Source organism: Vigna unguiculata, chromosome 6 (genome assembly GCF_037176805.1).
Source record: "Vigna unguiculata cultivar grain cowpea cultivar isolate G323 ecotype 2 chromosome 6, ASM3717680v1, whole genome shotgun sequence".
NCBI lineage: Eukaryota > Viridiplantae > Streptophyta > Magnoliopsida > Fabales > Fabaceae > Vigna > Vigna unguiculata.
The window spans coordinates 15,576,685-15,648,773 of record NC_140797.1 but is presented as its reverse complement, the minus strand read 5'-3'; the positions used below and the strand labels follow the sequence as shown (position 1 = coordinate 15,648,773).

At 32.8% G+C, this 72,089-nt stretch overlaps 2 protein-coding genes across 2 annotated transcripts; both read left to right on the top strand.

Moving 5' to 3' along the window:
* Positions 1-29,783: 29,783 nt before the first annotated feature.
* On the top strand, positions 29,784-30,563 carry LOC146885566 (uncharacterized). Its single transcript, XM_085674992.1, has one exon. The coding sequence runs from the start codon at positions 29,784-29,786 to the stop codon at positions 30,561-30,563; it is 780 nt and encodes a 259-aa protein (XP_085531118.1).
* An 8,379-nt stretch (positions 30,564-38,942) lies between these two features.
* On the top strand, positions 38,943-39,272 carry LOC146885565 (uncharacterized). Its single transcript, XM_085674991.1, has one exon. The coding sequence runs from the start codon at positions 38,943-38,945 to the stop codon at positions 39,270-39,272; it is 330 nt and encodes a 109-aa protein (XP_085531117.1).
* The last annotated feature ends 32,817 nt before the right edge of the window (positions 39,273-72,089 follow it).

The window sequence follows — 72,089 nt, the reverse complement described above, 5'->3', positions numbered from 1 at the left end:
AATTTCCTGATTTTGGACTCATTTTGTAACTTTGAATATTTTAAATCCACACTATTAAGCGGCTTGTGTCGAACACTGTTAACTCGTTGTTAATTCGTTTAAGTTCCCCACCGTTACCACAAGCAAGCGGCCTGGGTCGAACACCCTTAACTCGTGGTTAATTCGTTTAAGTTCCCCACCCTTATATGTATAAGTTTTTATGTTTTTATGAATAAAATCCTCAATTTTAATTTTATTTTAGTTTTTCTCCTCTTACAAAGTAATCTCTAATATTTATATTTATGTTTATATGAAGAATGAATATTGGCATTAACACCAATGATGAGGATTTGTGCCTTGCTGATAGTACAACAACTCATACAATTCTCAAGAGTAATAAATATTTCTCTTGTTTGGTAATGCAAGAAGTCAATGTTAGTACTATTTCTGGTACTACAAATATAATTGAAGGCCCTAAAAGAGCTATAGTACTTCTACCAAGAGGTACAAGATTGCATATTAAAAATGCATTTTATTCTCCTAAGTCCAATAGAAACTTATTAAGTTTCAAGGATATTCGTCTAAATGGATATCATATTGAGGCAAATATTGAAGGAGATGTTGAATATCTTTATATCACTCAAATTGTGTCAAATAAAAAATGTGTATTGGAGAAATGATCAACCTTCTCTTATGGCTTGTACTACACATATGTTAATGCGATTGAGAAACATGTTATTGTAAGCCAGAAGCTTACAAATAAGAATGAATTTCTTGTTTGGCATGATCGGTTGGGTCATCCTGGACATATCATGATGCGAAAAATAGTTGAAAACTCATGTGGACATCCACTTAAAAGTCAAAAGCTTCTTCAATCCAATGATTTCTCATGTACTGCATGTTCACAGGGAAAGTTGATAATAAGACCATCACCAGAAAAAATTAGAAATGAGTCAATCTCATTTTTAGAACGAATACAAGGTGATATTTGTGGTCCAATACACCCACCATGTGGATCATTTAGATATTTCATGGTATTAATTATTGTGTCCACTAGATGGTCACATATTTGTTTACTATCAACTCGAAATCAAGCATTTGCTAAGTTATTGGCACAATTGATCAAGTTAAGAGCCCACTTCCCAGATTATCCAATTGCTAAGTTACATCTCATGCTTTTAATGAGTATTGTATGTCAATTGGAATTGAAGTTGAACATCCAGTAACACATGTTCATACTTAAAATGGACTTGTAGAATCATTGATAAAACGTATAAAATTGATTGCAAGACCTTTACTTATGAAAGCTAATCTTCCAATGACTACTTGGGGAAATGCAATTCTGCATGCTCCAGTATTGATTCGCATCAGACCAACAAGTTATCACAAATACTCTCTTTTACAGTTGGTTTTTGGTCAGCAACCAAATATTTCTCATTTAAGAATTTTTGGGTGTGTTGTACATGTCCCAATTTCCCCACCAAAAAGGACTATGATGGGTTCTCAAAGACGTTTGGGAATATATGTTGGATATGATTCTCCATCGATAATAAAATATCTTGAACCATCAACAGGTGACTTATTTACAGCTCGATTTGCTGATAGTCATTTTGATGAATCAGTTTTTCCAACGTTAGGGGGAGAAAGAAAGAAACTGGAAAAGGATATTGGTTGGAATGAATTATCATTATCTCATCTTGATCCTCGTACAAAAGAGTGTGAACTAGAAGTTCAACGGATAATTCATTTACAAAATTTGGCCAGTTAATTACTAGATGCTTTTACTGACACAAAAAAGGGTAACTAAGTCGCATATACCCGCTGCTAATGCTCCAATAAGAATTGATATTCCTGTTGGACAATCTAATATAGCAAATGAATCTCAAACACGCCTAAAGCGTGGTAGGCCTGTCGGTTCCAAAGATAAAAATCCTTGGGTGAGAAAAAGGGAAAAAAAAGGCAAGATGGCCTAATCGAGGGGGTAAAAGTCCCAAAATATTCTTTTGACATAATTAATAATTCGGTTCCAGAAGAACCTCTGGTACCTGAAATTGTTGAAAATGATGAGATCTTAATAAATTATGCCATGAATCATAAAATATGGAATCGAAATGGACGAGGCTTTTGCATATAATGTAGCAAAGGATGTTATAAGTGATATTGATGATCAAGAACCAATGACAATTGAAGATTGTTGGCAAAGAAATGATTGGCCAAAATGGAAAGATGACATCTCCTATTAAATATCTCAAAGCGCCCTGCTGCCACACCTATCGGCCACAACCGATAGAGCACGTGCGGAAACCATGCTACGGATCACACACTACAATGCCAGGTGGAGTTCCCAGGTACGAACATAGTCCGTAACGTCCCAGGACTACCAAACTCGTCAGCAAAACACTAAGGAGGGCAATCCATCTAGACCCATCCGTACTGTCCACAACCAGCACACTCCCACCGACAACACTCACCAACTCGAACCACAACTCAAGGTTCCTCGTGTTCATTCGCTATCCCGAGCCACAACTCAAGGGAAGTCATTTGATGAGTTCAAATTTTTGCCCTCATTTAATATTTAAATTTGGGGATTTAATTTAATTTTTTGTGCTTAAAGATTGATTTAATTAGGATTTGTGATTATTGGATTTATTGAATAAGTTTGGTAAAAATGGCGTAAAAATTGATTTTAGTTGCATAAAATATTATTGGATATTCTAACGTTTGTTAATGCAGCTGAAATTTATTTTTGGTCATTAATAGTGTGGATTTGAAATATTCAAAGTTACAAAATAAGTTCAAAATCAGGAAATTCTGGAAAAGAATAAATCAGGAGCTAAATGCACCCCTAGATTTTATTTGCACACTCATTTTAAAGTGGACCACCAAAAACCTGTTTTGCACCCCCAATTTTTACTAAGTTGCACCCCTCCTACCACTTAAACTACACTCAACCAGATCACGCCATGTGGCAATCCTCAACTTTTAAAATTGGCCAACCAGAACAAGCCACGGGGCAACAATCCTTGCACTAACAAGCTGTCCAATGGAAGGCTGCCACGTCATCATCTTCATCTCCAAAACATAAACCCTAATTTTCCTCAAACCATAGCTGCCACCATGGCCCACCATTGCCGGCAGCCACGATGACGATGACGCACCTGTCACGGCAGCCATCGCAGATCTGCTAACACCATCACCGCATCTGAACCTCGCGCCATCGTGAGCCACCATCTCCGTCTCCGACCACCACACTTCATGCGTAACACCTCCATTTTCGATCCATCATCTTCAACGCACCAGTAGCGAACACCGCGAACCAGTCCCAGCCACCATTGTCGCATGCAACAGCAACAGTCTAGCACCTTCTTCAACCTCCATCCTTGCCGGAAAACGGCAGCAGCAGCCGTCACAACACCTTAGCAACAAAAGTGTGAGAGAAACCCTAATTCTAGAGAGAGAACACTCTGCCACGTGTCAGGCTGCTATTGGACAGTCAAATTGGTCAACTGGTCAACACTGGTGAAATGGTCAAAGTCAACAGTCAACTCTGGTCAAAACTGCAAAAATGGTTAAATAAGAGGGGCAGAATTGGAAATTGGACAGAGATTACGTTGCTTATTAACTAAATAAAAATTAAAGATTTTAGCAGCCGACAAATAAAGCCCAAAGTCCAGTTGAAGCCTATATAAAGAGACTTAAGGGAGTAGAGACAACTAACAACTTAGACACTTAGAACTCTCTGGTTTTGGCAGACACCGTCATCCATCACATCTCTCATTCTCTCTTTTCTTTTATTTTCTTTCCTTCATCATATATTATCATGTATTCCACCAAAGCCATGGAGGGCTAAGCTTTAAGGGTTGATTCCACTGTAATTTTTTAACTGGATTCTGAGTTTAGATGAATTTATGTGTTTGTTATTTTGATTATTGCTGTGGTTTTTGTTTATCTATGTCCTTTGCTTCTTAATCGAATAGAAAATAATGATTTTAAATCTACATGCATGCTAATCATATGAGTTAAAAGGTTTTTAAATTAAATTGAGACTTTACTTTGATTTTATTTAGAAACTTTCATTTGATTAAATAAGTTTTTGCCAATAATTGAGACTGTACTTTGATTAGAGGTAATTACTTTAACTAAAATTAGTCAAGACTTTACTTTGATTAATTAAGTTTTCTATTTGGTGAAGAAACAAAGGAATAGACATGATTAGGCATAGTAAAATTTAATTGAGACTATACTTTGATTGAATTTACTATGGATAATCTAAAAATTCTCACTTTTAATTGAGACTGTACTTTGATTAAAAGTGAGAATGCCAACAAATGAATTGAGTCTTTACATTGATTGATTTGTAAATCAACAACAATAATTAATTTAACAATAATCTCTAGATAACCAATGAAGAATCTTATTTAGAAAAAGCAGTGGAATTGACCTATTTACTATTACTGAGTTTACAATCTTTCGTGTCATTTTCTTTGCATATCAAAACCCCATATTTTTATAGTTGCTAGTTTTAATTGCATTTTTAAGAATCAAATATTTGAGATCAATTCCGTATTCGTTGTGAGACGACTCAGGGTTATCTTAACCCTAACTATTTTATTCACTACTAATTTGGCAATACTGAAGTTGCTAAAGTTAAGTGGTGGTAACTCGTCAGCAAAACACTGAGGAGGGCAATCCATCTGGACCCATCCGTACTGTCCACAACCAGCACACTCCCACCGACAACACTCGCCAACCCGAGCCACAACTAAAGGTTCCTCGTGTTCATCCGTTATCCTGAGCCACAACTCAAGGGAAGTCATTCCAGGCCACAACCCATAGAATGCCACGTGCTTATCCCCTATCCTGGGCCACAACCCAAGGATACGTTCTGGGCCACAACCCACGGAACACCAGCAAGCTCACCATTAAGATACCCTAGAAGCATGTTAGCTCACGCAATTCCAGTTCCACCACCAATCAGTTTAATATCACATAACCATATGCATCTTAAGTACATAATCCTACCATCCTTTGTTAATGTTTAAAACTTTTGCCTAAGCCCTCCAATCCAACTCGCTTAAGCTAGATTACCTCGCCTAAGCGAGCACCACGCACTGAACCAGCCTGTAACTCTTGCTTAGGAGAGTCACACTCGCCTGGGCGAGTTCACGTTTCACCCAAAACATCAAAACTCTCGCCTGAGCTACGAGTCAAACCCACAACAGAACATTCTTCGTGTACTCGCTTAGGCGAGAGGCTCTCGCCTGAGCGAGACATTCTTTCGCTCAAAAGATTGGAATTCCCGCCTGAGCAGGATGTCAAACCGAATTGCCAACCACTACAAGAAATCTACTTATTATCTACGCCAGTTTTTCGTAGGTAATGTTCACTTTTCGTAGGTAACGCGTTGTTATCTACGAATTACCTACGAAACAAATTTCGTAGGTATTGAGCTGGTAGGTAACTTTATCTACGAAATTGTGCTTCGTAGATAACGTACCTACGAACACTATCTACGAAAGAAAGACGTAGATAATTATCTACGAATAACCTACGAATATCATTATCTACGAAAATAGTTGGTGGATAAATTACAACTGGAGTTATCTACGAAACATTTCGTAGGTAACTTATCTACGAAAACTGTCGTAGGTAATATATCTACGATATTTTGCATATGTAATTTACCTACGAAAATCTTCGTAGGTAAATTATCTACGAAATATTTCGTAGGTAATTATCTCCTACATTTTCCGCATATGTAAATTACCTACGAAGTTCTTCGTATGTAAATTATCTACGAAACTTGTCGTAGATAATTGCCTACGAAACTTTTCGTAGATAACGTTATAATATTAAAAAAAATTATAAATAATTTTAATTTCTAAAAATTATCATTATATATTTGTCAGGACTTACGTCTAAACTTCACCTGTAAACAATGGAGTAGACAATTTTGTCTACTTAACATATTTTAGAATTAGAAAACATAGTAGTTTATCACAGACAAGAGAAGTGATGTTGATGAAGGATTGACCCCAACCAAGGATGAAGACACATGCTTAAGAAGACTAAGCATGTTTAGAAAGGAAGTTAACTAATCCTTCATCCCTTTTCATTTGTGTTTATTATTTTTGATTCCCAAAGTTGACTTAGTTGAATCAACTTTAGTTGACTTGTTGACCTTTGACTAGGTTTGACTTATTGACTATAGTTGACTTGACTTAAGCCAACATGCTAATCTATGTTTATTTGCTTTGTAGGTTAATTAGGAGTAAGAAAGAAATGCTAGGTGGCGCATGGTGATTGGGGAGCATAAATGATGTGGAAGAGAGAGTAAAGCAAAGGCATAAAGCATCATAGCTAGAACGAAATTAGCCTTGCACACACCATAGCTAGCTCTTTTGTCTCTCATTTTTTGTAACCTTATTTGACCTAGTTTCTAGAAGCTAGGGTTAGGTTTTTGTAGAGACATCCTTAGGTATCTTTTATTTGCTTAGAGGCCCCTAAACTCTTCTATATAAGGGGTGCTCCTAGACATGTAAAAGGGTTGAAGATTTTGAAGTAAAAACACTCTTGTGTCTCAACCATTTGTGAGAGTTTCCTCCCTTGGGAGTGAATACTTTTAAGCCTTATCTTGCATAGCAAGTGGCGGCACACATCCACTCATCTTCAAGGTTTCCATGGCTTCTAGCCTGGCCTTGTAGTGGCGTGCTTCTCACATTTTTACCATTTCTTTCCTCTCCATTTTATGTTTTCTTCTTCCTTTAATTGTTCTTGGTTTTCTATGGTTTATGTGCTTTCCATTTCCTTTTTGTTTGAATCAATCCATCATCTTCTTCTCTTGAGCTTTGTGAAAGGAACCTTCACATCTAGATAGCTTGCTATCTTAATGTCCAGTGGGGATTTCACTTAACTTTCTTAATCAACTCACACCATATTCAAAAATCTAAAAAGGAACAAGATAATCCTTCATCAGATGTCTAGACATAAAAGCTGGACTCCACCTGTAGATCCTACAAATACTCCAACATTCAAATAACACCTTCAAATATAAAACAACATAGTTATCCAAAGGTTTAGCACCATTCATATCATCACATCAAAATTATAAAACTACAAATATAAAATAAAGTAGATAACACAAATTAAGAAACTAACAAATAAGCTACATAGGTCAAGTCCTACAATTACAAACCTAACTAATAATCTGCATAATGAGAAGAGTTTTGCCCATGCTGGTGGTCCTTCTCCCGAGCATCATCTTGGTTTTGATCCTCATTTTGTGGTTGTTCATTGACGTCTTGCAAAATGGTTTGTGCGACGGGAGGAAGAGAACAACAATTACTAGGGATTCTAATTTTCTCTGCAGCCGTTGATTCTCCTCCCTAGATTGACGAAACTCCTCCCTAGATTGACGAATTTCTTCTTCCAACCTTAGAATCTTTTGTGAATCCATACTTGTAGAACTGAATGGTTGTTGTGTGAAGACTTCCCAACAAAGATAATTTTCATTCAGTTTTCCAACACCATATACTCGTCTTTTAGGATTTTTGCCACCAGCAGCAACTAACCAACTTTTTTTCCTTAACTTCTCTTCCTCACTAGGGTCCAATAGAGATATTTCTTCTCCTTCACCACAGTTTGAAATTCCTCCTATTATTCAAAATAGATATGTTATATAATGACAAATCTTTATATTTAAATATCATATCCTTACATGAGAAAAGTGTTCAAAAAATAGTTTAAAAAATCATATCAAACTACTGAGTGCCAATCCTCTTTCTTGAATTAAGCAAAACATATAGATATAAATAGTTTTATGTGATTCCAATGCTTTCTATATATTGCATAAGAATGGAATATTTATCAGATAGAAACTAATATAATTAAAAAAAGAAAACTTCTTCACATAATTTCAGACACATGAATGAAACATTTTCCATAATTAGATACAAAAATACACTATATATATATGTCTATGTAGTGTAGGTATGTATGATGGTGTCAGATTTGGCCCTGGCTAAGTATATTTACTGAAAATTCAATCACGAATATATGTGATGATAATTAAAATCAACACATGCATGGCTATAAAAGGGTGCATATCATCATCACTATTTACCATTTTTAATTTTGTTGTTAACCTACTGGAATCTTTCACTGAGAGAAAATTTCAGTGTAGATAGTGAAACTAGTGGAATCTTAGCACAAATCATTGCTTCTTTTTCTGCTTTTGCTGATGGTCAGAGAATATCAGAACTCCACCATATGATTTCCTGCAACTAACCTACCATTTGTCGTTATATTTATGAGTTTTTCTGTTTTCCATTACTGTTCTTATAGTTTTTTTATTGTTCTCAGTTCAACCCTCTAATCCAAAATGAATGGTGGAATGAGAAAAGGGTACAAAAGTTGAAGTTCGAATGGGAAAAAGTTTGTCAGCATAATTAGCATATCTAATTAGGTGAATATATGATATAGTTGTAACTTGAAATGATTAGGCAGCAGGAATGGAAGTCTTAAAAATTTGCTAGAATTATTGGATGAAACTGTTAAATTAGGATGCAAACCAGTAGAGACACATATTGCACAAAATCACAAAGTTAGAGAATTAATTGTATGATGTAGGCACCCCATAATATCAAAGTCCCCTTTTACCGAAAATTATTGTTTTATCATTGATCAACATGAAATAGAGATGACAAAGATATAAAAGATTAGAAATGCTTTAAATTTTGAAGTCCAATTTAGTTGAAGTTCATGATTCTATTATCAAAATTGAGTAGGGATGTTTTGGCATGAAAGATTGGGGACCTATCAACTTGAAGTCATTAAGTTTTTTTAACCGTTGGTAGTGAAAGATGAATCTGTACTGAAAAGAAATGAGAGAAGTCTTGTATCAATCTTCTTAGAAAAAAACAAGTACAATGTATCATTTTGCAACCCTCATCTAAAAGTACTTAATAAAAGCCATAAGTTTAACACACAAAAGGCAAATCTAACAAAAAAATTTCCAAATAGAAAGTGGTACAAATCATTGATCTAATTATTGTACGCCTATTCAGAACTATCATCATTCAATTCCATTTCTTCACTATCTTCTTCTGACTCTTGATCATCAAATTCCCCTTCATTATCTTCTTCTTCCAAATCAAAGTCTTGAATTTCCTCTTCTTCCGTGTCTTCTTATATGGCTTCATCTTCTACTTCAACACCATTTTCTGAATCTTGGAAGCCTAAAATAGGTTCAACTTCTATGATTTCATTGACGTGTGAAACTTGGTCTTCTTGGTAAGGCATATCATCATCTACATCAGTAGCTTCTATGCGACCTCTAGGTTTTGTCTTGATTACAGCACACCAGCCACGTTTATCTATTCGAGATGGTGGATATGAGACATAGTATACTTGCCTTGCATTGTGAGCAATTATAAATGGATCATACGACACATATCTTTTATCCATCCGAATATCGACAACATGGTATTTAAAGTCCACTCTTGTACCTCTTCGTGATGGATCAAACCAGTCACAATAAAATACAAATACTTTCTTGGGAGTGCTTGAAGTATTGTACTCTATCTCGTAAATGTGTTTAATGATCCCATAGAAATCATCTTCACCTCCGTCTGTAAGCCCTTTTACATAAACCCCACTATTTATTGTCTTTTTACCTTGACTCCATGCATCAGTGTGGAACTTATACCCATTGACATATAACGTGTGCCATTGCTTAACCTCGATAAGAGGACCTAGTGATAAATCTCTCAACTCGTCGGTACCCATATCCCCTGCCAACAACTCGTCGGTACCCATATCCTTATACCGAGAGGGGGTTCCTGTCCAGCTAAACGAGAACTTCGTACTCCCATCTGCATTCAAGAAATGGGACTTGCCCTCTTCCTTCACCACAACTTTAAAGTATTCGTCCTTAAAATGCTTGAAGGACTAAGAAAATGCGACCAATCTACTGATGCTGGGGCGACTTATCAGAGACAGCTAAGTAGTCGATTGGCAGGGCCTAGTATCATAGAAGTATATAAATGCATAAGGAGAAGGCTGCAGATATATGGATTGGCACAAAACGCGGAAGGCTTGCATATAAGCCCAACTGTTTGGATGTAGTTGTGTGGGTGCAACGTTCAACGAACGCAACACACCCATGGTGAAGTCGTCCAGCGGCAACCGCACATGTAACTGAGAGAAGTGGCACATGTACATGTAGAAGAACTTTTCGGTTACCCGATCCTGCCCGTGGCTTACGCGGTCGATGGCGCTCACCCTCTCCAAGGAAACAATACCCCCGCTCACACCTTTTGCAATAACAGGTGTACAATTCAGCCAAGAGTTCAACAGGCGAGACAACCGAAATAAGGATGATTGGTTATGAACGTCGGCAGCCACCCATCCATAGCCGCCCTTGGCCGACCAGTTACTCTCCGCCAACTCCTCTGGAGGGTCTTCTCGAACCTCCCTCACCGTCTCCATAGGGATTCCACCTACCACACCCCCAAAGCTGGTGCTCTCCTCTTCAACATGTCGACCTCTACTCCTCCCAGACTCTATACTCTCACTACTAGACGTAGACAACGACACACTATCGCTAATAGACATACATGTTCTCTTTTCTGGAAAGATGACGGCTGAAATTAGGAACAAGTTGGACAGGAAAACGCACACAAGATCTCTGAATGAAAATTCTCGCGAATGAACCAACAAACCCTTACTCGTTGTAAAATCTACATTTATAGGTCAAACTCCCAAATGGTAGAACCCCTTCCCGCCAAAATGACAACCCATACCAATAGACACAATCATTCCAAAAGGCATGAGTGTTAAAAACGACAACGCAAAACTCCTTTTGATTTGACCTCTGACATCCCTTCACCTACCATCAACCCTTTCTCGCCTTTAGCCTTAACACTGTTCATCACACTTAAAGGCTGAGGGACTGGTGTACCACACCTAGCTGGCCCCGCTAGCATATCAACACACATCACCCTTGAGCGACACCTATGTCGGTCAAGGCTGGGGGACTGGTGTACCACACCAAGCCAATTTAAATAATAATAAAACGATCACCCTACCTATATACCCAAGCACTCAAGTAACCAGCCTAGGTTGGGCTGACTTGAGCCTAGCCGGCCTAAACCAGTAACATAAACCACCAAGGAAAGTAGTCGGTTTAGGCCTACAACATCAATATACTTAGCAAAATAAAAGCCCCCCTGGTATTCAACGAGTCCACCTAAGGGCCTGGGTTAGGGCCCAGGCCCACTTATAGCCCAAATTAGGGCCCAAGCTGGGGCTAGCCCACGATATAACCAAACATAATTAATGATCTATAAATGCACGTGGACCCCGAAAATTAAAGGTACACATTCATTACTCCATTAATCACCTGTTTTGATCTTTTAAGAGCTTTGACTCACTTGAGCTTCGGAGTCCCTTCTGCAGGTAACCCCTCCTAGGTCCAAGCCGACATGTACCAATCGGGAAAAAGGCCAACTGAGGAGATAGCGGACTACATGGGTAAGGTGACGCTTGTGCCTGACTTATCTTGTTTGTTCTCTACAGGAACAAAAATGTATAAATAAAAGTATCATATTTTAAAAGATAATAATGTAATAAAAAAATTATAATTAAAAATTACTTTTTAAACCTTATTTCATGAAAATTTTCAAATTTTCGTTATTTTTACATCGTTTTCATAATTATGCTAAAAAATAAATTACGAAAATAATTGTAATCTTGATATCACCCTCAAACCATTCCATAACAGAGATGATTGAAAAATAGAGGAATTTCCCTCTTTCTCCCTCACTGTTGATTGGATGGAGAGAGATAGGAATAATTCAAGTGGATTAGTGTGTGAAGCTTATCTTGTTCACTTTAAGGGGATTAACGGTGAAAGTAAGTGGATTTAGAGTAAAGTTTGTTGATGTTGTGAGTGATTTGATGGATGTGATAGATTAAAAATTATATTTAAATCATAAAAAAACAAGATTACCAAATTGTACTTTATTTTAAAAATAATTAAAAATTATCATTATATAAGTTTGATTTATCGTAGAAAAGATATGAAAATGTATAAATCAAAGTAACATATATTAATAAAAAAAATTAAAAGATAATGTAATAAAAAATTTTGTAATTAAAAATTAATATTTAAACCTTATTTTATAACAATTTTCAATTTTTTTTTTATTTTTACATCGTTTTAATAATTATACTAAAAAATAAATTGCGGACATAATTGTAATCTTGATATCATCCTTAAACCATTGCATAAGAGAGATGATTGAAAAATATTTTATAACAATTAAAAATTTAAAAGTAAGATATTTTAATAAAGAAATATTTAAAAGATAATGTCACAAAAAAATTTATAATTAAAAATTACTTTTTAAACCTTATTTTATAACAATTCTCAAATTTTCGTTATTAATTATTTTTGTAAAAATAATTTCAAAAGCCATATTTTTACATCATTTTCATAATTAAGCTGAAAAATAAATTGCGGACATAATTGTAATCTTGATATCACCCTTAAACCAAGACATAACAGAGAAGATCTGACACTAGAAGAATATCCCTCTTCGTTCCCCTCTCTCTCCCCCAAGGTTGATTGGATTGACAGGGAGAGGATGACATCAAGTGGATTACAATGTGAAGTTTGTGTTGTTCACTTTAAATGGATTAAAGATGAAAGTGGGTTGATTAAGAATATAGTTTGTTAAAGTTTGTGAGCGATTTGATGGATGTGATAGATTAAAATTTATATTTAAATCAAACAAAAACAAGATTACCAAATTGTATTTTATTTGAAAAATAATTAAAAATTATTATTATATAAGTTTGATTTATTGTAGAAAAAATATGAGAATGTATCAATGAAAGTAAGGTATTTTAATAAAAAAATATTTAAAAGATAATGTAATAAAAAATTTATAATTAAAAATTATTTTTTAAACATTATTTTATAACAATTTTCAAATTGTCATTATTTTTACATCGTTTTCGTAATTATGCTAAAAAATAAATTGCTTACATAATTATAATCTTGATATCACGCTCAAACCATTGCATGACAGACATGATTGAAAAATAGAGGAATTTCCCTCTTCCTTTCGTCTCTGTCCTTCATCGTTGATTGGAGGGAGAGGGATAGGTTGAATTTAGGTGGATTAGAGTGTGAAGCTTATCTTGTTCACTTTAAAGGGATTAAAGTTGTAAGTGAGTGGATTTAAAGTAAAATTTGTTGATGTTTGCGAGTGATTTGATGGATATGATAGATTAAAAATTATATTTAAATCATAAAAACATGATTAACTAATTGTACTTTATTTTAAAAATAATTAAAAATTATGATTATATAAGTTTTATTTATCGTAGAAAAAATATGAAAATGTATAAATGAAAGTAAGGTATTTTAATAAAAAAATATTTAAAAGATAATGTAATAAAAAATTTATAATTAAAAATTATTTTTTAAACATTATTTTATAACAATTTTCAAATTTTCATTATTTTCACATCGTTTTCATAATTATTCTAAAAAATAAAATGCTTACATAATTATAATCTTGATATCACACTCAAACCATTGCATCACAGACATGATTGAAAACTAGAGGAATTTTCCTCTTCCTTTCGTCTCTCTCCTTCATCGTTGATTGGAGGGAGAGGGATAGGTTGAATTCAGGTGGATTAGAGTGTGAAGCTTGTCTTATTCACTTTAAAGGGATTAAAGGTGTAACTAAGTGGATTTAAAGTAAAATTTGTTGATGTTTGCGAGTGATTTGATGGATGTGATAGATTGAAAATTATATTTAAATCATAAAAAAACAAGATTACCTAATTGTACTTTATTTGAAAAATAATTAAAAATTATCATTATATAAGTTTCATTTATCGTAGAAAAAAATATGAAAATGTATAAATGAAAGTAACATATTTTAATAAAAAAAATATTTAAAAGATAATGTCATAAAAAATTTATAATTAAAAATTACTTTTTAAACCTTATTTCATAACAGTTTTCAAATTTTCGTTATTTTTACATCGTTTTAATAATTATGCTAAAAATAAATTGCGGACATAATTGCAATCTTGATATCACCCTCAAACCATTGCATAACAGAGATGATTGAAAAATAGAGGAATTTCCCTCTTCCTTCCCCTCTTTCTCCCTCCTCGTTGATTGGATGGAGAGAGATAGGATGAATTCAAGTGGATTATAGTGTGAAGCTTATCTTTTTCACTTTAAGGGGATTAAGGGTGAAAGTGAGTGGATTTAGAGTAAAGTTTGTTGATCTTTGTGAGTGATTTGATGGATGTGTGAGATTAAAAATTATATTTAAATCTTCAAAAACAAGATTACCAAATTGCACTTTATTATAAAAATAATTAAAAATTATCATTATATAAGTTTGATTTATTGTAGAAAAATTTGAAAATGTATAAATGAAAGTAAGATATTTTAATAAAGAAATATTTAAAAGATGATGTCATAAAAAAAATTTATAATTAAAAATTACTTTTTAAACATTATTTTATAACAATTCTCAAATTTTCGTTATTAATTATTTTTGTAAAAATAATTTCAAAAGCCATATTTTTACATCATTTTCATAATTAAGCCGAAAAATAAATTGCGTACATATTTGTAATATTGATGTCACCCTTAAACCAATACATAACAGAGATGATTTAAAAATAGAAGAATATCTCTCTTCCTTCCCCGCTCTCTCCCTCGAGGTTGATTGGATTGATAGGGAGTTTGTTAAAGTTTGTGAGTGATTTGATGGATGTGATAGATTAAAAATTATATTTAAATCAAATAAAAAAAAGATTACCAAATTGTACTTTATTTTTAAAATAATTAAAAATTATTATTATATAAGTTTGATTTATCGTAGAAAAAATATGAAAATGTATAAATGAAAGTAAGGTATTTTAATAAAAAATATTTAAAACATAATGTAATAAAAAATTTATAATTAAAAATTATTTTTTAAACATTATTTTATAACAATTTTCAAATTTTCGTGATTTTTACATCGTTTTCATAATTATGCTAAAAAATAAATTGCTTACATAATTATAATCTTGATATCACGCTCAAACCATTGCATGACTTCCTTTCGTCTCTCTCCTTCATCGTTGATTGGAGGGAAAGGGATAGGTTGAATTCAGGTGGATTAGAGTGTGAAGCTTGTCTTGTTCACTTTAAAGGGATTAAAGGTGTAAGTGAATGGATTTAAAGTAAAATTTGTTGATGTTTGCGAGTGATTTGATGGATATGATAGATTAAAAATTATATTTAAATCATAAAAAAACAAGATTACCTAATTGTACTTTATTTTAAAAATAATTAAAAATTATCATTATATAAGTTTGATTTATCGTAGAAAAAATATGAAAATGTATAAATGAAAGTAAGTTATTTTAATAAAAAAATATTTAAAAGATAATGTCATAAAAAAGTTATAATTAACAATTATTTTTTAAACATTATTCTATAACAATTTTCAAATTTTCGTTATTTTTACATCGTTTTCATAATTATGATAAAAAATAAATTGCTTACATAATTATAATCTTCATATCACGCTCAAACCATTGCATGGCTTCCTTTCGTCTCTCTCCTTCATCGTTGATTGGAGGGAAAGGGATAGGTTGAATTCAGGTGGATTAAAGTGTGAAGCTTGTCTTGTTCACTTTAAAGGGATTAAAGGTGTAGGTGAGTGTATTTAAAGTAAACTTTGTTGATGTTTGCGAGTGATTTGATGGATATGATAGATTAAAAATTATATTTAAATCATAAAAAAACAAGATTACCTAATTGTACTTTATTTTAAAAATAATTAAAAATTATCATTAGATAAGTTTGATTTATCGTAGAAAAAATATGAAAATGTATAAATGAAAGTAAGGTATTTTAATAAAAAAATATTTAAAAGATAAGGTTATAAAAAAGTTATAATTAAAAATTATTTTTTAAACATTATTCTATAACAATTTTCAAATTTTCGTTATTTTTACATCGTTTTCATAATTATGATAAAAAATAAATTGCTTACATAATTATAATCTTCATATCACGCTCAAATCATTGCATGACAGACATGATTGAAAAATAGAGGAATTTCACTCTTCCTTTCGTCTCTCTCCTTCATCGTTGATTGGAGGTAGAGGGATAGGTTGAATTCAGGTGGACTAGAGTGTGAAGCTTGTCTTATTCACTTTAAAGGGATTAAAGGTGTAACTGAGTGGATTTAAAGTAAAATTTGTTGATGTTTGCGAGTGATTTTATGGATGTGATAGATTAAAAATTATATTTAAATCATAAAAAAACAAGATTACCTAATTGTACTTTATTTTCAAAATAATTAAAAATTATCATTATATAAGTTTCATTTATCGTAGAAAAAATATGAAAATGTTTGAATGAAAGTAACATATTTTAATAAAAAAAATATTTAAAAGATAATGTCATAAAAAAATTATAATTAAAAATTACTTTTTAAACCTTATTTCAAAACAGTTTTCAAATTTTCGTTATTTTTACATCGTTTTAATAATTATGCTAAAAAATAAATTGCAGACATAATTGCAATCTTGATAGCACCCTCAAACCATTGCATAACAGAGATGATTGAAAAATAAAGGAATTTCCCTCTTCCTTCCCCTCTTTCTCCCTCAAGGTTGATTGGAGGGAGAGGGAAAGGATGGCATCAAGTGGATTACAGTATGAAGTTTGTGTTCTTTACTTTAAGTGGATGAAAGGTTAAAATGGGTGGATGTAGAGTAAAGTTTGTTAAAGTTTATGAGTGATTTCTTGGATATGATAGATTAAAAATTATATTTAAATCAACGAAAAACAAGATTAAAAATTATTAAAAAGTGTAATATGTACAAGTGAAAATAAAATATTTTAATAAAATTTTTATAAAACAATGTAATAAAAAATTTTATAGTTAATAATTACTTTTTAAACCTTATTTTGGAACAATTTTCAAATTTTCGTTATTAGTTATTTTTGTAAAAATAATTTGAAAAGTAATATATTTATATCATTTTCATAATTAAGCTGAAAAATAAATTGCAGACATAATTGTAATCTTGATATCACCCTCAAACCAAGACATAACACAAATGATTTAAAATTAGAAGAATTTCCATCTTCCTTTCTCTCTCTCCGTTAAGGTTGATTGGAAGGAGAGGGAGATGATGAATTCAAATGCATTAGAGTGTGAAGTTTGTGTTGTTCACTTTAAGTGGATTAAAGGTGAAAGAGGGTGGATTTAGAGTAATGTTTGTTAAAGTTTGTGAGTGATTTGATGGATGTGATAGATTAAAAATTTTATTTAAATCAAGGAAAAACAAGATTGCCAAATTGTCCTTTATTTTAAATATGATTAGAAATTATCATTATATAAGTTTGATTTGTTGGAGAAAAAATATTAATATGCATAAATGAAAATAACATATTTAATTAAAACAATATTTATAAAATAATGTAATAAAAAATTTTAAAATTAATAGTTACTTTATAAATCTTATTTTATAACAATTTTAAATTTTTTGTTATTAATTATTATTATAAAAATAATTTCAACAGTCATATTTTTACATCATTTTCATAATTAAGCTGAAAATTAAATTACGGATATGATTGTAATCTTCATATCACCCTCAAATCATTGCATAACATATATGACTCAAAAATCAAGGAATTTCCATCTTTCTTCCCATCTCTCTCTGCCAAAGGTGATTGGAGAGAGAGGGAATGATGAATTCAAGTGGATTAGAAATTCAAGTTTGTGTCGTTCACTTTAAGTGGATTAAAGGTGTAAGAGCGTGAATTTAGAGTAAAGTTTGTTAAAGTTTGTGAGTGATTTGATGAATGTGATACATTAAAAATTATATTTAAACCAAGGAAAAACAAGATTACCAAATTGTCCTTCATTTTAAAAATGATTAAAAATTATCATTGTATAAGTTTGATTTGTTGTAGAAAAAAAATATTAATATGTATGAATGAAAATAAAATACTTTATTAAAAAAATATTTATAAAATATGTAACAAAACATTTTATAATTAATAATTACTTTTTAAACCTTATTTTGGAACAATTTTCAAATTTTCGTATTAAGTATTTTTGTAAAAGTAATTTCAAAAGCCATATTTGTACATCATTTTCATAATTAAGTTGAAAAATAAATTGCGGACATAATTGTAATCTGGATATCACCTTCAAACCATTGCATAAAAGATGATTGCAAAATAGGGGAATTGTCATCTTCCTTCACCTCTCTCTTTGTCAAAGTTGATGGGAGGGAGAGGAGATGATGAATTCAAGTGGATTATAGTGTGAAGCTTGTCTTTTTCACTTTAAGGGAATTATAGGTGAAAGAGGCTGTATTTAGAGTAAAGTTTGATAAAGTTTGAGAGTGATTTGATGGATGTGATAGATTAGAAATTATATTTAAATCAAGGAAAAATAAGATTACCAAAATTGTCCTTTATTTTAAATATGATTAGAAATTATCATTATATAAGTTTGATTTTTGTAGAAAAAATATTAATATGCATAAATGAAAATAACATATTTCATTAAAATAATATTTATAAAATAATGTAATAAAAAATTTTAAAATTAATAATTACTTTTTAAATCTTATTTTATATCATTTTCATAATTAAGCTGATGAATAAATTGTAGATATAATTGTAATCTTGATACCACCCTCAAATCATTACATAACGGATATGACTGAAAAATCGAGGCATTTCCATCTTCCTTCCCATCTCGCAATCCCAAGGTAGATTAGAGCGAGAGGGGATGATGAATTCAAGTGGATTAGAGTGTGATGTTTGGGTTGTTACTTTAAGTGGATTAAAGGTGAAAGAGGGTGAATTTAGAGTAAAGTTTATTAAAGTTTGTGAGTGATTTGATGGTATTATAGATTAAAAATTATATTATAACATATTTTTACATCATTTTCATAATTAAGTTGAAAAATAAATTGCGGACATAATTGTAATCTTTATATTACACTCAAATCATTGCAAAACAAAAATGATTGAAAAATAGTGGAATTTTCATCTTCCTTCGCCTCTCTCCGTCAAGGTTGATTGGAAGCAGAGGAAAATTATGAATTCAAGTGGATTACTGTGTGAATTTTGTGTTGTTCACTTTAAATAGATTAAAGGTGAATAAGGGTGGTTTCAGAGTAAACTTTGTTAAAGTTTGTGAGTGATTTGATGGTATTATAGATTAAAAATTATATTTAAATCAAGGAAAAACAAGATTACCAAATTGTGCTTTATTTTCAAAATGATTAAAAATTATCATTGTATAAGTTTGATTTGTTGTAGAAAAAAATATTAATATGTATAAATGAAAATAAAATAGTTTATTAAAACAATATTTATAAGATAATGTAATAAAAAATTTTATAATTAATAATTAATTTTTAAACCTTATTTTAGAACAATTTTCAAATTTTCATTATTAATTATTTTTGTAAAAATAATTTTAAAAGCCATATTTTTACATCATTTTCATAATTAAGTTGAAAAATAAATTGCGGACATAATTGTAATCTTTATATCACCTTCAAATATTTGCATAACAAAGATGATTTAAAAATAGTAGAATTTCCATCTTCCTACACCTCTCTCTCCGTCAAGGTTGATTGGAAGAAGAGGGAGATGATCAATTCAAGTGGATTACAGTGTGAAGTTTATGTTGTTTACTCTAAATAGATTAAAGGTGAAAAAGGGTGGTTTTAGAGTAAACTTTGTTAAAGTTTGTGAGTGATTTGATGGTGTGATAGATTAAAAGATATATTTAAATCAAGGAAAAACAAGCTTAGCAAATTGTTCTTTATTTTAAAAATGATAAAAAATTATCATTGTATAAGTTCGATTTGCATAGAAAAAAATATTAATATGTATAAATGAAAAAAAAATAGTTTATTAAAAAAATATTTATAAGATAATGTAATAAAAAAAATTATAATTAATAATTACTTTTTAAACCTTATTTTAGAACAATTTTCAAATTTTCATTATTAATTATTTTTGTAAAAATAATTTCAAAAGCCATAATTTTACATCATTTTCATAATTAAGCTGAAAAAGAAATTGCAGATGTAATTGTGATCTTGATATCACCCTCAAACCAAGACAAACAAAGATGATTCTTCCCCTCGATCCCTTAAGATTGATTGGAGGGAGAGGGAGATGATGAATTTAAGTGGATTAGAGGTGTAAGAGGGTGGTTTTAGAGTAAAGTTTATTAAAGTTTGTGATTGATTTGATGGTGTGATAGATTAAAAATTATATTTAAATCAAGGAAAAACAAGATTACCAAATGGTGCTTTATTTTAAAAATGATTAAAAATTATCATTGTATAAGTTTGACTTGTGGTAGAAAAAATATTTATATGTGTAAATTAAAATAACATATTTCATTAAAACAATATTTATAAAATAATGCAATAAAAAAATTTAAAATTAATAAGTACTTTTTAAATCTTATTTTATAACAATTTTAAAATTTTCGATCTGAATTATTATTGTAAAAATAATTTCAAAAGCCATATTTTTACATCATTTTCATAATTAAGTTGAAAAATGAATTGCGGATATAATTGTAATCTTCATATCACCCTTAAATCATTGCATAACAGATATGACTGAAAAATTGAGGAATTTCCATCTTCCTTCCCCTCTCTCGCTGCCAAGGTTGATTGGAGGGAGAAGGAGATGATGAATTCAAGTGGATTAATATGTGAAGTTTGTGTTGTTCACTTTAAGTGGATTAAAGGTGAAAGAGGGTGGATTTTGTAAGGCCCAGTTTTCTGCCCTAAAGTTTTAAGGGCTGCCTTTAAGCTATTAGGCGTAAGGGCTGGCCCAAAGGATAAAACCACCCCAAAGTCTGCCCTAATTCACTCATTCTACACTTTCAAAATTTGCTCCCTTAGTGGTTAGAGCCACAACCGTCTTCCTCTACTAGGGTTCCATAGTACACTCAGCTCCATGTTCAGCTTGATCCCATTTTGGCTCACATAAGTATTCTGAACCCATACTTTTCAATCCTTGGCCCTATTTCCATGGGCAGTGTTAGAGCTCTGATATTAAACACCCTTTGTTCCTTGTTTCCAGCTTGCTATTCTACTCTAGGAGTTGTTGTGTTCCTCTATTCGTACCCAAGGACCCACCTGCTAGCTTGTTTTCCAGGTACGGGAAGCTAGGGTTCACCCTTTTTATCGTGATTGTTCCGCTTGTACTATTGCTATATCATTTTAATATGCCTGGTGTGTTGATGTGAACATGTGAATAGCGTTATTGAACTCTTAGGGATCTGTTGTGTGTTTGTGCACGAGTGATCAGTGGTGAGCACTGGTTTTCTCGCCCAAGCGAGCATGTCTCGCCTAGGCGAGATCAACAGATGCTTGCCCAAGCCGCTTCATGCGGTCATTCAGGTGACCCACGTCCTTTCTGAGCGAGCAAGCGTCTCGCCTAAGCGAGATCCCGCGTGAGGCTATTGTTCCCCTTTTCAAGCCCTCCCCTAGCCCAAGGGGGCTCGCCTTAGCGAGACCCTTCAGCCTGAGCGAGGAGTTGGGCGAGGCAGTGTGGTGCTTGGTTGTTTATTGATCTTGGATGATTGGCACTTACTTGGGTATGATTGTTATGATGAAAAATATGTAATGAACTATTATGTATAAGTGAATGATTCATAGATGGTGAATGATGGGTATGGTATGAACTTGGCATGTAAACTAAATGAGATGGTTGGTGTTAAAGTGGCATGGTATTGGCATGAACTGAATTCCCATAACTATGGTTTGAGAGAAATGAATGGGTATGGAACCACGGGGAAAGAAATGAAAGAGGTGAATTATCAAGAGATGGTATGTGATGTATATGTATATGTGTAATAAATCTTTATTGATTGGTCTAGTATGCTTAGTCCGTGTTAGTGTGTAATTCCTTGGAAATCTCTAGGTGGGATTTCAGGGTCGTGCTTCAATGGTCAGAACGTAATTCCATGGCCCCTGTTAGTGGGTGTCCATGGTGGTGCCCCATCTATATAACTTGGTAAGGATTCAAGGTAAGGATTGCATCCTGACACTCTAAGGAGTCAGTTAGTCTCACTTAGAGCGGAATGACTCTTGTGGTGAGAGTAGCAGGAGGCCCGAAACTCATTAAGGGCTAACCTTGTGTGTGAGGGAATTGATTCATTGTAACACTTGTAACACATAGCTCGGGGGTGAGTAGAGGTATCCACCACAAGTGCAAGCATTCGTTGAATTCGACCAGGTTATATGTATCCGGATGAGTCGAGTCAAGTCTTAGTGTATTGATTTGGAAGGTCATAACACGCTTAGGTGATGTATGTATATTGGACTGTGAAAGTATATCTGATTACATTGATGAGATCTTTATGGCTCTAGCTTATCCTGTTGTTTGTTTGATTGTCTTGTATGTTGTTCCTCTACTTTTGCGATGATTATCAACTTGTTGATGTGAGCAGATGCGAGAAGCACTCGATGTCAACCGGGAAGACACGATTTCGCTGCATAGTCCGTTTGGGTTGGTCATCGCGTTTATTTTGGGATTTTGTTAAGGCTATGGCCTGTGTATTGCTTTACTCTTTAATACTCTACCTTCTCCTGTTAGACTTTTCAACTGGTTTACTGTTGGCATTGTGGTGTGCCAAGGTTTTTAGGGGTTGTGTTTAAGACCCCAGGACTGCGCTGTTGTACTATTTGTGTGTGACGTTTCTTTTAATTATGCTTATTCATTAAATAGGATTTTACAAATTTAGAGTAAAGTTTGTTAAAGTTTGTGAGTGATTTGATGGATGTGATAGATAAAAAATTATATTTAAATTGAGGAAAAACAAGATTACCAAATTGTCCTTTATTTTAAAAAATATTAATATGTATAAATGAAAATAAAATAGTTTATTAAAAAAATATTTATAAAGTAATGTAAAAAAGAATTTTATAATTAATAATTACTTTTTAAACTTTATTTTATAACAATTTTAAAATTTTCGTCATTAATTATTTTTGTAAAAATAATTTCAAAAGCCATATTTTTACATCATTTCATAATTAAGTTGAAAAATAAATTGCGGACATAATTGTAATCTTCAAATCACCCTTAAACCATTGCATAACAGAGACGGTTGAAAAATAGAGGAATTTCCATCTTCCTTCTCCTCTCTCCATCAAGGTTGATTGGAGGGAGAGGGAGATGATCAATTCAAGTGGATTAGAGTGTGAAGCTCGTCTTGTTCACTTTAAGGGGATTAAAGTTGAAAGTGAGAGGATTTAGTTAAAGTTTGTGAATGATTTGATGGATGTGATAGATTAAAAATTATATTTAAATCAAGAAAAAACAAGATTACCAAATTGTCCATTATTTTAAATATGATTAAAATTATTATTATATAAGTTTGATTTGTTGTAGAAAAAATATAAATATGTATAAATGAAAATAACATATTTCATTAAAAAATATTTATAAAATAATGTAATAAGAATTTTTATAATTACTAATTACTTTTTCAACCTTATTTCATTACAATTTTAAAATTTTCGTTATTAATTATTTTTGAAAAAATAATTTCAAAAGGCATATTTTTACATCATTTTCGTAATTAAACTGAAAAATAAATTGCAAACATAATAGTAATCTTTATATCACCCTCAAATCATTGCATAACAAAGATGATTGAAAAATAGAAGAATTTTCATCTTCCTTCCCCCTCTCTCCGTCAAGGTTGATTGGAAGGAGAGGGAGATGATCAATTCAAGTGGATTGGAGTGTGAAGTTTTGTTTGTTCACTTTAAATAGATTAAAGGTTAAAAAGGGTGGTTTTAGAGTAAAGTTTGTTAAAGTTTGTGAGTGATTTGATGGTGTGATAGATTGGTGGAGTGATATGCTGCCATTGGTGGGGTTCACGTACAATAATAGTTACCATTCCAGCATTGGAATGGCACCATATGAGGCATTGTACGGTAAGAGATGTAGAACTCCATTGTGTTGGCAGCAGGACGGAGAGTCAATAGTGCTTGGGCCGGAGTTCTTCCAGCAGACCACCGAGAAGGTGAAGATGATATAGGATTGAATGCGTGCAACTCAGAGTCAGCAGAAATCCTATGCAGATAAGAGGAGGATGCCGCTTATGTTTGAGGCAGGTGATCACGTATTTCTCCGAGTGACTCCTACAGCATGCATTGGGAGAAAACTTAAATCGAGGAAGTTGACTCCTCGATTCATTGGCCCATATCAGATCATGAGGAGGATTGGACCTGTAGCATACGAGATTGCTCTGCCACCACATTTGGCAAACCTACATAATGTCTTCCACGTATCGTAGTTGAGGAAGTACATGCCAGATCCTACTCATGTGTTGGAGGAGGAGGATGTCCAGATATGAGAGGATTTAACGATCGGAGTTGGACCAGTGAGAATCTTGGATTCTCAAGTCAAACAACTCAGGGGGAAAGAGATCAGAACAATGAAGGTTCTCTAGGACGAGGCTACCCAGGAGATGACGTGGGAGATGGAAGATGTCATGAAGAGGTCATATCCTCACCTATTTCTTGGTAAGTTCTCTTTTTCGAAGACAAAAAATTTTAAAGGAGGGGGAAATGTAAGACCCGTGGAATTTAATTAATTAATAAATGCGGGTGGGTAGATCATTTATGACATTAATTTCTGATTGATATGACGTGGAAAAGTACTAGCTCAAATGGTTGAGAGTACTTTAATTGTATGAGAGGACTTGGGTTCAAGTTTTGTGTATGCCATTTATGTGTTATTTAATTATTATTGTTTTTAATAATACAATTGATCATGTTCATATTATATATCATCTAAATTATATTGGTTAGCATGAAACATTAATTGGCATGATGGTTTGACATTGATTTGGCAGTGCTTGGTTGTGGTTTCAAGTCTTGGAAAAACCCAAAGTAAACTTATTTTTTTTGTTAAAATTAGTTTTGGGTGGAATTGGAAGGGTTAAAGGAAAACCTAAGTTGAATCAGCACCCAAGAGTGGCTGTAACGACAGTCCATAATGATGAATGAATGGCCATTAACATTCTATTAAGTGTATTTTCGTTTTGATCATTGACCTAGCTTTAAGGTTTCACTTTAAAAGGCAAAAGAGAGGTTGTATGAAAGGTTTGGCAAGCTGGAAGTATCCATAGAAAACAGAGACAAAAATCAAGAGTGATTAGAGGGTAGTGAGTGCACTATTGAGGTAGGTTGAGGAGAATCACGGGTGGTCATTGGTGGTCAAAGCAAGAGCTTAAGATTTTCAAATTTGGCAAAGAAACCCAGGTTAAGGGAGTTGTAATCGTTGTTTTATTCTGTATTTCAATAATGTACAATGAAATGTATGAAACTGGATGCATGTCTGTGATATTCTGTCAATTTTCGTGTTTTCTAGAAATTTTCTAGAAACCGCCTAGCGGGCATTGAAAGTCGCCAGGCGGCTCAAGCTATTCTTGTGATGTTTGTGGGTTCTAGAGATGGGACCGCCTAGAGGCACTACCCGACCCGCCAGGCGACGCTTGGAGACTTACTAGTTTTTTGGGTTTTTGCTTGAACTGCCTGGCGGTAATGATCAACCGCCGACGCGAACCTTTCCCTTTGTTTTTGGTATTTTTGAGGTCTTAGGATGATTTTGTTCGGGAGAAAAGCTAGCCAAATCCTTAAAGAGTAGATTAGATAACATAATGTTGGTAAAAATCACGAAATTGATGGGGGAATCAGATGGAACAGTAGTAGATATTCTAGGGTTGATTATGTAGGATCATTTCGATTTGTCATGTGTTAATTAGTGATTGTTGTTGGGATGGTGTGTTAGGAATTTGAGGAATTGGACCTTGATTATGAATACCTGAGTGCATCCATTAGGTAGTGAATCAGATTTCGATCAGAAAAGCTAAGGTTGGATGGAGCTGCTGGTGCGAGAATTCTGGGAAATTATCAGAAATGTGAGTACCGCCTGGCGACACAAGACTTGCCGCCAAGTGCTAGCGCAGTGGCAGTGCTGTTGCGAGGTTGTGATGACATGCGTTGGGTTAGGTTCTGTTTCTGTTTTATTGGATTTTGTGAGAATTGAGGAAATTGGATGATGGAGTTCTTGGACATGAACTACAGAGGTTGGGAGTATTTTAGGAGGAGTGATATTAGTTAATATAGGTCTTGCTTATATTATGTCACAGTAGGAAATTTGGACCTGAATAAGTGGGTGCAAGGGGTTTAGACACTTGAACAATTGTTGTGAATGAGAGTGTAAATACAAGGTACCATTAGAAAGGGGATTGAGTCAAGAATGGCTAAAATGGCTAGAAGTAAGTGTAGGAAGCAACATAGGGAAGTGCATGGTGATATGGTAGTGCTGAATAAGGTTGAATTTGAGAAAAACCAAGTTGTGTCCTTATGTGGTTAAGTATGAATGAAAAGTAGGGAGCTGGATGGCAAGTTAACCACTGGAAAAGGCAAAACCATAAACTAGAGAAAGAGCTTAATTCGTGATGCTTAGATTGTAGGTCAACTTGTGCAGATTGGTACCGAACCAGTATAGCGACAATACTAATATGGCGCCAGGCGAGGACTGGTAGACTGCCAGGCAAGAGCCATAGTGTCAGCGAGGTCTGGTGCGATTCCGCCTGGCGGTGAATGGGGTTACGCTAGGCGATTACGGTGAAATTAGTGAAGTTTGAACGTGGATGCGCCTGGCGGTGTGAACTATTCCGCCAGGCGGTGTCTTCAACTATTGATGGTTTTGAGGCGCTTGGCGCTTGGCGATACGTATCCCCTGCTAGGCGGTTTGGAAGCTGTAGCGCCTAGCGGTACGTGTCCCCCACTAGGCGGTTTGACTGTTGTAGGTCCTAGTTGTTGGACTTTATAGGCGTGATCTACAAGGCTTTTGGGGATTCTTCAAAGGTAAGATTGTTGAGTTCCTTGAGTTGAGCTTAGAATGGCATCCCTCGAGTTGAGCTCGGGATGGCGGATGAACGCGAGGAACCCTTGAGTTGAGCTCAGGTTGGCGAGTGTTGCCGATGTGAGTGTGCTGGTTATGGCCAGTACGGATGGGTCCAGATAGATTGCCCTCCTCAGTAAATAGCTGACGAGTTTTGTAGTCTTAGGACGTTACGGACTATGTTCGTATTTGGAAACTCCACCTGGCGTTACGGTGTATGATCCGTGTCAATGGTTCCCGCACGTGCTCTATCGGTTGTGACCGATAGGTTTGGCAGCAAATTACCTTGGGGTAATCACTAGAAGAAGTAAAAGACGAATGATCTGGTTGTGGCCAAATGATAGAGAATAGAGAAAGAGACTATGTTTTGGGTCCTTGCAGAAAATATAGATATATGGTTGTTTATATGTATATTACTATGAGGTATGTTGATTTCATCAGCTCACCCTATCTGCTTGTGTTTGGCGATGATCGTGTACGCGGTACACATGAGTAAAGGATGTTGATGCAGGTGGTGCTGATGATGCTTAGACGTGGAGCGAGGGATAACATGGGATTTATTACTATGTTTTATTGATTTTAGTTTTGGAAATGATATGTAAACTTTTGAGAGATATTTGAATATTGTTTCGCTTTATAAACTGTGGAGCAGTGTTTTATTATACGATAATAAAAGTTTTAAATTTCCCGCGCTTTTGGGAAATGAGGTTTATTCATAAATGCGATGTATTTATGTTTTTGTTATTCATTTTAATTACTTTAATTATTTAAATCCGTAATATCTATACGGGATGTTACAGTTTCGCTAGAGGAGGCTCTACCTCTTCTGCCAGAAAGAGACCCCTCCCCCATATCCAATCAATCAACCACATTACCCATTCCCATCACAAACGTCGCATGCCTCCCATAACCATCACGGACGATGACTTCCACACCCTTGGCGCTGTCGTCTCCACCCCTCATCTGGCCATGAAGTTTCCCTCCCCATCTTGCGACATCCTCACCATTCATTGCGATCAACGCCTTGCACGCGAATGCTACATGGCCAGCCTACGCCCAAAACTCCCCATCCAGCAAACCAATCACATCGAGCGACCACCCGGCTCTGGGATCGCTCTGTCGAGTGATGATCTAGACCCTAGAGTGGGTTGGGATGTTCGTCTCAAACCTATTGAAGAGACCACTCCCTGGAGCTCCGAAATGGCCACTTCATCAAACTTGGCACCGGTCTAGAATCTGAAGAGCGTGACATCATCACACCCATCCTAGTCGGCAACACGAACCTCTTTGCTTGGTCAACTCCCGACTTGCCTGGAGTTGACCCTCAAGTAGCATCTCACAAGTTATATATCTACAAAAAGGCCCGGTATATCTCCCAGAAAAAATGCAAACTTGGCGAGGAGTGATGCCTTGCAGCCAAGGCCGAGGCTGATAAATTACTAAGCGCAGGGTTCATCGAAGAAGCTCACTATACCACTTCGCTCTCTAACGTGGTCCTGGTTAAGAAAGCCAACGACTGTTGGCACAAGCAATACAAGTCTAAATGCTGAAGCAAGATTTCGATGATGATAAAAGAAGCCTGAAAGCCATCTGGAAGACAATATGAAGACTACATGTTATTATGTTTAAAGCTATCTTGTAAAATGTAATTAGATTAAGTTAGAAGCAGTATTGTATAAGAAAATTCTAGTATTTCTCGAAATATCAAAATGATAATCGATTATCACTTGGAATAATCGATTATCCTGAGCTGAACAAATTTTTTCAAGGAAGCACTGGAATAATCGATTATTACTTGTGATAATCGATTATCTGCTCAAAAATTTGTTTTCCATAAACCACACTGGAATAATCAATTATCACTAGTGATAATCGATTACCCTGGTCTGTTGGGCGCGACTGTTCAGCTTTTTGACCTAATTTCTGGAACCCCTATTTAAGGAACCTCAGAGTTACTTCTCAATTACCTTTTTGAGAAGCTAGAGTACTAGTGTTGTGACTGCAAGAGAGTTCTCTGAAGTGTTCTCAATTGAAGCTTTGAAAAACCTAGTGTGGGTAGAGCGATAACTTTTCCTGAGAGGTGTTCTAGGAGATTGAGTGCTGCTGCTGTTGCTAGGAAAGCTAAGGTCAAGGTTCTCTGTGTGATTCAGAGAAAGGTGTTTATCTCTTGTGTGATTCAAGAGAGGTGTTTTCTTTTTGATCCAAACCAGTATAAATACTTGTGTTCAATCTTCTTCTCTATCTCTTTATTTCATCTATTATTGTGTTATAAAGAAATTATTTATTGATCTAATTGAAAAATTTTGGAAAAATTTTAAAGTATTAATTTTATTATTTAAAAACCAATTCACCCCCCTCTTGGTTTTGTCTGCACGCTCAAACATTCCGCTACGCGATACCAACAATTGGTATCAGAGCTTGCTTTGATAGTTATTCAAAATTTTCGAAAATGGTTGGACAAAATCAAACCTTTGCCGAGGGCGCATCTATCAACATACCTCCTCTATTTACTGGTGAAAATTATCCTTTCTGGAAAGTTAGGATGCAAATTTTTCTGGAATCTGTTGATAGGTGTATTTGGGATGCTGTTTTAAATGGTCCATTTGTTCCTGTTAATATTGTATATGATGTGCAGGAACCAAAGCCATTCTCGCAATGGACAGCAGATGAAAATAGAAGAGCCCAATATGATGTAAAAGCTAGAAATATAATTTCATCTGCCTTAACCCTAGATGAGTTTTACAGGATCTCAGTATGCACCAGTGCACAAGAAATGTGGGAAATATTGCGTGTAACCCATGAAGGAACAGACGATGTAAAAAGAGCACGCAAGAACTCCTTGATCCAAGAATACGAAATGTTTCGGATGCAGCAAGGAGAAACTATATACGATGTGCAGAAACGATTCACACATATCGTCAATCATCTCAAAGGTTTAGGTAAAACTTTTGACACTGATGAATTAAATATAAAAGTTCTTAAATCCTTGAACAGGACTTGGCAGCCAAAGTTGACAGCCATCACGGAGTCACAAAACCTTGCTACAATGACGATGGCAGCTCTGTTTGGAAAGTTGAGAGAACATGAGCTTGAATTGGGCAGATTAAATGATGAAGAAGATATTGGAAGAAAGAAGAACATAGCTTTTAAAACCGAAGTGGTTAAAGGCAAAAGACAAAAGGAAGAAGAAGATTCAGATGATGATGAAAATCTTAGTCTCATGATTAAGAAGTTTACAAAATTCATGAAGGACAAAGGTAAAAATCAATTCAAGAGCAACAAGAAGGATAATCAAGGATCATCCTCAAATTTCAAATGCTATGGATGTGGAGAATTTGGACACGTCAAAGCTGACTGCCCAAATTCAAAGAAAAGTGAAGAAAAGAAGGGTAGAAAATTCTTCAAAAAGAAAGCATATATAGCTTGGGAAGACAATGCCTCAAGTTCATCAAATTCTAGCGATTCTGAAATTCAAGAAGCAAATCTATGTCTGATGGCCAATCATGATGATTCTGATAGTGAGGTAAATTCTACTTGCCACGAAAATGATTAGGATGATTTGTATGACGCCTTTCAACAATTGCTTATTAAATCTAGTAAATTGGATACTGCTCATAAAAAATTAAAATCTGATTTTAAAGATTTGCAAAGTAAATTTGAAAAATCACTTGAAGAAGAAGAATTTTTGAAAAATAAAATTTCAAATTTAGAAAATAAAGAAACTGTTGAATGTGCTTCATGCAAAAGTTACATGTTTGATATATGTATTTTGGAAAAACATCTCGCAGATGCTTTAGAAAATAAAAATTGTGAAAAGTTTAAAATCAAGAAAAATCCAAATAAGACCAAGCATGCTCATAATCATAGTTTTAAAAATAAAACTAAAAGAACTCGTAGAGTTTGGGTAGAAAAAGGAACATATCATTCTATAAATACATATGCATGTACTACTACATGTTTTTATTGCATGAAAAAGGGTCATACTTCAAACAAATGCAATATCAAACATCTTGGTGTTCCTAATAAGAAATATATTTGGGTTCATGTTCATAAGTAGATATTTTTTTACTAACCCCAAGGACCCAAACAAGTTGTTGGGGACCTAAATGAATTGTTTCCTTATTTTGCAGATGACTTCAAAATCCAGAAGATCAATGTGGTATCTTGACAGTGGTTGTTCAAGACACATGACTGGATATAAAAAGAAGTTTAAGAACTTTAAAACGAAGGAACAAGGATTTGTCACTTATGGGGATAACAACAAAGAAAAAATACTTGGAACGAGTGATGTAGGTGGAGGAAATACTTTGGAGATTAAGGATGTACTGTATGTGGAATGACTAAAACACAATCTTCTCAGTATAAGCCAATTATGTGATAAAGGACTCAAAGTAATATTTGAGAGTGACTAATGCACTATTCATCAAAAGGACTCCAAAGAAGTAGCATTAAAAGGTATGAGACACAATAATATTTACTTAATTGATCTTGATACTGCATCATCTAGTGATATAACTTGTTTGGTTGTTAAAGAAGAAAATCCTTAGTTATGGCATAAACGAGCTGCTCATATTAACATGCAACAATTAAACAAACTAATTTCCAAAGAATTAGTAATTGGATTACCAAAAATAAAGTTTGAAAAAGATAAACTATGTGATGCATGTCAAAAAGGAAAACAAGTAAAATCTTCATTTCATTCAAAAAATATAATTTCTACATCAAAACCTTTAGAACTTTTGCATATGGATTTATTTGGCCCTTCAAGGACAAAAAGCTTTGGAGGAAATTATTATGCTCTTGTTATTGTTGATGATTACTCACGATATACATGGACTTTCTTTCTCACACTAAAAAGTGAGGCATTCAAAGCTTTTAAAAAATTTGCAAAAGCTGTTCAAAATGAAAAAGATTTGAAAATTAAAGTTTTAAGAAGCGACCATGGTGGAGAATTTCAAAATGAATTATTTGAAAAATTTTGTGAAGAAAATGGAATTATGCATAATTTTTCTGCACCTAGAACTCCTCAACAAAATGGAGTTGTAGAAATGAAAAATAGATCTTTAGAAGAATTAGCTCGCACCATGTTGAACGAATATGATGTGCCTAAATATTTTTGGGCTCATGCTGTGAGCACTGCTTGTTATGTATTAAATAGAATGCTCATTAGACCAATTTTAAAGGTTACCCCCTATGAATTGTTTAAAGGAAGAAAGCCTAATGTAGCACATTTAAAAATATTGGGATGCAAATGCTTTGTTCTGAATAACGGAAAAGAAAATTTGGGTAAATTTGATTCTAAAGCTGATGAAGCTATTTTCTTAGGTTATTCATTAACTAGTAAAGCCTATAGGATTTTTAATAGAAGAACCTTGAATATGGAAGAATCTGTGCATGTTGTTTTTGATGAAATTGTGGACCTTGAGGAGAACCCTCTTGAGTCAAATAAAACAAATGCAGGTGATGAAGAATATTTCAAAGAAGCCCTTGATGAGATGTATCTAAATGAGAATCCACTGACTGAACCTGAAGATCTTGCCAAAAGCTGGAAATCACCTAGAGGATTATCTCTAGAAAATGTCATTGGAGATATATCAAAGGGAGTTGTTACTAGAAATATGTCAAATTTCTGTATGACTGTTGCCTTTGTTTCACAGATAGAACCCAAAAGTGTAGACGAAGCTCTTCAAGATTATCAATGGTGCATAGCAATGCAAGAAGAGCTGAATCAATTTGAAAGGAATGAAGTTTGGGAACTCATTCCTAGGGATGATTCACACCAAGTAATAGGAACAAAATGGGTGTTCAGAAACAAGCTGGATGAGGATGGAAACATCACTAAAAACAAAGCCAGACTTGTAGCAAAGGGATACAGACAAGAAGAAGGTATAGACTATGATGAGACTTATGCTCCAGTTGCCAGGTTAGAAGCTATACGCTTACTTCTTGCCTATGCTTCTCTCATGAAATTCAAACTATATCAGATGGATGTCAAAAGTGCTTTTTTAAATGGATTTATAAAAGAAAATGTGTATGTTGAACAACCACCTGGCTTTGAAGACTATAAGTTTCCTAATCACATTTATAAATTAAAGAAAGCATTGTATGGATTAAAACAAGCACCTAGATCTTGGTATGAACGATTAAGTACATTTTTGTTAGAAAATGATTTTGAAAGAGGTAAAATTGATTTAACTCTGTTTATCAAAAGAGTAAATAAACATATTTTGCTAGTTCAGATTTATGTAGATGACATAATATTTGGGTCTACTGATAGTTCACTATGTAAAGGCTTTGCAAGCATAATGCAGGGAGAGTTTGAAATGTCAATGATGGGAGAGTTGACATTCTTTTTGGGTCTTCAAATTAAGGAAATGGAAAATGGAACTTTCATTTCTCAATCTAAGTACTGCAAAGAAGTACTTAAGAAATTTGGAATGGATACTGCTAAGGAAGCAAGTACTCCTATGGGAACCTCCTGCTACTTAGATAAAGATGAATCAGGAATAGAGGTAAATCAAACTATGTTTAGAGGCATGATAGGTTCTTTGTTGTATCTTACTGCTAGTAGGCCTGACATTATGCAATCTGTATGTGTGTGTGCTCGTTTTCAAGCCAATCCAAAAGAATCACATCTTACTACAGTAAAAAGAATTTTAAAATACTTAAAAGGTACTGCATGTTTTGGACTATGGTATCCTTCAGGAGCGTCTCCTAATTTGATAGGCTATTCAGATGCTGATTATGGTGGTTGTAAAATAGATAGAAAAAGTACCAGTGGTACTTGTCACCTCTTAGGTAGTTCATTAGTCTCTTGGCACTCAAAGAAACAAGCTTGTGTGGCTTTGTCAACTACAAAGGCTGAATACATAGCAACTGGAAATTGTTGTGCTCAAGTTCTTTGGATGAAACAACAACTAGAAGACTATAATATCTTTTTAAATCACATACCTCTGAAATGTGATAATACTAGTGCTATTAATTTAACCAAAAATCCCATAATGCACTCTAGGACAAAGCATATTGAAATAAGACATCATTTCCTAAGAGATCACATTAATAAAGGAAATTGTGAAATAGAATATGTAGATACAAAGCATCAATTAGCTGATATCTTTACAAAACCTTTAGCTAAAGATAGATTTTATGAACTAAGAAGAGACTTAGGCATATTAGAGATCTCTTAAAATGCTAAAAACTCACAATCCTTAAAAAATCTGAAAAATAGCGTAAATAATCGATTACAAGTGTCAATAATCGATTATCAGACTCTCTTCAAAAATCCCAAAACATACTGGAATAATCGATTATTTTGGGTAATAATCGATTATCCTTAAAATCTCTTCCTAAAAAAAATAAAATAAAAAAAAAATAAAAAAAAATAAAAAAATTCAAAAACATTTTGTAATAATCGATTATTCAGGGCCATAATCGATTATCCTTAATTCTGAGCCAAAAATCAAAACTCACTGGAATAATCGATTATCACTTAGGATAATCGATTATCAGCTCGTCAGACTTCATATTTTGCCCAGTTTATGAACCAATAATCGATTATCATCTTAGAATAATCGATTATTACACGTCGTTGGACCAACAAAATTCAAAAACTAGTCGTTGCAACGGCTAGATTTTCATCAAATCGCGTGTATATGGCTGTGGGAGTCTTCTCTCTATAAATATTAGCCATTTTTGTCACCAGAACACTCTTTTCTCTCCATCAACACTCAAGACCCTCTCCTTTTCTCATTCTCTCACAAAACTCTCAAAGGCTTCCCTCTCTTTTACCTAAACCATGGCTGAATCCTCTCGTAGAAAAATTCCTGCACGCAGAAGGACTGCATCTCGTGCCTCTCATCCCTTAACTGCACCAAGAACAGCCTCCATTGAAGGATGGATTTCGGATGAAGAAAGACGTTCTGAATTCATCACACTATGGAAAGACAAACCCCTCATCACTCCAAAATTCATCCAGTCTCAATGGTTTATAAATCTCCATTTCACCATTCAAAACTTTCTGGCTGAACAAGGTGTGAAATTCTTCACAGAGATGCAAGGCACTTACTATCCAGATTTGGTTCGAGCTTTTTATTTCAACTACAAATTCAGAGATGGAGTTGGGTTCACAAAAGTGAAAGGTATCGACATCATTTTAGATGATGATATTTGGGAAAATGTTGCACAATTTCCCATTCATGATGGCACATCTCCCATTCTCACGGCTGGCATAGAAGGGTTCAACAGAATTTTTGCATATAGATCCTTTATGCGACGCCCAGATCAAGAAATTGGTCGTCAATTACTAGCTGGACCTCTCAAAATCGATGAGCGTCTACTTCACTATCTCATTGTTTGGATTTTATGTCCACGTGGTACAAATCACGCACAATGCAGTGAAGCCGATTGCCTCAATATCCTCTTCCGTATTCCTTGCTCATCTCCCGTATTTGTGAGTATAAAGGGGTAAATGTCTCTGATGAACAGTCTCATAAGACAACTACCGCAAACAAAATTGCAGAAAACTCCTTGAAGCAGATGAAATTTATTCCTTTTGGGAATACCTACATTCACAAGGATGACATGCCTTCTTCGGACAATGAAGAAGAAGAAAATCCTCCCACTGCTCCTATTCCTCCTGTTGACACACATATTGGATCATCCAGTGGTGTTGGTGGCTCATCCTCTTCTTTAGAGGATCACATTTTAAATCTCAATCAGAGGCTTGAAGAATTCTTTCTTCTCTCCACTCACAGACATGAAGAAGTCACTGGCTTAATTAGAGGATTAGATTCTAGGATCTCTAACTTAGAACATAAATTTGATAAATATGAGGACGATGATGACATGAGTCAAGACTTTTAAAAGTCTACATCATAGTCTCATTGTTTGCAATTGTAATATGTTTTCCAGTTTTATTTTTAATATAAGTATATTTGGCTTGTTATTCTTTACCTATGCCAAATTGAGGGGGAGCTTCTTTATTGAAACCTTTTTCATATGATCAAAACAGGGGGAGAAAAAGATTAAACATTTAAACCAAACAGTGCTACTAACAAATCTCCTTGTAAGATATTTTGATTGCGGATACTTTAAACATATTGTTTTGATCATCATCAAAAAGGGGGAGATTGTTGGCAAAAGCAATACAAGTCTAAATGCTGAAGCAAGATTTCGATGATGATAAAAGAAGCCTGAAAGCCATCTGGAAGACAATATGAAGACTACATGTTATTATGTTTAAAGCTATCTTGTAAAATGTAATTAGATTAAGTTAGAAGCAGTATTGTACAAGAAAATTCTAGTATTTCTCGAAATATCAAAATGATAATCGATTATCACTTGGAATAATCGATTATCCTGAGCTGAACAAATTTTTTCAAGAAAGCACTGGAATAATCGATTATCACTAGTGATAATCGATTATCCTGGTCTCTTGGGCGCGACTGTTCAGCTTTTTGACCTAATTTCTGGAACCCCTATTTAAGGAACCTCAGAGTTACTTCTCAATTACCTTTTTGAGAAGCTAGAGTACTAGTGTTGTGACTGTAAGAGAGTTCTCTGAAGTGTTCTCAATTGAAGCTTTGAAAAACCTAGTGTGGGTAGAGCGATAACTTTTCCTGAGAGGTGTTCTAGGAGATTGAGTGCTGCTGGTGTTGCTAGGAAAGCTAAGGTCAAGGTTCTCTGTGTGATTCAGAGAAAGGTGTTCATCTCTTGTGTGATTCAAGAGAGGTATTTTCTTTCCTTACACTCTAAATATCTGATTGTAAATCTGTTACTTGTTAGTGATTTAGTTAATCTCGTTTTTAAGAGATTAACAACTAGACGTAGGGTCTTTTGATCCGAACCAGTATAAATACTTGTGTTCAATCTTCTTCTCTATTTCTTTATTTCATCTATTATTGTGTTATAAAGAAATTATTTATTGATCTAATTGATAAATTTTGGAAAAATTTTAAAGTATTAATTTTATTATTTAAAAACCAATTCACCCCCCTCTTGGTTTTGTCTACACGCTCAAACATTCCGCTGCGCGATACCAACAACGACAAGTGGTAGATGTGTGTTGATTACAGGGATCTTAATAAAGCATGTCCCAAAGATGCCTACCCCTTACCAAATATTGACCGACTTGTTGACGGCGCGGCCGGTAACAAGGTCCTTAGCTTTCTTGATGCATACTCCGGTTACAATCAAATCCCCATGGCCGCATCCGACATGAAAAAAACCGCTTTCATCATAGACGACGCCAATTACTTCTACAGGGTCATGCCATTTGGCCTTAAAAACGCTGAAGCGACCTACCAACGATTGATGGAGAAAGTCTTCAGTCATTCAATGGGCAAATCTGTTGAAGTATACGTTGATGACATGGTTGTCAAATCCCCAAGCCATCACCAGCATGCTCAGGACCTATCAGCAGTCTTCTCTGCATTATGACAGTACAACCTTCGCCTCAACCCCGACAAGTGCATATTCGGTGTCGATCGCGGTAAATTCCTTGGATTCATGCTAACCCAACGCGGTATAGAGGCCAACCCTGAAAAATGCAATGCGATCATTGAAATACGAAGCCCCACTAGCGTAAAAAAGGTACAACGCCTCACAGGCCGCCTCACAACCATTTCCCGCTTCCTTCCCAAACTAGTTGAACAAATCCAACCCATCATACAGCTGCTCAAAAAATCCGCCAAGTTCACGTGGAATGATGATTGTGAACAAATATTCCAAAAGCTTAAAACCACCCTCACCTCACCACTTATCCTTCATAAACCGGATACTCATCAACCCTTATTGGTCTATATAACCGCCACCGATCACACTGTCAGCGCCGTGCTGGTCCAAGATGTCGGTGGTAACCAACATCTTGTTTACTTCGTTAGCAGAACCATGCAAGACCCCGAAACTAGATACCAGGTGGTGGAAAAATTGGCCCTATCCCTGGTACATGCAGCCCGCCGCCTACGCCCATACTTCCAAAATCATAACATAATCATCAAAACCGACTACCCAATTTAGAAAATATTGCAGAAACCAGACCTTGCAGGGCGGATGTCATCTTGGGTCGTTGAGTTATCCGAATTCAATGATCTCCAACAAACTCCTGAAGCGGACCAATGGACACTTTATGTTAATGGTTCATCCAACCCAAAGGGAACAGGTGCTGGCATCATACTAGAAGGCCCCAACAACATCCTCATCAAAAAATCCCTACACTTCGCCTTCAAGACCTCTAACAACCAAGCCGAATACGAAGCCATCCTCGCCAACTTATCCCTGGCCCGCGAGGTTGGTATCAAGTCGTTAACATGCAAAATCGACTCCAGGCTCATTGTAGGCCATCTAAATGACGAGTTCGAAATCAAAGACTCTACCCTCCTACAATATTACCATATAGTTCGGAAAGTCGTCTAGTCCGCCTTCGAACAAGTCCGCATACAACACATTCCCAGATCCGAAAATGTCAGAGCCAACATATTATCCAAACTAGTCAGCACCAAGTTAAAAAGCCGACATCGATCCCTATTATAGCAAACACTGCCCGCCCCTTCCATCACAAGTACTTGCGATAACTTAACCCAAGACCAAGCCGACAATTGGACAACCCCTTACATCTAGTACCTCAAAACCGGTAACCCTCCACCTAACGCCGACAGAGTTTGGATAACTAAAGCCGCTAGGTATACGATGATAGGCGATAACCTTTACAAACGCAGATACGACCAGTCACTTCTCAAATGCGTCACGACAGAACAAGCTCAATACATAATTAAAGAATTACATGAGGGCGTATGTGGCTACCATTCCGGCGCGCGCACCATGACTACCCGAATCCTTCTCGCCGGTTCCTTATGGCCAACCATGGAGGCCAACTGCCCAGAAACAAGAACATCTTCATTCTATACTATCCCCATGGCCCATCGCAAAGTGGGGAATGGACATCCTCGACCCCTTCTCCCCCGGCAGAGGCCAAGTAAAATTCCTGATAGTAGCCGTCGACTACTTCACCAAGTGGATAGAAGCCAAACCGCTTGTCACCATTACAGCCCAACAAGTACAACAATTCGATTGTAAGGATATCATATGCCGATATGGCGTCCCACATACCATCATCATCGACAATGGCCAGCAGTTTATAGATAAAGAACTCGATAAGTTCTACACCGATCTGGGCATCAAACACGTAACCAGCTTTGTTGAACACCCACAGACCAACGGACAGGCCGAGGCGGCAAACAAGGTTATACTAGTGGAGCCACGCTAGCAGTTAAACAACACCAAAGGGCGATGGCCATAAGAACTAGTAGAAGTGTTGTGGGCCTACAAGTGTAACCCTTAATCAGCAACAAACGAGTCTCCATTTAGCCTAGTATACGGCGCAGACGCCATGATACCCGTTGAAATTGGTGAACCATCCCTGCGCCGAGAACTATATGACTCAGCCCAAAATCATCAAAACATGGCCACCTTGACCTCTTATCCGAGCTAAGAGAAAAAGCTCAAATACGCAACTTAGTTGCCAAACAAAGAGCCGCCAGGAAATATAACGCCAACCTATGCCCAAGATCGTTCACAAAAGGAGACTTAGTTTGGAGAATGGCCAGCAGTGCAAGAAAGAAGGATGGCAAGTTCTCCGCAAATTGGGACGGTCCATACCGAATACGTGAAGACGCTGGGGGAGGAGCATATCGACTAGAGAAGTTGTTTGGGGAAGAAATACCCAATACATGGAATGTATCCCATCTACAGTTTTACTTTAGTTAAGGACATGTTTTACACCAAACACTTCTAACCTTGGGTGTACTCTTTTCCCTCACCTGATCTTTTTTCCCTAAGGAGGGTTTTGGACGGGGAGGTTTTAACGAGGCACCCCAGATTTTATGAATAAACAAAGATTTCCCAACTTCACGACTATTCTTCACTTCACTTCTCGCATTGATTTAACTTCCCCACCCTTACCACAAGTAAGTGGCCTGGGTCGAACACCCTTAATTTTATATTAATTCGTTTAAGTTCCCCACCCTTACCACAAGTAGGCGGCATGGGTCGAACGCCCTTAACTTGATGTTAATTCGTTTAGGTTCCCCACCCTTACCATAAGTAAGCGGCTTAGGTCGAACACCCTTAACTTGATGTTAATTCGTTTAAGTTCCCCACGCTTACCACAAGTAAGCGGCTTGGGTTGAACACCCTTAATTTTATGTTAATTTGTTTAAATTCCCCACCCTTACCATTAGTAAGCGGTTTGGGTTGAACACCCTTAATTTTATGTTAATTCGTTTAAATTCCCCACCCTTACCACAAGTAAGCGGCCTTGGTCGAACAACCTTAACTTGATGTTAATTCGTTTAAGTTCCCCACCCTTACCACAAGTAGGGGGCCTGGGTCAAACACCCTTAACTTGATGGTAATTCGTTTAAGTTCCCTACCCTTACCACAAGTAAGCGGCCTAGGTCGAACACCCTTAATTTTATGTTGATATCGCTGTCGTTAGGCGATCAAATTATCACTACTTAACTTTAGCAACTTCAGTATTGCCAAACTAGTAGTGAACAAACTAGTTAGGGTTAAGATCACCCGGAGTCGTCTCACAACGAATACGAAATTGATTTCAAATATTTGAATAATATAAAAATACAATTAAAACTAGTAACCATGAAAATATGGGGTTTTGATAAGCAAAGAATAAATGACACGCAAATAAAATATTGTAAAAACAGTAATAGTAAATAGGTCAATTCCTATGCTCTTTCAAAATAGGATTCATCATTGGTTTTCTAAAGATTATTGTTATTGATTCCTTGTTTAAGATTTCAAATTAATCAATGTAACTTCTTAATTAATTTGTTGACGTCCTCACTTTTAACCAAAGTAACTTCTCAATTAAAAGTAAGAACTTTGTCGATTAGTCCTAGTAAATTTAACCAAAGTAAATTCTCAATTAAACATTACTATTCCTAATCATGTCTATTCTTTTAGACCTTATATCTAGTAAAAAGTTAATTAATCAAAGTAACTTCTTGATTAATTCTAATCTAAGTTTCTACCTCTAATCAAAGTAACTTCTCAATTATTAGCAAAAACTCATGCAATCATATGAAAGTTTCTAAAAATTAATCAAAGTAACTTCTTAATTAAAATTCAAAAACCCGTAGACTCATATGATTGTTATGTTCTTTACATTTAACACTATGCTAACTTGTATAATGTAAAAATCATTGCTTTAACTAGATTAAGAACTAAAAGATATAGATAAAAAATAAATCCCAACAAGAATCAAAAGAACAAATAAATTAATTCATCTAACCTCATAATCCAATTCAGAAATTACAGTGGAATCAACCCTAAAAGCTTAGCCCTCCATGGCTTGGATGGAATACATGATAATATGATGAAGGAAGGAAAAATAAAAGAAAAGGAAGAATGAGATATGTGGTGGGTGATGGTATCTCTAAAACCAGAGAGTTGCTAAGTGTGTAAGTTCCCCCCCTTCTGCTCCCTTAAGTCTCTTTATATAGGCTTCAACTGGACTTTGGGCTTTATCTGTCGGTTGCTAAAATCTTTTACTTTTATTTAATTAATTAGCAACTTAATTTCTGTCCAATTTCCAATTCTGCCCCTCTTATTTAACTATTTTTACAGTGTTGACCAGAGTTGACTGCTGGCTTTGACCAGTTGACCAGTGTTGACCAGTTGACCAGTTTGACTGTCCAATAGTAGCCTGACACATGGCACAGAGAGTCTCTTTCCAGAATTAGGGTTTGCTGCCCCTATCCTTGTTGCTGTCGCAGGTGCAAGGTGCAATGACGGCTGCTCCGTTTCTCCAGCAGGGATGAAGCTGCGTCAATGGTGGACGACGCAGTGATGGTTGCTACGCGGAACCTCGATGAGTTGCATATCTGTGGTGAATGCGTGATGGTCGTGCTCCATGGATGCGGGATAGTGTAGATCCAATGGTTACGTTGCTGCTTCGCGTTTCTTCTTCGATGATGTAGGTTCGTTATGGTGCGAGGTTCACTTACTAAGGTTGTTCGAAGGTGGTGCTGCTGCGAACATGGTTGTAGGTGCGGTACAAAAATGGAGGTTCTCGTGTGAAGCTGCTACCTTGGTTTCCTTGCGAAGAAGATGACTCGCAATGGTGGCTGGAAGATTTGTGGAGGCGCTGCAGTTGCGGACGGAGATGGTGGCTCACGGTGGCACGAGGTCCGTGAATGGTGCAGATGCGATGTGGTGCAGTGGTGGCTGGCGAGGTTTAGATGTTTCAAGGTTGACGAGATGATGGAGGTTGCAGGTGCGGTGGAGATGGAGAAGCATGGTGATGATGGTGCGCGGTGCTTCACGGTGGTCAAAAAGGGCGGAGGCTGCCGTGGAGGGTCATGGTGGCAGCTAGGGTTTGAGGAAAATTAGGGTTTCTGTTTTAGAGATGAGGATGATGACGTGGCAGCCTTCCATTGGACAGCTTGTTAGTGCAAGGATTGTTGCCACGTGGCTTGTTCTGGTTGGCCAATTTTAAAAGTTGAGGATTGCCACACGACAGCTTATGAGTGAATGAAGTTTAAGTGGTAGGAGGGGGGCAACTTAGTAAAACTGGGGTGCATAACAGGTTTTTGTGGTCCACTTGCAGCAGGAGTGTGCAAATAAAATATGGGGGTGCATTTAGCTCCTGATTTATTCTTTTCCAGAATTTCATGATTTTGGACTCATTTTGTAACTTTGAATATTTCAAATCCACACTATTAATGACCAAAAATAAATTCCAGCTGCATTAACAAATGTTAGAATATCCAATAATATTTTATGCAACTAAAATCAATTTTTACGCCATTTTTACCTAACTTAAATCCCCAAATTTAAATATTAAATGAGGGCAAAAATTTGAACTCATCACACACCCACACTTACCCTTTTGCACTCCTGGGCAAAATTTGAACAATTTCAAAACTTTTTTTCCGAGGTTTTTTTTTTATTTCATATTTTCACTGGATTAAAGGAATGAATACAAATGGAAACAGATCAATCTTCTAGAAATCATGTTGTCATGCACAGATCAAATATGAAAGAGAAACACTCAAGTTAAATGTATATTTTCTCAACCAAAATTCGCTTAAGTATTTTGGCTTGTGTTTTCACTCAAAATACCCATGCAAGTAAACACTTTGAATGCTTAGCAAGACTCTAATATTCACAGCTTTCAGAAAACATGCATTCAAACATCATGAGGACTTTTCACAGGTTATAATAGGGCCAAGGCAAAGGTAGGAAATATTTTTAGGATTTTAGTGTTTTTGAAAAAGTAAGGTAGAAAGAATTATGGAACATAGTTTCAAAAACAATCCTTACTTTTTTTTCTTTGTTTTTTTTTTCTTTTATCCTTTGTTTCTCTTTTTTTTCAAACAACAATCATTTTTCATTTCAACACTCTATCATCAACAATTATTTTCCTTTTGCCATTTTTAAAACTTTGTGGGGGAAATACTCACCCCCACACTTTATTCCTCAACCAATCTCAACATAATCCACTAGCTCTGATGAAGGATTATCTTGTTTCTTTTTAAGATTATTGAATATGGTGTGAGTTGATTAAGAAAGCTAAGTGAAATCCCCACTGGACATTAAGATAGCAAGCTATCTAGATGTGAAGGTTCCTTTCACAAAGCTCAAGAGAAGAAGATGATGAATTGATTCAAAATGAAAAGGAAATGGAAAGCACATAAATCATAGAAAACCAAGAACAATTAAAGGACGAAGAAAACATAAAATGGAAAGGAAAGAAATGGTAAAAATGTGAGAAGCACACCACTACAAGGCTAGGCTAGAAGCCATGGCAACCTTGAAGATGAGTGGATGTGTGCCACCACTTGCTAAGCAAGATAAGGCTTAAAAGTATTCACTCCCAAGGGAGGAAACTCTCACAAATGGTTGAGACACAAGAGTGTTTTTACTTCAAAATGTTCAACCCTTTTACATGTCTAGGAGGACCCCTTATATAGAAGATTTTAGGGGCCTCTAAGCAAATAAAAGATACCTAAGGATGTCTCTACAAAAACCTAACTCTAGCTTCTAGAAACTAGGTCAAATAAGGTTACAAAAAATGAGACAAAAGAGCTAACTATGGTGTGTGCAAGACTAATTTCGTTCTAGCACAAAAGGAGACAAAGAATGTGTCTCATATGTCTCCAAAAAATGGCCAAAGTGTGCTAAAAACAAAGGAGACCAAAGTTACATAGGTACACTTGTTTCATGCCTTTTACTTTATGTTTTATGCCTTTGCTTTACTCTCTCCTCCACATCATTTATGCTCCCCAATCACCATGCACCACCTAGCACTGCTTTCTTACTCCTAATTAACCTACAAAGCAAATAAACATAGATTAGCATGCTGGCTTAAGTCAAGTCAACTATAGTCAACAAGTCAAACCTAGTCAAAGGTCAACAAGTCAACTAAAGTTGATTCAACTAAGTCAACTTTGGGAATCAAAAATAACAAAAACAAATGAAAGGGATGAAGGATTAGTGAACTTCCTTTCTAAACATGCTTAGTCTTCTTAAGCATGTGCCTCCATCCTTGGTTGGGGTCAATCCTTCATCAAGCTCCTTCTTTCTCCTTAAGGTAAGGAAAAACATGGTCTTTTTCTTTTTAATGTTTAACAATATGCTCAAAACAAGAAAAAGAGGTTTAAGCTCAAGGGGCTACCAATGGATCAATGTCATGGTTAGCTTATTTGGCCAAGTAGCTAAAAATAAGAAATGCCTCAGTCATATCAAATCATGCATGTTCACCTAAGATGCAAAACAAAAGAATCAAGCTAAACATTTGAGTATAAACAAGACATGAGCAAGTCACACAAGAAAAATAAGAATGACACATGGTAGTCCACCCTTTACAATAAAGCTCAAAACTCTTTCAAAAAAGATTTATTCTAGAAACTCTCAAATCAACTCAATTAGTAAATCACATAAACAATCCACTCATAGCACATGACTCTTATTTTCCTAGAATTATGACCGTTCCAATTAGTGAATCAAATCCCAAAATCCAATGTCAATATGTTTTATTGAAAGTAGAATTTTTTTTAAAGAAAACAAAAAAAATTAAAATTAAAATTAAAATAAAATAAAAATAAATAAAAATAAAAAATAAATAAAAATAAATAAAAATAAAAAATAAACAAAACAAAACAAATAGAAAACAAAATCAGAGAAAAAAAATAATTTTTTTCTCCCCACACCCCAACACTTTATCCATGCATTGTCCTCAATGTATTCAATATGTATAAAATGCAAAGAAAAAGTATGAAGGGTACTTACCTCCTTAAGGTTGAAGGTATGAGGGAGAAGTCAAGTTCATCCCATCCATCGTCTTATTCACCATATCTTGATTTTCATTAAATATCCTAAGACGATGTCCATTAACTTTGAAAGCACTTTTTGAAATTTCTTCCTTGATCTCCACTGCTCCATAAGGAAATATTTCTGTAATAATAAATGGCCCTTGCCATTTGGAGCGTAACTTACCACTCATGTGACCTAACCTGGACTTATATAGTAACACCTTTTGGCCTACCTTAAAGTCCTTCCTAGCAAGCTTTTGGTCATGGAATTGCTTGGTCTTTTCTTTGTAGAACTTTGAGTTTTCATAGGCCGCAAGCCTAATCTCCTCTAGTTCTTGCAACTGAAGTTTCCACTCTTTCCTTGCTTCTTCCAAATCCATGTTGCAGGCTTTCACGGCCCAATAGGCCTGATGTTCAATCTCCACAGGTAGATGACAAGCCTTTCCAAAAACCACCCTAAAAGGTGACATACCTATAGGTGCTTTGTAGGCTGTCCTGTGTGGCCAAAGTGCATCATCCAATCTTATGGCCCAATCCGTTCGACTAGGCTTCACTACTTTCTCTAGTATCTTTTTAATCTCCCTGTTAGAGATCTCTGCTTGCCCATTAGTTTGGGGGTGATATGGTGTAGCAACGCGATGTGTCACCCCATACTTCTTCAACATGTTCTGAAGCAGTTTATTACAAAAATGAGTCCCCTGGTCACTGATGATGGCTCATGGTATCCCAAACCTACAGAAAATATTAGACCTAACAAAACTCATAACAACTCGAGCATCATTAGTCCTTGTAGTTATGGCTTCCACCCATTTGGAGACATAGTCTACAGCAAGTAGAATATAAGAAAATCCAGAAGAAGGAGGAAAAGGACCCATAAAATCAATACCCCAAATATCAAATACCTCACAAAAAATCAAGGGTTGTTGAAGCATCTCGTCCCTCCTTGTAATAGATGTAGCTGCTCTTTGACATTGCTCACAATTTTCATACACCCTTCGTGCATCTTTAAAGATAGTAGGCCAATATAATCCACAATCTAACACTTTCCTACTTGTTCTTTTTGTGCCATAATGTCCACCACAAGGGGACGAATGGCAGAACTCAAGCACATAAGGTATCTCAATATCTGGAACACACCTCCTTATGACTTGGTCATTACCAATGCGCCATAAGATTGGATCTTCCCATATATAGTACTTTGCCTCACTTTTCAGCTTGGTTCTTTCAGACTTGGAGAATGAGGGAGGAATAGTAGAAACAACCAAATAGTTAACAATGTCAGCAAACCAAGGTTCAGGAAACATACCTTTCATAGCAGTCAATGTTAGGAGGACTTCATGAGGAAAGTCATCTTGAATAGGAATGTTATCTTCCCCCTTCTCAATTCTGCTAAGATGGTCACCTACTAAGTTATGTGCCCCACTTCTATCTTGAATTTCAATGTCAAACTCTTGGAGCAGTAGCATCCATCTAATCAACCTTGGCTTGGAATCTGCTTTCTTCAGAAGGAATTTTAATGTTGCATGATCAGTGTAAACAATTACCTTGGAACCAAGTATATAAGGTCTGAATTTGTCCAAGGCAAACACAACAGCTAATAATTCCTCCTCAGTTGTGGTGTAGTTAGCCTACGTTGCGTCCAATGTTTTGGAAGCATAATATATTACATGTGGTAGCTTCCCATCTCTTTGTGCAAGCACCGCTCCTACTGCAAAGTTTGATGCATCACACATCAACTCAAATGGTAATGTCCAGTTAGGTGGCTGGATGATAGGAGTGGTGGTAAGCGCCTTTTTCAATGTGTCAAAAGCATCTTTGCACCTCTCTCCAAAGTCAAATGGTACATCCTTTTGCAGTAAGTTGGAGAGAGGTTTGGCTATCTTGCTAAAGTCGTTGATAAACCTCCTATAAAATCCTGCCAATCTGTCTAACATCTGGTCCATGAATGGTAAGGGAAAATGGTCTTTCCTGGTGGCCTGGTTTAGTCTTCTATAATCAATGCAGACCCTCTAGCTATTCTGAATACGAGTAGGAATTAACTCGTTCTTCTCGTTCTTGACCATGGTGATCCCAGATTTCTTGGTCCAACTTCTTAGTTTTTAGTTTCAAACGATTTGGATAGGGAGGAAGGGGAGAATAACATGAAGAAGAATTAGAAGATACTAACCTAGAGTCATTAGTAGGTGTAGGCGTCTCAGATGTACATGGTATTGGTTCGCCTGATCCTCCACTGTTATCAATAGGTGCAAATTCATTTTCCTCATCTTCATTCTCTTGGGCTTCCTCAAGTCCTCTTACCTGCTTACCCGATCTTAAAGTAATAGCACTTACATTACGCGGGTTGACCACAGTTTGTGTAGGTAGTTGACTTGATCCTTGATTGAGTTTAGATTCTAACTTCTCCACCCTTTGAGTCAAGTCAAAAATCATCTTTTTGACTTCACCACTCTGTTCAACCACAACATTCATAAATTTTTCTACTAGTGATGCAACATCTATTGAGGTTGTTGTCTCATTTGAGGAGGAACATAGGGTTGCTCATGTTGTTGATTACCCCATTTCATATTTGGATGATTTTTCCAACTTGGATCATACCTATTGGAGGACAAGTCATAATTATTCTGAGATGTTCTATTTCCTCCAAACATGTTGGCAGCAAAAGCTTGAGATGGTTCCTCCACAATAGTTCCTCTTAAGCTAGGGCAATCATCAGTATAATGGCTTGTTGAAGTACAAATTCCACACACCTTTGCTACTTTTGGAGTTGAAGTTTTGAACAAGCTTTCAATTTCATCAAGCTTCTTTTCTAACCCAGCTATTCTTTCATCCATCTTTTTTTCATTTACTGCATAAGTCTCAACTTGTTTCATATTGTTGGCTATCAGTTGCCTTTCGTTCAATCAAATCTCTAGCAGCTTGTAGCAATTGATCCAGAAAAGATCCTCCGCTTGCAGCATCTGCCCATTGTCTGTCTGACGAACTCATTCCTTTGTAAAAGTATTGAATGAGGGAATGTTCTTGCATTTGATGTTGAGGACAAGATGCACAGAGTTTGTTGAATCTTTCCCAATATTCACTAAGGGTTTCTCCTTATCGTTTCTTAATTCCATAAATTTCTCTACGAATAGCAGCCACTCGAGATGCAGGGAAATATTTCTGAAGAAAAATTCTTTCCATAGTTGCCCAATTAGCGATTTTCAACGAAAGGTAGTAACACCAATCTTGTGCCGCTCCTTGAAGAGTAAAAGGAAAAGCTCTCATTTTGAGGGTTTCTAACGCGATCGTGGGAGATCTAAAGTTTTCACAGATCATATGGAATTGCCTCAAGTGTTTGTGTGGATTCTCTCCTGATAACCCATGAAATTGTGGCAAGGCCTTTAGTAGGTCAGTCTTGAGCTCACACTACTCTTCTAGGTATTGGATGTTGTTGTTGATGATGGGATTGTTGGATGTGGCCAACTGTCTGATGGTTCTTTCCTCCATTATGTTTGGATATAGATTTGATGAAGGATCAAAGGATATATTTGTGAATGAAGAGGATGAATGTGTTGTTTATGTAGTAGCTTCAGATGTAGAAGGTGTTCTCTCAGTAGAACACTCAAATTGAAGTCTTTTACGTGCTTTGCGCAAGCTCCGTTCAAGAAAGAAATAAGTTAAGATGTCGTTGGGTCTACTCCCACGAAAGAGAGGTGCGTCACAGTGGACAACTTAAATACCAAGTCTTTCCTAGATAGAGTTTTCCAAACTAGTCTCAAAAAATTTCTTAAAAGAAATTCTTAATCAAAACAAAAATAGAACTTTGCTTGAAATATATAAAAAAAAAAAAAACTAAAGACTACAAAAACATCAAACTCTATTAAATGTATATGCGTAAAAAAATAATAAATAATAAAATAAAACAAAAGTAAAATGAATGAATAAGAATCAAAATAAAGAAAATACTAAACGTATTCCCCGGCAACGACGCCAAATTTGATATCGCTGCCGTTAGGCGATCAAATTATCACTACTTAACTTTAGCAACTTCAGTATTGCCAAATTAGTAGTGAACAAACTAGTTAGGGTTAACATAACCCTGAGCCGTCTCACAACAAATACAAAATGATTTCAAATATTTGACTCTTATAAAAATACAATTAAAACTAGTAACCATGAAAATATGGGGTTTTGATAAGCAAAGAATAAATGACACGCAAATAAAATATTGTAAAAATAGTAATAGTAAATAGGTCAATTCCTATGCTCTTTCAAAATAGGATTCATCATTGGTTTTCTAAAGATTATTCTTATTGATTCCTTGTTTAAGATTTCAAATTAATCAATGTAACTTCTTAATTAATTTGTTGACGTCCTCACTTTTAACCAAAGTAACTTCTCAATTAAAAGTAAGAACTTTGTAGATTAGTCCTAGTAACTTCTTAATTAAAATTCAAAAACCCGTAGCTCATATGATTGTTATGTTCTTTACATTTAACACTATGCTAACTTGTTATAATGTAAAAATCATTGCTTTAACTAGATTAAGAACTAAAAAACATAGATAAAAAATAAATCTCAACAAGAATCGAAAGAACAAATATATTAATTCATCTAACCTTAGAATCCAATTCAGAAATTACAGTGGAATCAACCCTAAAAGCTTAGCCCTCCATGGCTTGGATGGAATACATGATAATATGATGAAGGAAGGAAAAATAAAAGAAAAGGAAGAATGAGATATGTGGTGGGTGATGGTATCTCCAAAACCAGAGAGTTGCTAAGTGTGTAAGTTCCCCCCTTCTGCTCCCTTAAGTCTCTTTATATAGGCTTCAACTGGACTTTGGGCTTTATCTGTCGGTTGTTAAAATCTTTTATTTTTATTTAATTAATTAGCAACTTAATTTCTGTCCAATTTCCAATTCTGCCCCTCTTATTTAACCATTTTTGCAGTTTTGACCAGAGTTGACTGCTGGCTTTGACTAGTTGACCAGTGTTGACCAGTTGACCAGTTTGACTGTCCAATAGTAGCCTGACACATGGCACAAAGAGTCTCTCTCCAGAATTAGGGTTTGCTGCCTCTATCCTTGTTGCTGTCGCAGGTGCAAGGTGCAATGACGGCTGCTCCATTTCTCCGGCAAGTATGAAGCTGCGTCAATGGTGGATGATGCGGTAGTGGCTGCTGCACGGAACCTTGACGAGTTGCAGATCTGTGGTGAATGTGTGATAGTCGTATGATAACGCTGTCGTTGACGCGATCAAATTAATACTACTTATCTATAACAACTTCAGTATTGTTAAGAAAGTAGTCAACAAAATAGTAAGGCTAAAGTAACCCAAAGTCGTCTCCCAACGAACACGGAATTGATTTTTAACAAATTAGTTCTTATAAAACTATATAAATGAGTTAGTCAAATAAAATAAAAAATATAGGGGATTAAGATAAACAAAGATAGAAATAATATTTAAAGGATAAAAAGAAATAAAAACAATAGTAAAGAAAATAGATTGATTCCATTACTTTTTCAAAATAGATTTATCATCGGTTATCTAAAGATTATTGCTCAATTAATTATTGTTATAGTTTTACAAATTAATCAATGTAAAGTCTCAATTAATTTGTTGGCGTTCTCACTTTTAACCAAAGTACAGTCTCAATTAAAAGTGAGAACTTTTAGATTATCCACAGTAAATTCAACCAAAGTACAGTCTCAATCAAATTTACTATGCCTAATCATGTCTAGTCTTTTATCTCCTCATCAAATAAAAAGCTTAATTAATCAAAGTAAAGTCTTAATTAATTTTAGTTAGAGTAAATACCTTTACTCAAAGTAAAGTCTCAATTATTGGTAAAAACGCATTCAATCACATGAAAGTTTTTAAATAAAATCAAAGTAAAGTCTCAATTAAATTTAAAAACCCTTGAACTCATATGATTAACATGCATATAGATTTAAAATCATTACTTTTTACGTGATTCAGAGATAAAAGACATAGATGAATTAAAATCTCAACAATAATAAAAAGAACAAAGAAATTATTTCATTCTAACCTCAAAATCCATAATGAAATTACAATGGAATCAACCCAAGAAGTTTAGCAATCCATGGAATACAAAATAAAAATAAAAGAAGAATAGAGAGAAGAAAAGAGAGAGAAAGAAATTAGGTCCCCCTAAGGGTTCCTAAATTTCGAAGTGCCGAGCTTTTTCTTTATACTTCTCCCTTGGTCTCTTTATATAGGAATTGGACTAGGCTTTTATGTAGCTAAAATCTCTCAAATATCTTTTAAAATAAAGATAAAGATAAATATTTAAAAATATTTGGAGAGATATAGACTATTTGACAAATATAATTGGTTGATAATATCAATATCTAATATAATTAAATTAATTAATTAATTAAAGATATATGATAAATTATCACCAATTAGTATTTGTATTAATTTTCCAAATCAACCTTTTGCAATCTCCTTAAATTATCTTCTAAATAATCCAATATCTTCAAGATATTTTTGTTTGTTGTGGAACTAAAAAGATTCAAGAAGATCTTGTCATATTTAAAAAGATTTGGTAGTTATTATCTTTTAATATTTTATGATATAATTAAATAAGATAATTATTTAAAAATATCAAATAAAATATCTAAGATATATTTTTCCCAAATTATCTTCTATCATAAAGATAAAGAAAATCGCAAGGTCCAATTTTTTGTTGCTCTCTTCTTGGCTTAGCCAAACTTCTTCACTTTTTCAAGCTTTTCTTGTCGTCTTCATGGAATGCTTGGCTTAGATTTTTGTGATTTTGATAATTTCCTATTCTTGGATTTATCTTTAATGTGTCATGAAGCTTTGAGCAATTTATTTCCACACCTCCATGAGCTCTACTTAACTGCAGCTGCACTAACACACCTCAAAATATCCAAAGAAAATTTATGCAACTAAAAAGCTATTTTTAACATGCTTTTGTACCTCATGCTCAATAAACCCAATTATAGGAAATTCCAATTAATCAATCTTTAAACACACAAATTCAATTAAATACCCAGAATTAAACACTAAATGAGGGCAAAAATACGCACTCATCACCGTGCTCCATGGATGCGGGATAGTGCAGATCCAATGGTTACGCTGCTGCTTCGCGTTTCTTCTCCGCTGCTATAGGTTCGTTCTAGTGCGAGGTTCACTTACTAGTGTTGTCCGAAGGTGGTGCTGCTACGAACATGGTTGCAGCTGCGGTACAAAAATGGAGGTTCTCGCGTGAAGCTGCTGCCATGGTTTCCTTGCGGAGAAGTTGACTCGCGATGGTGGCTGCAAGATGTGTGGAGGCACTGCAGTTGCAGACAGAGATGGTGGCTCACGGTGGCGCGAGGTCCGTGAATGGTGCAGGTACGGCGTGGTGCAGTGGTGGCCAACGAGCTTCAGATGCGTGAAGGTTGACGAGATTATGGAGGTTGTAGGTGCGGTGGAGATGGAGAAGCGTGGTGACTATGGTGCGTGGTGCCTCGCGGTGGTCGAAAACGGCGACGGGTGCCGTGGAAGGTCATGGTGGCGGCTAGGGTTTGAAGAAAATTAGGGTGTCTGTTTTGGAGATGAGGATGATGACGTGGCAGCCTTCCATTGGACAACTTGTTAGTGCAAGGATTGTTGCCACGTGGCTTGTTCTGGTTGGGCAATTTTAAAAGTTGAGGATTGCCACATGGCAACTTATGAGTGAATGAAGTTTAAGTGGTAGGAGGGGGGCAACTTAGTAAAACTAGGGTGCAGAATAGGTTTTTGTGGTCCACTTGCAGCAAGAGTGTGCAAATAAAATCTAGGGGTGCATTTAGCTCCTGATTTATTCTTTTCAAGAATTTCCTGATTTTGGACTCATTTTGTAACTTTCAATATTTCAAATCCACACTATTAAGCGGCCAGGGTCGAACACCGTTAACTCGTGGTTAATTCGTTTAAGTTCCCCACCCTTACCATAAGTAAGCGGCCTGGGTCGAACACCCTTAACTCGTTAATTCGTTTAAGTTCCCCACCCTTACCACAAGTAAGCGGCCTGGGTCGAACACCCTTAACATACAATCGATTGTGCCATACATAACATACACCACAAATCATCAAAACCCGGCATACACAATAACATACAGAACATTAATCGCATTAAGCATAAACGCAAAGAAATGTACCAATGTAACGAACATAATGTACCAGTGATTACAGACATAGACTCAATAATACTTTTAAATCATTAAAAAATCAATGTCCTATTCTGCTGAATCATGGGCCACCTCCGCAGCATCATCCACCTCCTTCTCTTCTTCGGCCAACTCCTTCTCTACCTCCTTGTCCGGACTGCTCTCATCCTCCTTAATAAGCTTCCCATCAACAACGTCCTTGTTCACATCAAATTTTGAGTCAGCTGCTCTCATCCTCTGGAGGGTCTTCTCGAACCTCCCTCACCGTCTCCACAGGGATTCCACCTACCATACCCCTGGAGCTGGTGCTCTCCTCTTCAACATGTCGACCTCTACTCCTCCCAGACTCTATACTCTCACTACTAGACGTAGACAACGACACACTATCGCTAATAGACATACATGTTCTCTTTTCTGGAAAGATGACGGCTGAAATTAGGAACAAGTTGGACAGGAAAACGCACACAAGATCTCTGAATGAAAATTCTCGCGAATGAACCAACAAACCCTTACTCGTTGTAAAATCTATATTTATAGGTCAAACTCCCAAATGGTAGAACCCCTTCCGGCCAAAATGACAACCCATACCAATAGACACAATCATTCCAAAAGGCATGAGTGTTAAAAACGACGGCGCAAAACTCCTTTTGATTTGACCTCTAACATCCCTTCACCTACCATCAACCCTTTCTCGCCTTTAGCCTTAACACTGTTCATCACACTTAAAGGCTGAGGGACTGGTGTACCACACCTAGCTGGCCCCGCTAGCATATCAACACACATCACCCTTGAGCGACACCTATGTCGGTCAAGGCTGGGGGACTGGTGTACCACACCAAGCCAATTTAAATAATAATAAAACGATCACCCTACCTATATACCCAAGCACTCAAGTAACCAGCCTAGGTTGGGCTGACTTGAGCCTAGCCGGCCTAAACCAGTAACACAAACCACCAAGGAAAGTAGTTGGTTTAGGCCGACAACATCAATATACTTAGCAAAATAAAAGCCCCCCTGGTATTCAACGAGTCCACCTAAGGGCCTGGGTTAGGGCCCAGGCCCATTTACAGCCCAAATTAGGGCCCAAGCTGGGGCTCAACCCACGATATAACCAAACATAATTAATGCTCTATAAATGCACGTGGACCCCAGTAATTAAAGGTACACATTCATTACTCCATTAATCACCTGTTTTGATCTTTTAAGAGCTTTGACTCACTTGAGCTTCGGAGTCCCTTCTGCAAGTAACCCCTCCTAGTTCCAAGCCGACATGTACCAATCGGGAAAAAGGCCAACTGAGGCGATAGCGGACTACATGGGTAAGGTGACGCTTGTGCCTGACTTATCTTGTTTGTTCTCTACAGGAACAAAAATGTATAAATGAAAGTAACATATTTTAATAATTTTTTTTTAAAAGATAATAATGTAATAAAAAAATTATAATTAAAAATTACTTTTTAAACCTTATTTCATGACAATTTTCAAATTTCCGTTATTTTTACATCGTTTTCATAATTATGATAAAAAATAAACTGCGAAAATAATTGTAATCTAGATATCACCCTCAAACCATTCCATAACAGAGATGATTGAAAAATAGAGGAATTTCCCTCTTTCTCCCTCACCGTTGATTGGATGGAGAGAGATAGGAATAATTCAAGTGGATTAGTGTGTGAAGCTTATCTTGTTCACTTTAAGGGGATTAACGGTGAAAGTAAGTGGATTTAGAGTAAAGTTTGTTGATGTTTGTGAGTGATTTGATGGATGTGATAGATTAAAAATTATATTTAAATCATAAAAAAACAAGATTACCAAATTGTACTTTATTTTAAAAATAATTAAAAATTATCATTATATAAGTTTGATTTATCGTAGAAAAGATATGAAAATGTATAAATCAAAGTAACATATATTAATAAAAAAAAATTAAAAGATAATGTAATAAAAAATTTTATAATTAAAAATTAATATTTAAACCTTATTTTATAACAATTTTCAATTTTTTGTTACTTTTACATCGTTTTAATAATTATACTAAGAAATAAATTGCGGACATAATTGTAATCTTGATATCACCCTTAAACCATTGCATAACAGAGATGATTGAAAAATATTTTATAACAATTAAAAATTTAAAAGTAAGATATTTTAATAAAGAAATATTTAAAAGATAATGTCACAAAAAAATTTATAATTAAAAATTACTTTTTAAACCTTATTTTTTAACAATTCTCAAATTTTCGTTACTAATTATTTTTGTAAAAATAATTTCAAAAGCCATATTTTATTTTTACATCATTTTCATAATTAAGCTGAAAAATAAATTGCAGACATAATTGTAATCTTGATATCACCCTTAAACCAAGACATAACAGAGAAGATCTGACACTAGAAGAATATCCCTCTTCGTTCCCCTCTCTCCCTCAAGGTTGATTGGATTGACAGGGAGAGCATGACATCAAGTTGATTACAATGTGAAGTTTGTGTTGTTCACTTTAAATGGATTAAAGATGAAAGTGGGTTGATTAAGAATATAGTTTGTTAAAGTTTGTGAGCGATTTGATGGATGTGATAGATTAAAATTTATATCTAAATCAAACAAAAACAAGATTACCAAATTGTACTTTATTTTAATATGAGAATGTATAAATGAATGTAAGGTATTTTAATAAAAAAATATTTAAAAGATAATGTAATAAAAAAATTATAATTAAAAATTTTTTTTAAACATTATTTTATAACAATTTTCAAATTGTCATTATTTTTACATCGTTTTCGTAATTGTGCTAAAAAATAAATTGCTTACATAATTATAATCTTGATATCACGCTCAAACCATTGCATGACAGACATGATTGAAAAATAGAGGAATTTCCCTCTTCCTTTCGTCTTTGTCCTTCATCGTCGATTGGAGGGAGAGGGATAGGTTGAATTCAGGTGGATTAGAGTGTGAAGCTTGTCTTGTTCACTTTAAAGGGATTAAAGGTGCAAGTGAATGGATTTAAAGTAAAATTTGTTGATGTTTGCGAGTGATTTGATGGATATGATAGATTAAAAATTATATTTAAATCATAAAAAACAAGATTAACTAATTGTACTTTATTTTAAAAATAATTAAAAATTATGATTATATAAGTTTTATTTATCGTAGAAAAAATATGAAAATGTATAAATGAAAGTAAGGTATTTTAATAAAAAAATATTTAAAAGATAATGTAATAAAAAATTTATAATTAAAAATTATTTTTTAAACATTATTTTATAACAATTTTCAAATTTTCGTTATTTTCACATCGTTTTCATAATTATTCTAAAAAATAAAATGCTTACATAATTATAATCTTGATATCACACTCAAACCATTGCATCACAGACATGATTGAAAACTAGAGGAATTTTCCTCTTCCTTTCGTCTCTCTCCTTCATCGTTGATTGGAGGGAGAGGGATAGGTTGAATTCAGGTGGATTAGAGTGTGAAGCTTGTCTTATTCACTTTAAAGGGATTAAAGATGTAACTGAGTGGATTTAAAGTAAAATTTGTTGATGTTTGCGAGTGATTTGATGGATGTGATAGATTAAAAATTATATTTAAATCATAAAAAAACAAGATTATCTAATTGTACTTTATTTTAAAAATAATTAAAAATTATCATTATATAAGTTTCATTTATCGTAGAAAAAATATGAAAATGTATAAATGAAAGTAACATATTTTAATAAAAAAAATATTTAAAAGATAATGTCATAAAAAATTTATAATTAAAAATTACTTTTTAAACCTTATTTCATAACAGTTTTCAAATTTTCGTTATTTTTACATCGTTTTAATAATTATGCTAAAAAATAAATTGCGGACATAATTGCAATCTTGATATCACCCTCAAACCATTGCATAACAGAGATGATTGAAAAATAGAGGAATTTCCCTCTTCGTTCCTCTCTTTCTCCCTCCTCGTTGATTGGATGGAGAGAGATAGGATTAATTCAGGTGGATTAGTGGGTGAAGCTTATCTTGTTCACTTTAAGGGGATTAACGGTGAAAGTAAGTGGATTTAGAGCAAAGTTTGTTGATGTTTGTGAGTGATTTGACAGATGTGATAGATGAAACATTATATTTAAATCATAAAAAACAAGATTACCAAATTGCACTTTATTTTAAAAATAATTAAAAATTATCATTATATAAGTTTGATTTATTGTAGAAAAAATATGAAAATGTATAAATGAAAGTAAGATATTTTAATAAAGAAATATTTAAAAGATAATGTCATAAAAAAATTTATAATTAAAAATTACTTTTTAAACCTTATTTTATAACAATTCTCAAATTTTCGTTATTAATTATTTTTGTAAAAATAATTTCAAAAGCCATATTTTTATACCATTTTCATAATTAAGCTGAAAAATAAATTCTGTACATAATTGTAATGTTGATATCACCCTTAAACCAAGACATAACAGAGATGATCTAAAAATAGAAGAATATCCCTCTTCGTTCCCCTCTCTCTCCCCCAAGGTTGATTGGATTGATAGGGTGAGGATGACATCAAGTGGATTATAGTGTGAAGTTTTTGTTGTTCACTTTAAGTGGATAAAAGATGAAAGTGGGTTGATTAAGATTATAGTTTGTTGAAGTTTGTGAGTGATTTGATGGATGTGATAGATTAAAAGTTATAATTAAAAAAAACAAGATTACCAAATTGTACTTTATTTTAAATATAATTAAAAATTATTATTATATAAGTTTGATTTATCGTAGAAAAAATATGAAAATGTATAAATGAAAGTAAGGTATTTTAATAAAAAATATTTAAAACATAATGTAATAAAAAATTTATAATTAAAAATTATTTTTTAAACATTATTTTATAACAATTTTCAAATTTTCGTTATTTTTACATCGTTTTCATAATTATGCTAAAAAATAAATTGCTTACATAATTATAATCTTGATATCACGCTCAAACCATTGCATGACTTCCTTTCGTCTCTCCTTCATCGTTGATTGGAGGGAAAGGGATAGGTTGAATTCAGGTGGATTAGAGTGTGAAGCTTGTATTGTTCACTTTAAAGGGATTAAAGGTGTAAGTGAATGGATTTATAGTAAAATTTGTTGATGTTTGCGAGTGATTTGATGGATATGATAGATTAAAAATTATATTTAAATCATAAAAAAACAAGATTACCTAATTGTACTTTATTTTAAAAATAATTAAAAATTATCATTATATAAGTTTGATTTATCGTAGAAAAAATATGAAAATGTATAAATGAAAGTAAGGTATTTTAATAAAAAAATATTTAAAAGATAATGTCACAAAAAGTTATAATTAAAAATTATTTTTTAAATATTATTCTATAACAATTTTTAAATTTTCGGTATTTTTACATCGTTTTCATAATTATGCTAAAAAATAAATTGCTTACATAATTATAATCTTCATATCACGCTCAAAGCATTGCATGACTTCCTTTCATCTCTCTCCTTCATCGTTGATTGGAGGAAAAGGGATAGGTTGAATTCAGGTGGATTAGAGTGTGAAGCTTGTCTTGTTCACTTTAAAGGGATTAAAGGTGTAAGTGAATGGATTTAAAGTAAAATTTGTTGATGTTTGCGAGTGATTTGATGGATATGATAGATTAAAAATTATATTTAAATCATAAAAGAACAAGATTACCTAATTGTACTTTATTTTAAAAATAATTAAAAATTATCATTATATAAGTTTGATTTATAGTAGAAAAAATATGAAAATGTATAGATGAAAGTAAGGTATTTTAATAAAAAAATATTTAAAAGATAATGTTATAAAAGAGTTATAATTAAAAATTATTTTTTAAACATTATTGTATAACAATTTTCAAATTTTCGTTATTTTTACATCGTTTTCATAATTATGATAAAAAATAAATTGCTTACATAATTATAGTCTTCATATCACGCTCAAACCATTGCATGACAGACATGATTGAAAAATAGATGAATTTCCCTCTTCCTTTCGTCTCTCTCCTTCATCGTTGATTGGAGGGAGAGGGATAGGTTGAATTCAGGTGGATTAGAGTGTGAAGCTTGTCTTGTTCACTTTAAAGGGATTAAAGGTGCAAGTGAATGGATTTAAAGTAAAATTTGTTGATGTTTGCGAGTGATTTGATGGATATGATAGATTAAAAATTATATTTAAATCATAAAAAACAAGATTAACTAATTGTACTTTATTTTAAAAATAATTAAAAATTATGATTATATAAGTTTTATTTATCGTAGAAAAAATATGAAAATGTATAAATGAAAGTAAGGTATTTTAATAAAAAAATATTTAAAAGATAATGTAATAAAAAATTTATAATTAAAAATTATTTTTTAAACATTATTTTATAACAATTTTCAAATTTTCGTTATTTTCACATCGTTTTCATAATTATTCTAAAAAATAAAATGCTTACATAATTATAATCTTGATATCACACTCAAACCATTGCATCACAGACATGATTGAAAACTAGAGGAATTTTCCTCTTCCTTTCGTCTCTCTCCTTCATCGTTGATTGGAGGGAGAGGGATAGGTTGAATTCAGGTGGATTAGAGTGTGAAGCTTGTCTTATTCACTTTAAAGGGATTAAAGGTGTAACTGAGTGGATTTAAAGTAAAATTTGTTGATGTTTGCGAGTGATTTGATGGATGTGATAGATTAAAAATTATATTTAAATCATAAAAAAACAAGATTATCTAATTGTACTTTATTTTAAAAATAATTAAAAATTATCATTATATAAGTTTCATTTATCGTAGAAAAAATATGAAAATGTATAAATGAAAGTAACATATTTTAATAAAAAAAATATTTAAAAGATAATGTCATAAAAAATTTATAATTAAAAATTACTTTTTAAACCTTATTTCATAACAGTTTTCAAATTTTCGTTATTTTTACATCGTTTTAATAATTATGCTAAAAAATAAATTGCGGACATAATTGCAATCTTGATATCACCCTCAAACCATTGCATAACAGAGATGATTGAAAAATAGAGGAATTTCCCTCTTCGTTCCTCTCTTTCTCCCTCCTCGTTGATTGGATGGAGAGAGATAGGATTAATTCAGGTGGATTAGTGGGTGAAGCTTATCTTGTTCACTTTAAGGGGATTAACGGTGAAAGTAAGTGGATTTAGAGCAAAGTTTGTTGATGTTTGTGAGTGATTTGACAGATGTGATAGATGAAACATTATATTTAAATCATAAAAAACAAGATTACCAAATTGCACTTTATTTTAAAAATAATTAAAAATTATCATTATATAAGTTTGATTTATTGTAGAAAAAATATGAAAATGTATAAATGAAAGTAAGATATTTTAATAAAGAAATATTTAAAAGATAATGTCATAAAAAAATTTATAATTAAAAATTACTTTTTAAACCTTATTTTATAACAATTCTCAAATTTTCGTTATTAATTATTTTTGTAAAAATAATTTCAAAAGCCATATTTTTATACCATTTTCATAATTAAGCTGAAAAATAAATTCTGTACATAATTGTAATGTTGATATCACCCTTAAACCAAGACATAACAGAGATGATCTAAAAATAGAAGAATATCCCTCTTCGTTCCCCTCTCTCTCCCTCAAGGTTGATTGGATTGATAGGGTGAGGATGACATCAAGTGGATTATAGTGTGAAGTTTTTGTTGTTCACTTTAAGTGGATTAAAGATGAAAGTGGGTTGATTAAGATTATAGTTTGTTGAAGTTTGTGAGTGATTTGATGGATGTGATAGATTAAAAGTTATAATTAAAAAAAACAAGATTACCAAATTGTACTTTATTTTAAATATAATTAAAAATTATTATTATATAAGTTTGATTTATCGTAGAAAAAATATGAAAATGTATAAATGAAAGTAAGGTATTTTAATAAAAAATATTTAAAACATAATGTAATAAAAAATTTATAATTAAAAATTATTTTTTAAACATTATTTTATAACAATTTTCAAATTTTCGTTATTTTTACATCGTTTTCATAATTATGCTAAAAAATAAATTGCTTACATAATTATAATCTTGATATCACGCTCAAACCATTGCATGACTTCCTTTCGTCTCTCTCCTTCATCGTTGATTGGAGGGAAAGGGATAGGTTGAATTCAGGTGGATTAGAGTGTGAAGCTTGTATTGTTCACTTTAAAGGGATTAAAGGTGTAAGTGAATGGATTTAAAGTAAAATTTGTTGATGTTTGCGAGTGATTTGATGGATATGATAGATTAAAAATTATATTTAAATCATAAAAAAACAAGATTACCTAATTGTACTTTATTTTAAAAATAATTAAAAATTATCATTATATAAGTTTGATTTATCGTAGAAAAAATATGAAAATGTATAAATGAAAGTAAGGTATTTTAATAAAAAAATATTTAAAAGATAATGTCACAAAAAGTTATAATTAAAAATTATTTTTTAAATATTATTCTATAACAATTTTTAAATTTTCGGTATTTTTACATCGTTTTCATAATTATGCTAAAAAATAAATTGCTTACATAATTATAATCTTCATATCACGCTCAAAGCATTGCATGACTTCCTTTCATCTCTCTCCTTCATCGTTGATTGGAGGAAAAGGGATAGGTTGAATTCAGGTGGATTAGAGTGTGAAGCTTGTCTTGTTCACTTTAAAGGGATTAAAGGTGTAAGTGAATGGATTTAAAGTAAAATTTGTTGATGTTTGCGAGTGATTTGATGGATATGATAGATTAAAAATTATATTTAAATCATAAAAGAACAAGATTACCTAATTGTACTTTATTTTAAAAATAATTAAAAATTATCATTATATAAGTTTGATTTATAGTAGAAAAAATATGAAAATGTATAGATGAAAGTAAGGTATTTTAATAAAAAAATATTTAAAAGATAATGTTATAAAAGAGTTATAATTAAAAATTATTTTTTAAACATTATTGTATAACAATTTTCAAATTTTCGTTATTTTTACATCGTTTTCATAATTATGATAAAAAATAAATTGCTTACATAATTATAGTCTTCATATCACGCTCAAACCATTGCATGACAGACATGATTGAAAAATAGATGAATTTCCCTCTTCCTTTCGTCTCTCTCCTTCATCGTTGATTGGAGGGAGAGGGATAGGTTGAATTCAGGTGGATTAGAGTGTGAAGCTTGTCTTGTTCACTTTAAAGGGATTAAAGGTGCAAGTGAATGGATTTAAAGTAAAATTTGTTGATGTTTGCGAGTGATTTGATGGATATGATAGATTAAAAATTATATTTAAATCATAAAAAACAAGATTAACTAATTGTACTTTATTTTAAAAATAATTAAAAATTATGATTATATAAGTTTTATTTATCGTAGAAAAAATATGAAAATGTATAAATGAAAGTAAGGTATTTTAATAAAAAAATATTTAAAAGATAATGTAATAAAAAATTTATAATTAAAAATTATTTTTTAAACATTATTTTATAACAATTTTCAAATTTTCGTTATTTTCACATCGTTTTCATAATTATTCTAAAAAATAAAATGCTTACATAATTATAATCTTGATATCACACTCAAACCATTGCATCACAGACATGATTGAAAACTAGAGGAATTTTCCTCTTCCTTTCGTCTCTCTCCTTCATCGTTGATTGGAGGGAGAGGGATAGGTTGAATTCAGGTGGATTAGAGTGTGAAGCTTGTCTTATTCACTTTAAAGGGATTAAAGGTGTAACTGAGTGGATTTAAAGTAAAATTTGTTGATGTTTGCGAGTGATTTGATGGATGTGATAGATTAAAAATTATATTTAAATCATAAAAAAACAAGATTATCTAATTGTACTTTATTTTAAAAATAATTAAAAATTATCATTATATAAGTTTCATTTATCGTAGAAAAAATATGAAAATGTATAAATGAAAGTAACATATTTTAATAAAAAAAATATTTAAAAGATAATGTCATAAAAAATTTATAATTAAAAATTACTTTTTAAACCTTATTTCATAACAGTTTTCAAATTTTCGTTATTTTTACATCGTTTTAATAATTATGCTAAAAAATAAATTGCGGACATAATTGCAATCTTGATATCACCCTCAAACCATTGCATAACAGAGATGATTGAAAAATAGAGGAATTTCCCTCTTCGTTCCTCTCTTTCTCCCTCCTCGTTGATTGGATGGAGAGAGATAGGATTAATTCAGGTGGATTAGTGGGTGAAGCTTATCTTGTTCACTTTAAGGGGATTAACGGTGAAAGTAAGTGGATTTAGAGCAAAGTTTGTTGATGTTTGTGAGTGATTTGACAGATGTGATAGATGAAACATTATATTTAAATCATAAAAAACAAGATTACCAAATTGCACTTTATTTTAAAAATAATTAAAAATTATCATTATATAAGTTTGATTTATTGTAGAAAAAATATGAAAATGTATAAATGAAAGTAAGATATTTTAATAAAGAAATATTTAAAAGATAATGTCATAAAAAAATTTATAATTAAAAATTACTTTTTAAACCTTATTTTATAACAATTCTCAAATTTTCGTTATTAATTATTTTTGTAAAAATAATTTCAAAAGCCATATTTTTATACCATTTTCATAATTAAGCTGAAAAATAAATTCTGTACATAATTGTAATGTTGATATCACCCTTAAACCAAGACATAACAGAGATGATCTAAAAATAGAAGAATATCCCTCTTCGTTCCCCTCTCTCTCCCTCAAGGTTGATTGGATTGATAGGGTGAGGATGACATCAAGTGGATTATAGTGTGAAGTTTTTGTTGTTCACTTTAAGTGGATTAAAGATGAAAGTGGGTTGATTAAGATTATAGTTTGTTGAAGTTTGTGAGTGATTTGATGGATGTGATAGATTAAAAGTTATAATTAAAAAAAACAAGATTACCAAATTGTACTTTATTTTAAATATAATTAAAAATTATTATTATATAAGTTTGATTTATCGTAGAAAAAATATGAAAATGTATAAATGAAAGTAAGGTATTTTAATAAAAAATATTTAAAACATAATGTAATAAAAAATTTATAATTAAAAATTATTTTTTAAACATTATTTTATAACAATTTTCAAATTTTCGTTATTTTTACATCGTTTTCATAATTATGCTAAAAAATAAATTGCTTACATAATTATAATCTTGATATCACGCTCAAACCATTGCATGACTTCCTTTCGTCTCTCTCCTTCATCGTTGATTGGAGGGAAAGGGATAGGTTGAATTCAGGTGGATTAGAGTGTGAAGCTTGTATTGTTCACTTTAAAGGGATTAAAGGTGTAAGTGAATGGATTTAAAGTAAAATTTGTTGATGTTTGCGAGTGATTTGATGGATATGATAGATTAAAAATTATATTTAAATCATAAAAAAACAAGATTACCTAATTGTACTTTATTTTAAAAATAATTAAAAATTATCATTATATAAGTTTGATTTATCGTAGAAAAAATATGAAAATGTATAAATGAAAGTAAGGTATTTTAATAAAAAAATATTTAAAAGATAATGTCACAAAAAGTTATAATTAAAAATTATTTTTTAAATATTATTCTATAACAATTTTTAAATTTTCGGTATTTTTACATCGTTTTCATAATTATGCTAAAAAATAAATTGCTTACATAATTATAATCTTCATATCACGCTCAAAGCATTGCATGACTTCCTTTCATCTCTCTCCTTCATCGTTGATTGGAGGAAAAGGGATAGGTTGAATTCAGGTGGATTAGAGTGTGAAGCTTGTCTTGTTCACTTTAAAGGGATTAAAGGTGTAAGTGAATGGATTTAAAGTAAAATTTGTTGATGTTTGCGAGTGATTTGATGGATATGATAGATTAAAAATTATATTTAAATCATAAAAGAACAAGATTACCTAATTGTACTTTATTTTAAAAATAATTAAAAATTATCATTATATAAGTTTGATTTATAGTAGAAAAAATATGAAAATGTATAGATGAAAGTAAGGTATTTTAATAAAAAAATATTTAAAAGATAATGTTATAAAAAAGTTATAATTAAAAATTATTTTTTAAACATTATTGTATAACAATTTTCAAATTTTCGTTATTTTTACATCGTTTTCATAATTATGATAAAAAATAAATTGCTTACATAATTATAGTCTTCATATCACGCTCAAACCATTGCATGACAGACATGATTGAAAAATAGATGAATTTCCCTCTTCCTTTCGTCTCTCTCCTTCATCGTTGATTGGAGGGAGAGGGATAGGTTGAATTCAGGTGGATTAGAGTGTGAAGCTTGTCTTATTCACTTTAAAGGGATTAAAGGTGTAACTGAGTGGATTTAAAGTAAAATTTGTTGATGTTTGCGAGTGATTTGATGGATGTGATAGATTAAAAATTATATTTAAATCATAAAAAAACAAGATTACCTAATTGTACTTTATTTTCAAAATAATTACAAATTATCATTATATAAGTTTCATTTATCGTAGAAAAAATATGAAAATGTATGAACGAAAGTAACATATGTTAATAAAAAAAATATTTAAAAGATAATGTCATAAAAAAATTATAATTAAAAATTATTTTTTAAACCTTATTTCAAAACAGTTTTCAAATTTTCGTTATTTTTACATCGTTTTAATAATTATGCTAAAAAATAAATTGCGGACATAATTGCAATCTTGATAGCACCCTCAAACCATTGCATAACAGAGATGGTTGAAAAATAAAGGAATTTCCCTCTTCCTTCCCCTCTTTCTCCCTCCTCGTTGATTGGATGGAGAGAGATAGGATGAATTCAAGTGGATTATAGTGTGAAGCTTATCTTTTTCACTTTAAGGGGATTGAGTATGAAAGTGAGTGGATTTAGAGTAAAGTTTGTTAATCTTTGTGAGTGATTTCATGGATGTGTGAGATTAAAAATTATATTTAAATCATAAAAAACAAGATTACCAAATTGCACTTTATTTTAAAAATAATTAAAAATTATCATTATATAAGTTTGATTTATTGTGGAAAAAATATGAAAATGTATAAATGAAAGTAAGCTATTTTAATAAAGAAATATTTAAAAGATAATGTCATAAAAAAATTTATAATTAAAAATTACTTTTTAAACCTTATTTTATAACAATTCTCAAAATTTCGTTATTAATTATTTTTGTAAAAATAATTTCAAAAGCCATATTTTTATACCATTTTCATAATTAAGCTGAAAAATAAATTTTGTACATAATTGTAATGTTGATATCACCCTTAAACCAAGACATAACAGAGGTGATCTAAAAAGAGAAGAATATCCCTCTTCGTTCCCCAGAGTCTCCCTCAAGGTTGATTGGATTGATAGGGTGAGGATGACATCAAGTGGATTACAGTGTGAAGTTTCTGTTGTTCACTTTAAGTGGATTAAAGTTGATTAAGATTATAGTTTGTTGAAGTTTGTGAGTGATTTGATGGATGTGATAGATTAAAAGTTATAATTAAAAAAAAAACAAGATTACCAAATTGTACTTTATTTAAAAAATAATTTAAAATTTTTATTATATAAGTTTGACTTATCGTAGAAAAAATATGAAAATGTATAAATGAAAGTAAGGTATTTTAATAAAAAAATATTTAAAAGATAATGTCATAAAAAAGTTATAATTAAAAATTATTTTTTAAACATTATTCTATAACAATTTTCAAATTTTCGTTATTTTTACATCGTTTTCATAATTATGCTAAAACATAAATTGCTTACATAATTATAATCTTGATATCACGCTCAAACCATTGCATGACTTCCTTTCGTCTCTCTCCTTCATCGTTGATTGGAGGGAAAGGGATAGGTTGAATTCAGGTGGATTAGAGTGTGAAGCTTGCTTGTTCACTTTAAAGGGATTAAAGGTGTAAGTGAATGGATTTAAAGTAAAATTTGTTGATGTTTGCAATTGATTTGATGGATATGATAGATTAAAAATTATATTTAAATCATAAAAAAACAAGATTACCTAATTGTACTTTATTTTAAAAATAATTAAAAATTATCATTATATAAGTTTGATTAATCGTAGAAAAAATATGAAAATTTGTAAATGAAAGTAAGGTATTTTAATAAAAAAATATTTAAAAGATAATGTCATAAAAAAGTTATAATTAAAAATTATTTTTTAAACATTATTCTATAACAATTTTCAAATTTTCGTTATTTTTACATCGTTTTCATAATTATGCTAAAAAATAAATTTGCTTACATAATTATAATCATGATATCACCCTCAAACCATTGCATGACTTCCTTTCGTCTCTCTCCTTCATCGTTGATTGGAGGGAAAGGGATAGGTTGAATTCAGGTGGATTAGAGCGTGAAGCTTGTCTTGTTCACTTTAAAGGGATTAAAGGTGTAACTGAGTGGATTTAAAGTAAAATTTGTTGATGTTTGCGAGTGATTTGATGGATATGATAGATTAAAAATTATATTTAAATCATAAAAAAACAAGATTACCTAATTGTACTTTATTTTAAAAATAATTAAAAATTATCATTATATAAGTTTGATTAATCGGAGAAAAAATATGAAAATGTATAAATGAAAGTAAGGTATTTTAATAAAAAAATATTTAAAAGATAATGTCATAAAAGAGTTATAATTAAAAATTATTTTTTAAACATTATTCTATAACAATTTTCAAATTTTCGTTATTTTTACATCGTTTTCATAATTATGCTAAAAAATAAATTTGCTTACATAATTATAATCTTGATATCACGCTCAAACCATTGCATGACTTCCTTTCGTCTCTCTCCTTCATCGTTGATTGGAGGGAAAGGGATAGGTTGATTTCAGGTGGATTAAAGTGTGAAGCTTGTCTTGTTCACTTTAAAGGGATTAAAGGTGTAAGTGAGTGCATTTAAAGTAAAATTTGTTGATGTTTGCGAGTGATTTGATGGATATGATAGATTAAAAATTATATTTAAATCATAAAAAAACAATATTACCTAATTGTACTTTATTTTAAAAATAATTAAAAATTATCATTATATAAGTTTGATTTATCGTAGAAAAAATATGAAAATGTATAGATGAAAGTAAGGTATTTTAATAAAAAAATATTTAAAAGATAATGTTATAAAAAAGTTATAATTAAAAATTATTTTTTAAATATTATTCTATAACAATTTTCAAATTTTCGTTATTTTTACATCGTTTTCATAATTATGATAAAAAATAAATTGCTTACATAATTATAATCTTCATATCACGCTCAAACCATTGCATGACAGACATGATTGAAAAATAGAGGAATTTCCCTCTTCCTTTCGTATCTCTCCTTCATCGTTGATTGGAGGGAGAGGGATAGGTTGAATTCAGGTGGATTAGAGTGTGAAGCTTGTCTTATTCACTTTAAAGGGATTAAAGGTGTAACTGAGTGGATTTAAAGTAAAATTTGTTGATGTTTGCGAGTGATTTGATGGTTGTGATAAATTAAAAATTATATTTAAATCATAAAAAAACAAGATTACCTAATTGTACTTTATTTTCAAAATAATTACAAATTATCATTATATAAGTTTCATTTATCGTAGAAAAAATATGAAAATGTATGAATGAAAGTAACATATGTTAATAAAAAAAATATTTAAAAGATAATGTCATAAAAAAATTATAATTAAAAATTATTTTTTAAACCTTATTTCAAAACAGTTTTCAAATTTTCGTTATTTTTACATCGTTTTAATAATTATGCTAAAAAATAAATTGCGGACATAATTGCAATCTTGATAGCACCCTCAAACCATTGCATAAATGAGATGATTGAAAAATAAAGGAATTTCCCTCTTCCTTCCCCTCTTTCTCCCTCCTCGTTGATTAGATGGAGAGAGATAGGATGAATTCAAGTGGATTATAGTGTGAAGCTTATCTTTTTCACTTTAAGGGGATTAAGGGTGAAAGTGAGTGGATTTAGAGTAAAGTTTGTTGATCTTTGTGAGTGATTTGATGGATGTGTGAGATTAAAAATTATATTTAAATCATAAAAAACAAGATTACCAAATTGCACTTTATTTTAAAAATTATCATTATATAAGTTTGATTTATTGTGGAAAAAATATGAAAATGTATAAATGAAAGTAAGATATTTTAATAAAGAAATATTTAAAAGATAATGTCATAAAAAAATTTATAATTAAAAATTACTTTTTAAACCTTATTTTATAACAATTCTCAAAATTTCGTTATTAATTATTTTTGTAAAAATAATTTGAAAGCCATATTTTTATACCATTTTCATAATTAAGCTGAAAAATAAATTCTGTACATAATTGTAATGTTGATATCACCCTTAAACCAAGACATAACAGAGATGATCTAAAAATAGAAGAATATCCCTCTTCGTTCCCCTCTCTCTCCCTCAAGGTTGATTGGATTGACAGGGAGAGGATGACATCAAGTGGATTACAGTGTGAAGTTTGTGTTGTTCACTTTAAGTGGATTTATTGTAGAAAGTGTGTTGATTAAGATTATAGTTTGTTAAAGTTTGTGAGTGATTTGATGGATGTGATAGATTAAAAATCATATTTTAATCAAACAAAAACAAAATTACCAAATTGTACTTTATTTTAAAAATAATTAAAAATAATTATTTTATATGTTTGATTTATCGTAGAAAAAATATGAAAATGTACAAATGAAAGTAACATATTTTAATAAAATAAATTTAAAAGATAATGTAATAAAAAATTTATAATTATGCTAAAATATAAATTGCATACATAATTGTAATATTGATATCATCCTCAAACCATTGCATAACAGACATAAATAGAGGAATTTCCATCTTCCTACCCTCTCTCTACCTCATCGTTGATTCGAGGGAGAAAGATAGGATGAATTCAAGTGGATTAGAGTGTGAAACTAATCTTTTTCATTTTAAGGGGATTAACGGTGAAAGTGAGTGAATTTAGAGTAAAGTTTGTTGAAGTTTGTGAGTGATTTGATGGATGTGATAGATTAAAAATTATATTTAAATCATAAAAAAACAAGATTACTGTTATGAATTAATGGTCGTCCATTGATTTATTACAATTACTCATATGATTGATAATCATATTATGCATTACTCTTTATGTAATATTTTGTATTTACTATTTGATTTCATATCCTTTCTAGGTTACCATGTTGTATCTATAAATAGGACAAGTTCTATCAATAATAAGACACACATACAAACAGAAGTTGCTCCCTACTCTCTCATTCTCTATTCTTCCTCTCCTTTATCTCTCTCTTATTACCTTTATTTTATAACACATTATCAGCACGAGGGTTATCCTACTGAGCGTGAAGGCATTTTTTTTTCTCCCTAAGAACAACGCTCTACAATTCCTCAATCGAGGTTCTTTCTAATCTTTTTCTCATTCACAAACTTTATCTTATATTTTTTTTTAAGTAATGATAATTGTTTGATTTATTTTTTCTCTATATTATTATTATTATTATTATTATTTGATTTTAATAATTTCATACATGAAATTTGATTATATTAATATTTTATGTGCTAGTTCTAAAACATGTCAAATCTTGCAAAGCTTGAATTTGCGGCCCTTAATATTTCGGGGGAGAATTATTTATCATGGATTTTAGATGCTAAAATTCATCTAGATGCAATGGGTCTGGGTGATGTTATTAAAGAAGGAAATAAAGCATCTAAACAAGATAAAGCTAAAGCTATGATTTTCCTTCGTCGCCATCTTCATGAAGGGTTGAAAATTGAATATCTTACTGTAAAAGACCCTTCTATAAAAGACCCATCTTCATGGACGGGGTCAAGACCATAATAATAATCGAGGTCGTAATTTTGGTCGTGGTCGTAGCCATGGTCGTGGTCGTGGTCGTGTTATTAATCATGGTCTTGGACATGGTTATAAAGGAAATTTCAAAGAGAAACTTCATCAACAGAAGTGGAACAAGAATGCGAAAAAGGAAAAAGAAAGGGGTGAAAATAATGGCAAAAAGGCTGAAAATATATGTTATCGTTGTGGCAGTAAAGGTCATTGGACCCGTGCCTCTTATACACCAAAGCATCTTGTTGAACTCTACCAAGAATCACTTAAAAAGAAGAATATAGAAACACATTTTGCTTATGAAGATGGTGATTCTGATTATGGTCATATGGATACTACGCATCTTGATATTGGTGATTTCTTTTCTAAACCTAATGGAAGCATTGATCACCTTATTGGTGATGGAAGTGTTAGAAAACAGTTTTATTTTATTTTATATTATGTTATTAAATTTTAAGACAATGTTTTATTTAATTCATGTTGCTTTTATATGTATAAGTTTTTATGTTTTTATGAACAAAATCCTCTATTTTTATTTTTATTTTTATTTTATTTTTTCTCCTCTTACAAAGTAATCTCTAATATTTATATTTATGTTTATATGAAGAATGAATATTGGCATTAACACCAATGATGAGGATCTGTGCCTTGCTGATTGTACAACAACTCATACAATTCTCAAGAGTAATAAATATTTCTCTTCTTTGGTAATGCAAGAAGTCAATGTTAGTACTATTTCTGGTACTACAAATATAATTGAA

Coding starts and splice junctions, on each gene's coding strand:
- LOC146885566 (XM_085674992.1), top strand. CDS start 29,784: ATGTGGGAAATATTGCGTGTAACCCATGAAGGAACAGACGATGTAAAA.
- LOC146885565 (XM_085674991.1), top strand. CDS start 38,943: ATGGACATCCTCGACCCCTTCTCCCCCGGCAGAGGCCAAGTAAAATTC.